Here is a 57,478-nt window from a genome sequence, read left to right as displayed (position 1 = left end):
AAAACATCACGTGTTTGAATTCATGAAAAAATATTAATAAGGGGGTGTTAAACAATACCTGTCACATTAGCCGACACCAAAAAACCAGGGTACGTACACGACATTTTCTGATTTATTTGCACATGCAAACAGGGCTACCCTCAAATCCACGTGTTTTCAATGTCTTTATAAACATCACAAAAGCACCCCAGGAAGTAGCCTCCTATGCCCTGGAGAAATAGTTCCTGTCAAAAAACTTTATTTATTTATAGAGTAGATAAAATTTCCTAGGCACAGGTACCAGAGTTGTCAAACTGGCCTGGAAGGAAATTAAAAAAACTCTCAAAAGAAAGGAAAATCGGCTTTATATGTATGGACCTACAATTGACTAAGTTCATTTTGATTGGTCAATTACCGGTGTGGTACCCCTAGTCGCCTTGAACCCAGTCCTGTCTTTCTGAAGAAAACCAACTCCGAGTCCGATGTAAAAATCTTAGTAGAGAAATGAGAATTTGAATTTTGCTGCCTTATTATGTTCCCCAAACGAAGTTTGGGAACATATTGTTTTTACTCTGTTTCTTATTATTATTATTATTATTCTTTTTTCTTCTTATTTCTTCTCCGGTACTTTTTTGTCCGCGAGTGTTCTCAGAAACTGTTCACCCAACTGAGCTAAAACCTTTTTAGGGTTAATAGGTGTGTAGTGTAGGTGTGCGGAACGAAGGTCATTTTGCGCGCATACGCCTGCACGTGCGGGCGCGTGAAATGAGTGAAATGACTAATATATTTAATATAGCCATAACTTTAACATTTTCCGATGAAATGCTTTGAAACTCATTATATCAGTATATATTAATAGTGTAGATAATGTGACACTGTCAAATTAGCAAGAACTCACGCGCATTTACGTGCGCTTCGCTCTGATTGGCTGAAACAAAAATCTCAATATCTTTTCCGTTTTTTGACGAAATGGTATGAAATTTAAAATATAAGCATACTTTAAGATGTCCTACAATATGATATATAACATTTGTCATGAAAGCACGCGCATGCACGTGCGCTGCAATCTGATTGGCTTAAACTTCAAATGGCTGTATCTCCCTTGTTTTTCAACCAACCACGATAAGATTTAGAACATAGACAGACACAATAAACTCCTATAAGAAGTTACGGTCATCATGCACATGCATGCACGCGCATGCACGTGCGCTTTGCTCTGATTAGCTGAAACAAAAATCTCAATATCTTACTTGTTTTTTGACAAAATACTTTGAATTTTAAAACATAATCATACCTTAATACGTCCTAAACTATGATATATAAAAGTTTTCAAGAAACCACGCCCATGCACGTGTGCTGCGATCTGATTGGCTTAAACTTTAAATGCCTATAACTTTTTTGATTCTCAACAAAACAGGATGAAATTTAGAATATGAATAGATATGACGGATTCCTACATTATGCTACTATCAAACTTGAATGCAAGGACTTGCATGCACGTGTGCGCGCGCAATGCGTTAAATGACCGATTTGCTTGATATTGTCGTAATTTTTTTTATGAAACGCTTCAAAATTCTAAGAATAGAAACACATTAAAAGTGTAGTCACGATGATATAGCTTTCATGCATTGCACCTGCGCGCGCGTGCAATGATCAAATGACTTGTATACTTGATATGGCCGTTACTTTTATATTTCTTTATGAAATGCTTTGATGACCTTGACCTTTGACCTTGACCCTTGACCCAAAGGTCACAATCCAGCTCAAGTTCGTAGATGTATTTACAGACTCACTTTAACAAATGCTTAGATTAAAAAAGTCACCCCCCCCCCTTTCTCCTTAAAAAAAAATCAATATCAACGTAGAAAATTTCTCTGAAACTCGATCAACACCTGGGATCGACATAAAATTTCACTTAAGGTGCTGAAAAGACTTCATAGAAAGTTTCCTGAAAGTTTTACGGTAAGTCTCTAAAGTATATAGAAATTATGGATTTTTACGGCAAAAATTACAAATTCTGTCGTGTTTGAAATTTAAGTGCAGACGAACAAAGATATGATATAAACCTTTTAAAGCCTATTTCTCCAGATGTCGTTAATAGCATTCAATTCTACTGATATGAATTAATATTTTAATACCAAGCTTTCTTCTTTTATTTCACCATTGAAATTTATCTGAATTTTTTTTAGAATTACACAATCCCCAGAAATAGCGAGTTTCGGTATATTAAAAAGCAATACACGTTTCTTTCCAGTAAAACATCACGTGTTTGAATTCATGAAAAAATATTAATAAGGGGGTGTTAAACAATACCTGTCACATTAGCCGACACCAAAAAACCAGGGTACGTACACGACATTTTCTGATTTATTTGCACATGCAAACAGGGCTACCCTCAAATCCACGTGTTTTCAATGTCTTTATAAACATCACAAAAGCACCCCAGGAAGTAGCCTCCTATGCCCTGGAGAAATAGTTCCTGTCAAAAAACTTTATTTATTTATAGAGTAGATAAAATTTCCTAGGCACAGGTACCAGAGTTGTCAAACTGGCCTGGAAGGAAATTAAAAAAACTCTCAAAAGAAAGGAAAATCGGCTTTATATGTATGGACCTACAATTGACTAAGTTCATTTTGATTGGTCAATTACCGGTGTGGTACCCCTAGTCGCCTTGAACCCAGTCCTGTCTTTCTGAAGAAAACCAACTCCGAGTCCGATGTAAAAATCTTAGTAGAGAAATGAGAATTTGAATTTTGCTGCCTTATTATGTTCCCCAAACGAAGTTTGGGAACATATTGTTTTTACTCTGTTTCTTATTATGTTCCCCAAACGAAGTTGGGGAACATATTGTTTTTACTCTGTTTCTTATTATTATTATTTTTCTTCTTGGGAAAATTTTGTCCGCGAATGATCTTGTAAAGTATACATCCGATTAAGGGGAAACCTTTTTAGGATAAGTAGGCATGTTATGTAGATATGCGGAACGAAGGTCATTTTTCGCGCACGTGCTTGCAAGAGCGTGCACGTGCAACACGTGAAATGACCAATATACTTGAAATTGCCGGAACTTTTACATTTTTTGATGTAATGCTTTGATATTTAAAATATATAGACATATTATAAATGCAGATAACATGACATTGTCAACATGCCATTTTGAGCGCACGTGCTTGCAAGAGCGCGCACGTGCAAAACGTGAAATGACCAATATAATGGATATAGCCGTAACTTTTCATTTTTTTGATGAAATCTTTTGAAATTTATAATGTAAGGATATATTAATAGCGTAGACAAGATCACATGGTCAAAAAAGCAAGATCTCACGCGCATGCACGTGCGCTTCGCTCTGATTGGCTGAAACTAAAGTCTCTATATCTTTCTTGTTTTTTGATGAAATTTTGAACATAGCCATGCATTAGGATACCCTACAACATGATACATAGCAATTATCATGAAAACACGTGCATGCACGTGTGCTGCAATCTGATTGGCTGAAACTTTAAATAGCTATAACTCCCTTGGTTTTCAACCAAACAGGATGGAATTTGGAACATTGATAGATATAATGAACTTCTACAAGACAGTATGGTCACCATGCACATGCATACACGTGCGTGTACGTGCGCTGTAATCTGATTGGCTGAAACTTTAAACAGCAATTTATCCCTTGATTTTCAACCAAACGGGGTGGGATTTAGAACATAGATAGATGTAAAGGACTTCTACAAGAAGATATGGTCACCATGCTCATGTATGCACATTGGAGCACATGTAATGAGATAAATCAAAAATACACTTGAATGAGCGTATTTTTTAATACTTTTGAATTAAATACTTTAATATTTAGTATATAAAAAATATATAGATTGTGAAGACAAGATGATATGGTCATTACGCACATGCATTCACATGCGCACGCATGCAATAAAATTTGCATGAACTTGGCGTTGTTAGTCTCAAATGCATAGATTTTGTCCTATTTAATAAAGCTTACAGGGAATATGGCACCAAGAGGTAGTTGGGGAGCGTTTGGGGAACATCTGTAACGGTCCCCGTTACAATTAGCACTAGTTATTATTATTATTATTATTATTATTATTATTCTTTTTTCTTCTTATTTCTTCTCCGGTACTTTTTTATCCGGAAGTGTTCTCAGAAACTGTTCACCAAACTAAGTTAAAACCTTTTTAGGGTTAGTAGGCATGTTGTGTAGATGTGCCGAACGAAGGTCATTTTGCGCGCATTCGCATGCACGTGCGGGCGCGTGCAATGAGTAAAATGACTGATATATTTAATATAGTTGTAACTTTTATATTTTTTGATAAAATGTTTTGAAACTCATTATATAAAGATATATAAGATGTGTAGATAAGATGACATGGTCAAATTTGCATGAACTCACGCGCATGCACGTGCGCTTTGCTCTGATTGGCTGAAACAGAAATCTCAATATCTTTTTTGTTTTATGATGAAATGCTTTGAAATTTCTAACATAGACATGCATTAGGATGTACTACAATATGATATATAAAAATTTTCATGAAATCACGCGCATGCGCGTGCGCTGCAATCTGATTGGCTGAAACTTTAAATGAGTATAACTCCCTTGGTTTTCAACCAAACAGCATGGGATTTATAACATAGATAAACGTAAAGGACTCCTACAAGACGGTATAGTCACCATTCACATGCATGCACGTGCGTGCACGTGCGCTTTGCTCTGATTGGCTGAAACAAAAATCTCAATATCTTTTCTGTTTTTTTACAAAATGCTTAGAAATTTAAAACATAAGCATACTTTAAGATGTCCTACAATATGATATATAATAATTGTCATGAAAATACGCGCATGCACGTGCGCTGCAATCTGATTGGCTTAAACTTTAAATGGCTATAACTCCCTTGTTTTTCAACCAAACAGGATGGGATTAAGAACATAGACATACATAATGGACTCCTACAAGAAGGTATGGTCATCATGCACGTGCGTGCACGTGCAAATGAGTAAAATAGTGTAGACAAGATGATATCGTCATAACGTCATGCAATGATATCGTCATAACGCTCATGCAATCACATGCGCACGCCTGCATTGCTTAAATTTGAAATACTTGGTATACTTTTGGGAAAACGTTGTTTACGTCTTAAATGCATAGATTTTGCCTTCTTTAATGAAACTTACAGGGAATATGGCACGAGAAGGGAGTTGGGGAGCGTTTGGGGAACATCTGTAACGGTTCCCGTTACAATTAGCACTAGTTATGTTCCCCAAACGAAGTTGGGGAACATATTGTTTTTACTCTGTTTCTTATTATTATTATTTTTCTTCTTCCTGGGCACTTTTTTGTCCACGAATGATCTCGTAAACTACACATCCAACTAAGGTGAAATGTTTTTAGGGTCAGTAGACATGTTATGTAGATTTGCGGAACGAAGGTCATTTAGCGCGCACGTGCTTGCAAGAGCGCGCACGTGCAACACGAGAATGACCACTATAATGTATATTGCCGTAACTTTTCTATTTTTTGATGAAATGTTTTGAAACTCATAATGTAAGGATGTATTAGTAGTATAAACAAGATGGCGTGGTCAATATGGCAAGATCTCACGCGCATGCACATGCGCTACGCTCTGATTGGCTGAAACTAAAGTCTCAATATCTTTCTTGTTTTTTGACGAAATCCTTTGAAATTTTGAACATAGCCATGCATTAGGATATCCTACAAAATGATATATAGCAATTATCATGAAATCACGTGCATGCACGTGCGCTGCAATCTGATTGGCTGAAATTTTAAATAGCTATAACTCCCTTGGTTTTCAACCAAACAGGATGGGATTTGGAACATAGATATATGTAATGGACTTCTACAAGAAGGTATGGTCATCATGCACATGCATACACGTGCGTGTACGAATGCTGCAATCTGATTGGCTGAAACTTTAAACAGCTATAACTCCCTTGGTTTTCAACCAAACAGGTTGGGATTTGGAACTAAGATATATGTAAGGGACTTCTATAAGAAGGTATGGTCACCCTGCACATACATACACGTGCGTGTACGTGCGCTGCAATCTCATTGGCTGAAACTTTAAACAGCTAGAACTCCCTTGGTTTTCAACCAAACGGGATGGGATTTAGAACATAGATAGATGTAATGGACTTCTACATAAAGGTATGGTCACCATGCTCATGTATGCACGTGCGTGCACGTGAAATGGGTAAAATCAAAAATACACTTGAATGAGCATTTTTTATACGTTTGGATTAAATACTTTAATATTTAGCATATTAAAATATATAGATTTTGTAGAGAATATGATATGGTCATTACGCAAATGCATTAACATGCGCAAGTGTGCAATGATAAAATTTGAATGAACATGATACACTTCTAGGTAAACGTTGTTAAAGTCTCAGATGCATAAAGTTTGTCTTATTTAATTACGCTTACAGGGAATATGACTATAAAAGGGAGTTGGGGAGCGTTTGGGGAACATCTGTAACGGTCCCCGTTACAATTAGCACTAGTTATTATTATTTTTCTTCTTCCTGGGAAAATTTTGTCCACGAGTGATCTTGTAAACTACACATCCGACTAAGGTAAAATGTTTTTAGGGTCAGTAGACATGTTATGTAGATTTGCCGAACGAAGGTCATTTTGCGCGCACGTGCTTGCAAGAGCGCGCACGTGCAACACATGAAATGACCGATATAATTGATATAGGCATAAATTTTTACCTTTTTGATGAAATGCTTTGAAACTCATAATATAAGGATATATTAGTAGCATAAACAATAAGACATGGTCAAAATGGCAAGATCTCACGCGCATGCACGTGCGCTTCGCTCTGATTGGCTGAAACTAAAGTCTCAATATCTTTCTTGTTTTTTGATGAAATCCTTTGAAATTTTGAACATAGCCATGCATTAGGATGTCCTGCAACATGATATATAGCAATTATCAAGAAAACACGTGCATGCACGTGCGCTGCAATCTGATTGGCTGATACTTTAAATAGCTATAACTCCCTTGGTTTTCAAACAAACAGGATGGGATTTGGAACATAGATAGATATAATGGACTACTACAAGAAGGTATGATCACCATGCATATCCATACACGTGCGTGAACGTACGCTGCAATCTGATTGGCTGAAACTTTAATCAGCTATAACTCCCTTGGTTTTCAACCAAACGGAGTGATATTTAGAACATAGATAGATGTAATGGACTTCTACAAGAAGGTATTTCACCATGCTCATGTATGCACGTGCGTGCACGTGAAATGAGTAAAACCAAAAATACACTTGAATGAGCGTATTTTTTGATACTTTTGGATTAAATACTTTAAAGTTTAGTATATTAAAGTATATAGATTGTGTAGACAAGATGATATGGTCATTACGCACATGCGTACGCGTGCAATGCTAAAATTTGAATGAACTTGATACCCTTCTGGGTAAACGTTAAAGTCTCAAATGCATAAAGTTTGTCTTATTTAATGAAGCTAACAGGGAATATGGGACCAAAAGGGAGATGGGGAGTGTTTGGGGAACATCTGTAACGGTCCCCGTTACAATTAGCACTAGTTATGTTCCCCAAACGAAGTTGGGGAACATATTGTTTTTACTCTGTTTCTTATTATTATTATTATTATTAAGGTCTTCCGTTTCAGACGGAAGACCTTATAGTGATTCTACTGTTTCTTTTTATTATTATTATTATTATTATTTTATTTTCCCTTTTCTTTTTTGACGATTTCTCAGAGATGACTGGACGGATTCTCGTGAAATTTTCAGGGATGATAGAGAGTATAAATATCTTTCAAAAGCAGTTTTCAGTTTTTCAGAATTCACTTCCGTTCGTCAAATATGTCCGATTTCCGTTTTTACAAAAGAGATCATGTCCGGACGATTTCTCAGGAACGGTAACAGATTAAGACACAAAACTTTCAGGAATAATAGATCATTACAAGTAAATTTGTGCAATATGTTTAAGTCCGTCCTCCATTACTTCCGGTCGTCACAGGAAGTGGTCAAAAAAATCGAAAATATCAACTTTTTCTTTTTTGAAACTTTTTGGCATCATATTATAGCATCTTATTTGTAGTTTCGAAATATGTCAGTCCCATCGGAAATGAAAACGACAACTTCCGGTTTTAAGAGAAAAACTACTAATTTTGAGTATTTTTCTTTCCAATAAATATTTTTTATAGTTAAAGTATGTGTTACGAGTTTTGGATATGTTATGCAGACTGCAAATGTCTAAAGTAACGTCAAATATCTTAGTAGAATTCACTTCCGGTCGCGTGACTTCCTGTCCTCAAAATAAGAAATTATCATAGCTAGATCTCGTAAACGGTAAGAGATTAAGACACCAAACTTATATGAGTAATATCTCTTGATTAGTAGGCAAATCCATCTGGGTTAAGATCGTCCGCCGTCACTTCCGGTCGTCACAGGAAGTGATCAAAGAAATCGAAAATTTCAACTTTTCTCTTTTGAAACTTCTTTGCATCACATTATACCATCTTATTTGTAGTTACGAACTATATCAGTCCAACCGGAAACAAAAACGACAACTTCCGGTAATAAGAGAGAAAAACTGCATATTTTCAGTATTTTTCTTTCCCATAATATTTCTTATAGATAAAGTATTTGTAATGTTTTTCGGATATGTTATTCAGACTGCAACTGTTTAAAGTAACGTCAAGAATCTTTACAAAACTCACTTCCGGTCGCGTGATTTTCTGTCCTCAAAATGAGAAGTTATCATAGCTAGATCTCGTAGACGGTAAGAGATTAAGACACCAAACATAATGAAGTTGTAAATCTTGACAAGTAGGCAAAAACAGTTAGGATAAGATCGTCCGCCGTCACTTCCGGTCGTTACAGGAAGTGATCAAAGAAATCGAAAAATTCAACTTTTCTTTCATGAATCCTTTTTTGCATCACATCATAGCATCTTCTTTGTAGTTTCAAAATGTATCAGTCCACCGGAAACAAAAACGTCAACCTCCGGTTATAAGAGAAAAACTGTATATTTTGAGCATTTTTCTTTCCTATAAATATTTTTTTATACACAAAGCATTTGTAATGATTTTTGGATATGTAATATAGACTGCAAATGTCTACAGTAACGTGAAATATCTTTATGAAATTCACTTCCGGGTACGTGACTTCCTGTCCTCAAAATGAGAAGTTATCACAGCTAGATCTCAAAAACGGTAAGAGATTACGATACCAAACTTATAGGACTAATAGATCTTGATATGTAGACAAATTCACTAGTAAAAAGATCGTCCTCTGTCACTTCCGGTTGTCATAGGAAGTGATCGAAGAAATCGAAATTTTAGTCTTTTCTTTTATGAAATTTTTTTTGCCTCACCTTATAGCAACTTATTTGTAGTTTCGAAATATATTAGTTCCACCGGAACAAAAGACGACAACCTCCGGTTATAAGAGAAAAACTACATAATTTGAGTATTTTTCTCTCCCATTTGCACTTTTTATAGATAAAGTATGTATTATGATTTTTGGATATGTTAGTTAGACTGCATATGTCTACAGAAATTTCAAATATCTTTGTAAAATTCACTTCCGGTCGAGTAATTTCTTGTCCTCAAAATGAGAAGTTATCATAGCTAGATGTTGTAAACTGTAAGAGATTAAGACACCAAACTTACAGGAGTGGTAGATCTTGATGAGAAGGCAAATACACGTGGGATAAGATCATCCGCCGTCACTTCCGGTTGTCAAAGGAAGTGCTGAATTCAACCAAAATTTCAACTTTTCTTTATTAAATCTTTTTTAGTATTACTTTATAGCATCTTATTTGTAGTTTTTAAATATGTCAGTCCCACTGGAAAGAAAAAGGGCAACTTCCGGTTATGAGAGAAAACTGCATAAGTTCAGTATCATAGTATCCCATAAATATCTTTTATAAAAAGAGTATTTAAAATGATTTTGGGTCTTGTTATTCAGACTGCAAATGTCTAGAGTAACCTCAAACGTCGTTTTTCTTTAAATTTACTTCCGGTCACGTGATTTCTTGTCCTCAAAATGAGAAGTTACATGTAACATTACGAGATCTCTTAAACTGTAACAGATCAAGACACTTAACCTCTATGAATAATAAACCATGAAGATTTGGCAATATATTTAGGGTCAAATGCGTCCGCCGTCACTTCCGGTCGTCACAGGAAGTGATAAAAAATTAAAAAAGATTTTTATGTTATTAAGACTATAATTGTCTAATGTAACGTCGAGAATCTTGGTAAGTTACTCCTCCGGCTGTTAGTTTTCCTGAACCTTTGTAAATATTATATGCCTGTTTTTAACATAGAAAAAATAATTCATACAGATTAATAGAGTAGAACGGAAGACCTTCTTTGTTGCTGTAGCAACAAGAGTTTCAGGGAATATGTTCCCCAAACGAAGTTGGGGAACATATTGTTTTTACTCTGTTTCTTATTATTATTATTATTATTATTATTATTTTATTATTATTCTTTTTTCTTCTTATTTCTTCTCCGGTACTTTTTTGTCGGAGTGTTCTCAGAAACTGTTCACCAAACTAAGTTAAAACATTTTTAGGGTTAGTAGGCATGTTGTGTAGATGTGCCGAACGAAGGTCATTTTGCGCGCATTCGCATGCACGTGCGGGCGCGTGCAATGAGTAAACTGACTGATATATTTAATATGGTTGTAACTTTTATATTTTTTGATAAAATGTTTTGAAACTCATTATATAAAGATATATAAGTTGTGTACATAAGATGACATGGTCAAATTTGCATGAACTCACGCGCATGCACGTGCGCTTTGCTCTGATTGGCTGAAACAGAAATCTTAATATCTTTTTTGTTTTATGATGAAATGCTTTGAAATTTATAACATAGACATGTATTAGGATGTACTACAATATGATATATAAAATTTTTCATGAAATCACGCGCATGCACGTGCGCTGCAATCTGATTGGCTGAAACTTTAAATGACTATAACTCCCTTGGTTTTCAACCAAACAGCATGGGATTTAGAACATAGATAGACATAAAGGACTCCTACAAGATGGTATGGTCACCATTCACATGCATGCACGTGCGTGCACGTGCGCTTTGCTCTGATTGGCTGAAACAAAAATCTCAATATCTTTTCTGTTTTTTTAACAAAATGCTTTGAAATTTAAAACATAGGCATACTTTAAGATGTCCTACAATATGATATATAATAATTGTCATGGAAACATGCGCATGCACGTGCGCTGCAATCCGATTGGCTTAAACTTTAAATGGCTATAACTCCCTTGTTTTTCAACCAGCCAGGATGGGATTAAGAACATAGACAGACATAATGGACTCCTACAAGAAGGTATGGTCATCATGCACGTGCGTGCACGTGCATATGAGTAAAATAGTGTAGACAAGATGATATCGTCATTACGCTCATGCAGTCACATGCGTTCGCCTGCATTGCTTAAATTTGAAATACTTGGTATACTTTTGGGAAAACGTTGTTTACGTCTTAAATGCATAGATTTTGCCTTCTTTAATGAAACTTACAGGGAATATGGCACCAAAAGGGAGTTGGGGAGCGTTTGGGGAACATCTGTAACGGTCCCCGTTACAATTAGCACTAGTTATGTTCCCCAAACGAAGTTTGGGAACATATTGTTTTTACTTTTTCTGAATTTTTTCTTTGTTCTCCGGTACTTTTTTGTCCGCGAGTGTTCTCGTAAACTACTCATCCGATCTAGGTGAAACCTTTTTAGGGTCACTAGGTATGTTATGTAGATGTGCGGAACGAAGGTCATTTTGCGCGCACGTGCGTGCATGTGCGCGCACGTGTAACACGTGAAATGACCAATATAATAGATTTAGCCGTAACTTTTTAAATATTGGATGAAATGCTTTGAAACTCATAATATAAGGATATAATAGTAGTATAGACATGATGACATGGTCAAAATAGCAAGATCTCACGCGCATGCAGGTGCCCTTCGCTGCGATTGGCTGAAACTAAAAGTCTAAATATCTATTTTGTTTTCTGACAAAATCCTTTGAAATTTTGAACATAGTCTTACATTATGAAGATCTACAGCATGATATATAAGAATAATCATGAACGCACGCACATGCACGTGTGCTGCAATCTGATTGGCTAAAACTTTAAATGCCTACAACTTTCTTGGTTCTCAATAATACAGGGTGAAATTTCAAATATGAATAGATATAATGATTGCCTACATTATACTACTATCAAAAGTAAATGCATGGACGTGCATGCACATGCGACCGCACACAATGTATTAAAAGACAGTATACTTGAGTGTTTGATGTTCATGCAGAATTAAGAACTTCTAAATGTCAAGACATGTAACATACTGAAGCATGCAGATCTTTTTACCCTTGACCTTGAAACTTAGGTCAAGGTCACTGGTAACCTGAATAAAATGTTGATATTAGCTATTTACCAAAATCACCTTGACCTATGAACTTGAAATCGACCTTAACCTTTGTCCTTGACCCAAGGGTAAAAAGAAACATGAAGTACATGTACATGTATCTAGAAACACCTTTCAGAGTTTATTTCGGTTGACAGGTTAGAAGTTAAAGAGGTGGTGGTTTTTAATGACCTTGACCTTTCATCCAAATGTCACAATCAATCTTAAGTTCTTGGAATAAGATACAAGATTCAACTCCAACGTTAAATAGGTTAAGAATAAAAATACCCCCCCCCCCACACCGCCCCACACACACAAACAAATCAAATTAATGGCAACGTAGAGAATCACTGTTAAACTCAAATAACACCTCGGACCCACATAAAATTTCAGGAAAACTGCAGAAAAGAGCTCGAGGAAAGTGTATTAAAATATTTCATTTGAGTTTCCAAAGTATATAGAAATTATTAATTTATACAGAAAAAATTACAAATCCTGTCGTGTTTAAAATTAAAGTGCAGATGACCAAAGTTGGCATATAAGCCTTTTATAGCCTATTTATTCAGATGTCGTTAATAGCATTCAATTCTACTGATTTGAAATAATATTTTAATACCAAGCATCCTTTGTTTAATTTACCTTTGAAATTTATTTGAATTTTTTTTAGAATTACGCAATCCCCAGAAATAGCGATTTTCGGTATATTAAAAATCAATATACATGTACGCTCCTTCGTAAAATAATCAGATATTTGCATTCATGAAAAAAATATTAATAAGAAGGTGTTAAACAATATAGGTCACATTAGCTGACACGAATGTCTTTTTAAACATCTCTTGTAAAACCCAGAGAGTAGCCCCCTATGCATTGGAAAAAATGAATAGTTCCGGTCAAAAAACCTTTATATATTTATTTACAAAGTATATAAAATTTACCAGGCACAGGTATCAGAGTTGTCAAAATGGCCTGAGAGGAAATATTAAAAAAATTCTGAACAGAAAGGAAAATCCCTTTTCCATGTATGGAACTACTATTGAATATAACCAACCCCGAGCCCGATCTTAAAAACACGGTAGTAGAAAATTAGAATTTTGCTGTTTTATTAATTTTTTTGCTTTTAACTTCTTTTCTTGAAGCCAAATGATATGAAAACACTCAAGAAGGTGAAAAGGCTTCATATTGTTATCTGAATTAAAATCAAAATTGTAATCTGAACAATTAGTCTCCTTATTATGTTCCCCAAACGAAGTTTGGGAACATATTGTTTTTACTTTTTCTGAATTTTTTCTTTGTTCTCCGGTACTTTTTTGTCCGCGAGTGTTCTCGTAAACTACTCATCCGATCTAGGTGAAACCTTTTTAGGGTCACTAGGTATGTTATGTAGATGTGCGGAACGAAGGTCATTTTGCGCGCACGTGCGTGCATGTGCGCGCACGTGTAACACGTGAAATGACCAATATAATAGATTTAGCCGTAACTTTTTAAATATTGGATGAAATGCTTTGAAACTCATAATATAAGGATATAATAGTAGTATAGACATGATGACATGGTCAAAATAGCAAGATCTCACGCGCATGCAGGTGCCCTTCGCTGCGATTGGTTGAAACTTAAAGTCTAAATATCTATTTTGTTTTCTGACAAAATCCTTTGAAATTTTGAACATAGTCTTACATTATGAAGATCTACAGCATGATATATAAGAATAATCATGAACGCACGCACATGCACGTGTGCTGCAATCTGATTGGCTAAAACTTTAAATGCCTACAACTTTCTTGGTTCTCAATAATACAGGGTGAAATTTCAAATATGAATAGATATAATGATTGCCTACATTATACTACTATCAAAAGTAAATGCATGGACGTGCATGCACATGCGACCGCACACAATGTATTAAAAGACAGTATACTTGAGTGTTTGATGTTCATGCAGAATTAAGAACTTCTAAATGTCAAGACATGTAACATACTGAAGCATGCAGATCTTTTTACCCTTGACCTTGAAACTTAGGTCAAGGTCACTGGTAACCTGAATAAAATGTTGATATTAGCTATTTACCAAAATCACCTTGACCTATGAACTTGAAATCGACCTTAACCTTTGTCCTTGACCCAAGGGTAAAAAGAAACATGAAGTACATGTACATGTATCTAGAAACACCTTTCAGAGTTTATTTCGGTTGACAGGTTAGAAGTTAAAGAGGTGGTGGTTTTTAATGACCTTGACCTTTCATCCAAATGTCACAATCAATCTTAAGTTCTTGGAATAAGATACAAGATTCAACTCCAACGTTAAATAGGTTAAGAATAAAAATAACCCCCCCCCCCCCCCCCCCACACACACACACACAAACAAATTAAATTAATGGCAACGTAGAGAATCACTGTTAAACTCAAATAACAACTCGGACCCACATAAAATTTCAGGAAAACTGCAGAAAAGAGCTCGAGGAAAGTGTATTAAAATATTTCATTTGAGTTTCCAAAGTATATAGAAATTATTAATTTATACAGAAAAAATTACAAATCCTGTCGTGTTTAAAATTAAAGTGCAGATGACCAAAGTTGGCATATAAGCCTTTTATAGCCTATTTATTCAGATGTCGTTAATAGCATTCAATTCTACTGATTTGAAATAATATTTTAATACCAAGCATCCTTTGTTTAATTTACCTTTGAAATTTATTTGAATTTTTTTTAGAATTACGCAATCCCCAGAAATAGCGATTTTCGGTATATTAAAAATCAATATACATGTACGCTCCTTCGTAAAATAATCAGATATTTGCATTCATGAAAAAAATATTAATAAGAAGGTGTTAAACAATATAGGTCACATTAGCTGACACGAATGTCTTTTTAAACATCTCTTGTAAAACCCAGAGAGTAGCCCCCTATGCATTGGAAAAAATGAATAGTTCCGGTCAAAAAACCTTTATATATTTATTTACAAAGTATATAAAATTTACCAGGCACAGGTATCAGAGTTGTCAAAATGGCCTGAGAGGAAATATTAAAAAAATTCTGAACAGAAAGGAAAATCCCTTTTCCATGTATGGAACTACTATTGAATATAACCAACCCCGAGCCCGATCTTAAAAACACGGTAGTAGAAAATTAGAATTTTGCTGTTTTATTAATTTTTTTGCTTTTAACTTCTTTTCTTGAAGCCAAATGATATGAAAACACTCAAGAAGGTGAAAAGGCTTCATATTGTTATCTGAATTAAAATCAAAATTGTAATCTGAACAATTAGTCTCCTTATTATGTTCCCCAAACGAAGTTTGGGAACATATTGTTTTTACTTTTTCTGAATTTTTTCTTTGTTCTCCGGTACTTTTTTGTCCGCGAGTGTTCTCGTAAACTACTCATCCGATCTAGGTGAAACCTTTTTAGGGTCACTAGGTATGTTATGTAGATGTGCGGAACGAAGGTCATTTTGCGCGCACGTGCGTGCATGTGCGCGCACGTGTAACACGTGAAATGACCAATATAATAGATTTAGCCGTAACTTTTTAAATATTGGATGAAATGCTTTGAAACTCATAATATAAGGATATAATAGTAGTATAGACATGATGACATGGTCAAAATAGCAAGATCTCACGCGCATGCAGGTGCCCTTCGCTGCGATTGGCTGAAACTAAAAGTCTAAATATCTATTTTGTTTTCTGACAAAATCCTTTGAAATTTTGAACATAGTCTTACATTATGAAGATCTACAGCATGATATATAAGAATAATCATGAACGCACGCACATGCACGTGTGCTGCAATCTGATTGGCTAAAACTTTAAATGCCTACAACTTTCTTGGTTCTCAATAATACAGGGTGAAATTTCAAATATGAATAGATATAATGATTGCCTACATTATACTACTATCAAAAGTAAATGCATGGACGTGCATGCACATGCGACCGCACACAATGTATTAAAAGACAGTATACTTGAGTGTTTGATGTTCATGCAGAATTAAGAACTTCTAAATGTCAAGACATGTAACATACTGAAGCATGCAGATCTTTTTACCCTTGACCTTGAAACTTAGGTCAAGGTCACTGGTAACCTGAATAAAATGTTGATATTAGCTATTTACCAAAATCACCTTGACCTATGAACTTGAAATCGACCTTAACCTTTGTCCTTGACCCAAGGGTAAAAAGAAACATGAAGTACATGTACATGTATCTAGAAACACCTTTCAGAGTTTATTTCGGTTGACAGGTTAGAAGTTAAAGAGGTGGTGGTTTTTAATGACCTTGACCTTTCATCCAAATGTCACAATCAATCTTAAGTTCTTGGAATAAGATACAAGATTCAACTCCAACGTTAAATAGGTTAAGAATAAAAATACCCCCCCCCCCCCCCACACACACACACACACACACACACACACACACACACACAATCAAATTAATGGCAACGTAGAGAATCACTGTTAAACTCAAATAACACCTCGGACCCACATAAAATTTCAGGAAAACTGCAGAAAAGAGCTCGAGGAAAGTGTATTAAAATATTTCAATTGAGTTTCCAAAGTATATAGAAATTATTCATCTATACAGAAAAAATTACAAATCCTGTCATGTTTAAAATTAAAGTGCAGATGACCAAAGTTGGCATATAAGCCTTTTATAGCCTATTTATTCAGATGTCCTTAATAGCATTCAATTCTACTGATTTGAAATAATATTTTAATACCAAGCATCCTTTGTTTAATTTACCTTTGAAATTTATTTGAATTTTTTTTAGAATTACGCAATCCCCAGAAATAGCGATTTTCGGTATATTAAAAATCAATATACATGTACGCTCCTTCGTAAAATAATCAGATATTTGCATTCATGAAAAAAATATTAATAAGAAGGTGTTAAACAATATAGGTCACATTAGCTGACACGAATGTCTTTTTAAACATCTCTTGTAAAACCCAGAGAGTAGCCCCCTATGCATTGGAAAAAATGAATAGTTCCGGTCAAAAAACCTTTATATATTTATTTACAAAGTATATAAAATTTACCAGGCACAGGTATCAGAGTTGTCAAAATGGCCTGAGAGGAAATATTAAAAAAATTCTGAACAGAAAGGAAAATCCCTTTTCCATGTATGGAACTACTATTGAAATAACCAACCCCGAGCCCGATCTTAAAAACACGGTAGTAGAAAATTAGAATTTTGCTGTTTTATTAATTTTTTTGCTTTTAACTTCTTTTCTTGAAGCCAAATGATATGAAAACACTCAAGAAGGTGAAAAGGCTTCATATTGTTATCTGAATTAAAATCAAAATTGTAATCTGAACAATTAGTCTCCTTATTATGTTCCCCAAACGAAGTTTGGGAACATATTGTTTTTACTTTTTCTGAATTTTTTCTTTGTTCTCCGGTACTTTTTTGTCCGCGAGTGTTCTCGTAAACTACTCATCCGATCTAGGTGAAACCTTTTTAGGGTCACTAGGTATGTTATGTAGATGTGCGGAACGAAGGTCATTTTGCGCGCACGTGCGTGCAGGTGCGCGCACGTGTAACACGTGAAATGACCAATATAATAGATTTAGCCGTAACTTTTTAAATATTGGATGAAATGCTTTGAAACTCATAATATAAGGATATAATAGTAGTATAGACATGATGACATGGTCAAAATAGCAAGATCTCACGCGCATGCAGGTGCCCTTCGCTGCGATTGGCTGAAACTTAAAGTCTAAATATCTATTTTGTTTTCTGACAAAATCCTTTGAAATTTTGAACATAGTCTTACATTATGAAGATCTACAGCATGATATATAAGAATAATCATGAACGCACGCACATGCACGTGTGCTGCAATCTGATTGGCTAAAACTTTAAATGCCTACAACTTTCTTGGTTCTCAATAATACAGGGTGAAATTTCAAATATGAATAGATATAATGATTGCCTACATTATACTACTATCAAAAGTAAATACATGGACGTGCATGCACATGCGACCGCACACAATGTATTAAAAGACAGTATACTTGAGTGTTTGATGTTCATGCAGAATTAAGAACTTCTAAATGTCAAGACATGTAACATACTGAAGCATGCAGATCTTTTTACCCTTGACCTTGAAACTTAGGTCAAGGTCACTGGTAACCTGAATAAAATGTTGATATTAACTATTTACCAAAATCACCTTGACCTATGAACTTGAAATCGACCTTAACCTTTGTCCTTGACCCAAGGGTAAAAAGAAACATGAAGTACATGTACATGTATCTAGAAACACCTTTCAGAGTTTATTTCGGTTGACAGGTTAGAAGTTAAAGAGGTGGTGGTTTTTAATGACCTTGACCTTTCATCCAAATGTCACAATCAATCTTAAGTTCTTGGAATAAGATACAAGATTCAACTCCAACGTTAAATAGGTTAAGAATAAAAATAACCCCCCCCCCCCCCACACACACACACACACACAAACAAATCAAATTAATGGCAACGTAGAGAATCACTGTTAAACTCAAATAACACCTCGGACCCACATAAAATTTCAGGAAAACTGCAGAAAAGAGCTCGAGGAAAGTGTATTAAAATATTTCATTTGAGTTTCCAAAGTATATAGAAATTATTAATTTATACAGAAAAAATTACAAATCCTGTCGTGTTTAAAATTAAAGTGCAGATGACCAAAGTTGGCATATAAGCCTTTTATAGCCTATTTATTCAGATGTCGTTCCATTCTAGCATTCCATTCTACTGATTTGAAATAATATTTTAATACCAAGCATCCTTTGTTTAATTTACCTTTGAAATTTATTTGAATTTTTTTTTAGAATTACGCAATCCCCAGAAATAGCGATTTTCGGTATATTAAAAATCAATATACATGTACGCTCCTTCGTAAAATAATCAGATATTTGCATTCATGAAAAAAATATTAATAAGAAGGTGTTAAACAATATAGGTCACATTAGCTGACACGAATGTCTTTTTAAACATCTCTTGTAAAACCCAGAGAGTAGCCCCCTATGCATTGGAAAAAATGAATAGTTCCGGTCAAAAAACCTTTATATATTTATTTACAAAGTATATAAAATTTACCAGGCACAGGTATCAGAGTTGTCAAAATGGCCTGAGAGGAAATATTAAAAAAATTCTGAACAGAAAGGAAAATCCCTTTTCCATGTATGGAACTACTATTGAATAAGTTCATTTTGATTGGTTAGGTATTGGCGTGATACCCTTAGTCGACTTTAACCCTGCCTTGTCGTCGGAATAAAACCAACTTTGAGCCCGAGGTTAAAATAAGTAGAGAAATAAAATGTGAATCGATATATTAAAAATATGACATATGCTTGAAAAATGGTAAATTTATATATGTATTTTTTTCTTTGATTCGCGGGATAGAAAGATATGTTAATCGCTTAATCAACATGCCATAATCATCTTGCATATGCATGTACATGTACGTGTGCGCGCATGCAAAACGTTAAACAATATATCGTTGATAGTTGATATCATTGTAACTTTTATATTCTTAAATGAAATCTTGGGATACTTAGCATATTTATAAAAGGTCTTAGAGGAATAAGGCACGATAAGGGACATGGGGAGCGTTTGGGGAACATCTGTAACGGTCCCCGTTACAATTAGCACTAGTTATTCCCCAAACGGAAGTTTGGGAACATATTGTTTTTACTCTGTTTCTTATTATTATTATTATGTTCCCCAAACGAAGTTGGGGAACATATTGTTTTTACTTGTTTCTTATTATTATTATTATTTTTGTTCTTCCTGGTACTTTTTTGTCCGCGAGTGATCTTGTAAACTGTTCACCCAACTAAGGTAAAACCTTTTTAGGGTTAGTAGGTGTTATGTAGATGTGCCAAACGAAGGTCATTTTGCGCGCATACGCCTGCTTGCAAGAGCGCGCACGTGCAATGAGTGAAATGACCGATATAATTGATATAGCTATAACTTTTTTTTTTTTGATGAAATGCTTTGAAACTCATAATGTAAGGATATATTAATTATATAGACAAGATGACATGGTCAAAATAGCAAGATCTCACGCGCATGCACGTGCGCTTTGCTCTGATTGGCTGAAACTAAAGTCTCAATATCTTTTTGTTTTTTGACGAAATCCTTTAATTTTGAACATAGCCATGCATTAGGATATCCTACAATATGATATATAGAAATAATCATGAAAACACGCGCATGCACGTGCGCTGCAATCTGATTGGCTGAAACTTTAAATGGCTATAACTCTCTTTGTTTTTTGACGAAAAGCTTTGAAATTTAAAACATAGTCATGCATTAGAATATCCTACAATATGATATAGAAAAAATTTTCATGAAATCACGCGCATGCACGTGCGCTGCAATCTGATTGGCTGAAACTTTAAATGGCTATATCTCCTTTGTTTTTTGAAGAAATGGTTTGAAATTTAAAATTTCATAGTCATGCATTAGGATATCCTACAATATGGCAGAATAAAAATTCATGAAATCACGCGATTGCACGTGTGCTGCAATCTGATTGGCTGAAACTTTAAATGGCTATAACTCCCTTGGTTTTCATCCAAACAGGATGGGATTTAAAACATAGAATATATTACTTTGACTCCTACAAGAAGGTATGATCATCTTGCAAATGCACACAGTTTGTCTTTTTTAATGAAGCTTACAGGGAATATGGCACCAAAAGGGAGTTGGGGAGCGTTTGGGGAACATCTGTAACGGTCTCCCGTTACAATTAGCACTAGTTATTATTATTTTTTTTTTTATTTGTTCTCCGGTACTTTTTTGTCCGCGAGTGTTCTCAGAAACTGTTCACCCAACTGAGCTAAAACCTTTTTAGGGTTAATAGGTGTGTAATGTAGGTGTGCGGAACGAAGGTCATTTTGCGCGCATACGCCTGCACGTGCGTGCGCGTGAAATGAGTGAATTGACTGATATACTTAATATAGCTATAACTTTTACATTTTTTGATGAAATGCTTTGAAACTCATTACATAAGAATATATTAAAAGTGTTAATAATATGACACTGTCAAATTAGCATGAACTCACGCGCATGCACGTGCGCCTTCCTCTGATTGGCTGAAACAAAAATCTCAATATCTCTTTTGTTTTCCGACGAAATGCTTTGAAATTTTTAACATTGTCATGAATTAGGATATCCTACAATATATTATGGAAAAAAATTCATGAAATCACGCGCATGCACGTGCGCTGCAATCTGATTGGCTGAAACTTTAAATGGCTATATCTCCTTTGTTTTTTGACGAAATGCTTTGAAATTTAAAACATAGTCATGCATTAGGATATCCTGCAATATGATATACAAAAAAATTTCAAGAAATCACGCGCATGCACGTGTGCTGCAATCTGATTGGCTGAAACTTTAAATGACCATATCTCCTTTGATTTTTGACGAAATGCTTTGAAATTTAAAACATAGTTACGCATTAAGATATTCTACAATATGATTTTAAAAGAATTCTTGAAATCACGTGGATGCACGTGTGCTGCAATCTGATTGGCTGAAACTTGAAATGGCTATAATTCCCTTGGTTTTCAACCAAACAGGATGGGATTTAGAACATAGATAGATATAAGGGCCTCCTACAAGAAGGTATGGTCATCATGCACGTGCACGCACGTGCGTGCATTTGGAACGAGTGAAATTAAAAATACACTTGAATGAGTGATTTTTAATACTTTTTGGACTAAATGCTTTAATATAAAGTATATTTAAATATATAGAAAGTGTAGACAAGATTATATGATCATTATGCACGTGCATTCACATGGGCACGCGTGCAATGTTAAAATTTGAATATAATTGGTATCCTTTTGGGAAAACGTTGTTAAAGTCAAAAATGCACAGATGTTGTCTTATTTAATAAGGCTTACAGGGAATATGGCACCAAAAGGGAGTTGGGGAGCGTTTGGGGAACATCTGTAACGGTTCCCGTTACAATTAGCACTAGTTATTTCCCCAAACGGAGTTATTATTGTTTTTACTCGGTTTCTTATTATTATTATTATTATTCTTTTTTTTCTTCTTTGTTCTCCGGTACTTTTTTGTCCGCGAGTGTTCTCAGAAACTGTTCACCCAACTAAGCTAAAACCTTTTTAGGGTTAATAGGTGTGTAGTGTAGGTGTGCGGAACGAAGGTCATTTTGCGCGCATACGCATGCACGTGCGGGCGCGTGAAATGAGTGAAATGACCGATATTCTTAATATAGCTATAACTTTTACATTTTTTAATGAAATGATTTGAAACTCATTATATAAAGATATATTTATAGTGTAAATAATGTGACACTGTCAAATTAGCACGAACTCACGCGCATGCACGTGCGCTTCGCTCTGATTGGCTGAAACAAAAATCTCAATATCTTTTCTGTTTTTTGACAAAATGCTTTGAAATTTAAAACATAGGCATACTTTAGGATGTACCACAATATGATATATAACAATTATCATGAAACACGCGCATGCACGTGCGCTGCAATCTGATTGGCTAAACTTTAAATGGCTATAACTCCCTTGTTTTTCAACCAAACAGAATGGGATTTAGAACATAGATAGATATAATAGACTTCTACAAGAAGGTATGGTCAACATGCACATTCATCGCGTGCGTGTACGTGCGCTGCAATCTGATTGGCTGAAACTTTAAATAGCTATAACTCCCTTTTTTTTTTTGAACCAAACAGGCTTTGAAATTTAAAATATATATGATATAATTTTAGATTCTACAATATGATATATAACAATGCACATCCATACGCGTGCGTGAATGCACGTGTGCGCTGCAATCTGATTGGCTGAAACTTTAATCATGGCTATAACTCCCTTGTTTTTCAACCAAACAGGTGGGATTTAGAACATAGATAGATGTAATGGACTTCCACAAGTAGGTTTGTCACCATGCTCATGTATGCACGTGCGTGCACGTGGAATGAGTAAAATCAAAAATATACTTGAATGAGCGTATTTTTTAATACTTTTGGATTAAATATTTTAATATTTAGTATATCAAAGTATATAGATTGTGTAGATAAGATGATATGGTCATTACTCACACATTCACATGCGCACGCGTGCAATGCTAAAATTTGAATGAACTTGGTACCTTCTGGGTAAACGTTTTTAAAGTCTTAAATGCATAAAGTTTGTCTTATTTAATGAAGCTTACAGGGAATATGGCACCAAAAGGGAGTTGGGGAGCGTTTGGGGAACATCTTAACGGTTCCCCGTTACAATTAGCACTAGTTATTATTCTTTTTTTTTTCTTATTTCTTCTCCGGTACTTTTTTGTCCGGAAGTGTTCTCAGAAACTGTTCACCAAACTAAGTTAAAACCTTTTTAGGGTTAGTAGGCATGTTGTGTAGATGTGCCGAACGAAGGTCATTTTGCGCGCATTCGCATGCACGTGCGGGCGCGTGCAATGAGTAAAATGACTGATATATTTAATATGGTTGTAACTTTTATATTTTTTGATAAAATGTTTTGAAACTCATTATATAAAGATATATAAGTTGTGTAGATAAGATGACATGGTCAAATTTGCATGAACTCACGCGCATGCACGTGCGCTTTGCTCTGATTGGCTGAAACAGAAATCTTAATATCTTTTTTGTTTTATGATGAAATGCTTTGAAATTTATAACATAGACATGCATTAGGATGTACTACAATATGATATATAAAATTTTTCATGAAATCACGCGCATGCACGTGCGCTGCAATCTGATTGGCTGAAACTTTAAATGACTATAACTCCCTTGGTTTTCAACCAAACAGCATGGGATTTAGAACATAGATAGACATAAAGGACTTCTTCAAGATGGTATGGTCAACATTCACATACATGCACGTGTGTGCACGTGCGCTTTGCTCTGATTGGCTGAAACAAATTTCTCAATATCTTTTCTGTTTTTTTACAAAATGTTTGAAATTTAAAACATAGGCATACTTTAAGATGTCCTACAATATGATATATAATAATTGTCATGAAAACGCGCGCATGCACGTGCGCTGCAATCTGATTGGCTTAAACTTTAAATGGCTATAACTCCCTTGTTTTTCAACCAAACAGGATGGGATTAAGAACATAGACAGACATAATGGACTCCTACAAGAAGGTATGGTCATCATGCACGTGCGTGCACGTGAATGAGTAAAATAGTGTAGACAAGATGATATCGTCATTACGCTCATGCAATCACATGCGCACGCCTGCATTGCCTAAATTTGAAATACTTGGTATACTTTTGGGAAAACGTTGTTTACGTCTTAAATGCATAGATTTTGCCTTCTTTAATGAAACTTACAGGGAATATGGCACGAAAAGGGAGTTGGGGAGCGTTTGGGGAACATCTGTAACGGTTCCCGTTACAATTAGCACTAGTTATGTTCCCCAAACGAAGTTGGGGAACATATTGTTTTTACTCTGTTTCTTATTATTATTATTATTATTATTATTATTCTTTTTTCTTCTTATTTCTTCTCCGGTACTTTTTTGTCCGGAAGTGTTCTCAGAAACTGTTCACCAAACTAAGTTAAAACCTTTTTAGGGTTAGTAGGCATGTTGTGTAGATGTGCCGAACAAGGTCATTTTGCGCGCATTCGCATGCACGTGCGGGCGCGTGCAATGAGTAAACTGACTGATATATTTAATATGGTTGTAACTTTTATATTTTTTGATAAAATGTTTTGAAACTCATTATATAAAGATATATAAGTTGTGTACATAAGATGACATGGTCAAATTTGCATGAACTCACGCGCATGCACGTGCGCTTTGCTCTGATTGGCTGAAACAGAAATCTTAATATCTTTTTTGTTTTATGATGAAATGCTTTGAAATTTATAACATAGACATGTATTAGGATGTACTACAATATGATATATAAAATTTTTCATGAAATCACGCGCATGCACGTGCGCTGCAATCTGATTGGCTGAAACTTTAAATGACTATAACTCCCTTGGTTTTCAACCAAACAGCATGGGATTTAAAACATAGATAGACATAAAGGACTCCTACAAGATGGTATGGTCACCATTCACATGCATGCACGTGCGTGCACGTGCGCTTTGCTCTGATTGGCTGAAACAAAAATCTCAATATCTTTTCTGTTTTTTTTACAAAATGCTTTGAAATTTAAAACAAAGGCATACTCTAAGATGTCCTACAATATGATATATAATAATTGTCATGGAAACATGCGCACGCACGTGCACTGCAATCTGATTGGCTTAAACTTTAAATGGCTATAACTCCCTTGTTTTTCAACCAAACAGGATTGGATTAAGAACATAGACAGACATAGTGGACTCCTACAAGAAGGTATGGTCATCATGCACGTGCGTGCATGTGCATATGAGTAAAATAGTGTAGACAAGATGATATCGTCATTACGCTCATGCAATCACATGCGCACGCCTGCATTGCTTAAATTTGAAATACTTGGTATACTTTTGGGAAAACATTGTTGACGTCTTAAATGCATAGATTTTGCCTTCTTTAATGAAACTTACAGGGAATAAGGCACGAGAAGGGAGTTGGGGAGCGTTTGGGGAACATCTGTAACGGTTCCCATTAGCACTAGTTAGCACTAGTTATTATTATTATTATTTTTCTTCTTCCTGGGAAAATTTTGTCCACGAGTGATCTTGTAAACTACACATCCGACTTAGGTGAAACCTTTTTAGGGTTAGTAGGCATGTTATGTAGAGTTGCCAAACAAAGGTCATTTTGCGCGCACGTGCTTGCAAGAGCGCGCACGTGCATTAGGTGAAATTACCAATATAATGGATATTGCCGTAACTTTTCTATTTTTTGATGAAATTTTTTGAAACTCATAATGTAAGGATACATTAGTAGTATAGACAAGATAGCATGGTCAAAATAGCAAGATTTCACGCGCATGCACGTGCGCTTTGCTCTGATTGGCTGAAACTAAAGTATCAATAACTTTCTTGTTTCTTGTCATAATCCTTTGAAATTTTGAACATAGTCCTACATTATAATGATCTACCGCATGATATATAAGAATTTTCATGAAAGCATGCGCATGTGCGTGTGCTGCAAGCTGATTGGCTGAAACTTTAAATGGCTATATCTCCTTTGTTTTTTGACGAAATTCCTTGAAATTTAAACTTTAGTCATGCATTGGGATATCCTACAAAATGATATAGAAAAAAAAAATCATGAAATCACGCGCATGCACGTGTGCTGCAATCTGATTGGCTGAAACTTTAAATGGCTATATCTCCTTTGTTTTTTGACGAAATTCCTTGAAATTTAAACTTTAGTCATGCATTGGGATATCCTACAAAATGATATAGAAAAAAAATCATGAAATCACGCGCATGCACGTGTGCTGCAATCTGATTGGCTGAAACTTTAAATGGCTATATCTCCTTTGTTTTTTGACGAAATTCTTTGAAATTTAAAAAATAGTCATGCATTAGGATATCCTACAATATGATATAGTAAAAATTCTTGAAATCACGCGCATGCACGTGTGCTGCAATCTGATTGGCTGAAACTTGAAATGGCTATAACTCCCTTGTTTTTCAACCAAACAGGATGGGATTTAGAACATAGATAGATGTAAGGGACTCCTACAAGAAGGCATGGTCATCCTGCACGTGCACGCACGTGTGTGCATTTGGAACGAGTATAATTAAAAATACACTTGAATGAGGGATTTTTATTACTTTTGGACTGAATACTGTAATATATAGTATATTAAAATATATAGATAGTGTAGACAAGATGATATGGTCATAACGCACATGCATTCACATGCCCTTGGGTGCAATGCTAAAATTTGAATATAATTGGTATCCTTCTGGGAAAACGTTGAGTCACAAATGCACAGAGTTTGTCTTATTTAATGAAGCTTACAGGAAATATGGCACCAAAAGGGAGTTGGGGAGCGTTTGGGGAACATCTGTAACGGTTCCCGTTACAATTAGCACTAGTTATTATTATTATTTTTCTTCTTCTTCTTCCTGGAACTTTTTTGTCCGGGAATGATCTTGTAAACTGTTCGTCCGATGTAGGTAAAACCTTTTTAGGGTTAGTAGACATGTTATGTAGATTTGCGGAATCAAGGTCATTTTGCGCGCACGTGCTTGCAAGAGCGTGCACGTGCAACAAGTGAAATGACCAATATAATAGATATAGCCACAACTGTTCTATTTTTAGATGAAATGCTTTGAAACTCATAATCTGAGGATGTATTAGTAGTATAGACATGACGAAATGGTGAAAATAGCAAGATCTCACGCGCATGCACGTGCACTTCGCTCTGATTGGCTGAAACTAAAGTCTCAATATCTTTCTTGTTTTTTGACGAAATTCTTTGAAATTTTGAACATAGTCATGCATTAGGATATCCTACAACATGAAATAAAGCAATTATCATGAAAACACGTGCATGCACGTGCGCTGCAATCTGATTGGCTGAAACTTTAAATAGCTATAACTCCCTTGGTTTTCAACCAAACAGGATGGGATTTGGAACATAGATATAATGGACATCTACAAGTAGGTATGGTCACCATGCACATGCATGCACGTGCGTGTACATGTGCTGCAATCTGATTGGCTGAAACTTTAAACAGCTATAACTCCCTTAGTTTTCACCCAAACGGGGTGGAATTTAGAACATAGATAGATGTAATGGACTTCTACAAGAAGGTATGGTCATCATGCTCATGTATGCACGTGCGTGCACGTGAAATGAGTAATATCAAACATACACTTGAATGGGCGTATTTTTTAAATAATTTTGGATTAAATACTTTAATATTCAGTGTATTAAAAATATAGATTGTGTAGACAAGATGATATGGTCATGACGCAAGTGCATTCACATGTGCACGCGTGCAATGCTAAAGTTTAAATGATTTTTGTACACTTCTTTGTAAATGTTGTTAAAATCTCAGATGCACAGAGTTCGTCTTATTTAATGAAGCTTACAGGGAATATGGCACCAAAAGGGAGTTGGGGAACGTTTGGGGAACATCTGTAACGGTCCCCGTTACAATTAGCACTAGTTAATATTAGAATAAAAAATGACAAGGCAACAATGTCAGTAAAACGTAAGGGCTTTCCGGTAATTAATATTATAATATATATGCATTTTGTATGCTAAGATTGGTAGTGTCTTTTATAAGGATTATTGGTAGATGAAAATGACACTGAAATACATTTTTTTTCTGAACCTTAAGGACTGTCTTCGCATAAACGGAAAATACAAGTACTTTGCAACCTGTCTACGATAATTTGTCTTTGAGACTTTGACCATAACGTTATGGTCAAAGACAAATATATAAGACCATAACGCTACAGATCTACAGCTATTGTTTGATATGCGCGTTATACATGTACAGACTTTGAAGTTTCGTAAGATAGAGACGGGAATGATCAGTCTACATAATATATACCTAAAGAAAAATCCTTACAAGTACTGTTAAAAAATGAATGATTTTTCCTTTCCGCGAATTCAAAAGACCGCGATTTGCTGAAATATAAAAAATCGCGATATTTTTCGATCGCGATTTTAACCAGCTATACAGTAATAATTGTGTATTTTTGATTGAACCATATTTATATCTACCATCAGTGGCGTAGCTAGACTCAAAGTGAAGTGCATGCTAAAATTGGCAAGGGGTCTGGGGGCCGCCCTGAGGTCCAGCCCCCGGAAGCTCCTGGATTCTGACGATTTAAACTCTCGTAAAATCATAAAATAAAGTTAAGAAAATGCATGTCTTGACACCGTTTTATCATTAGAAATAAAACCAAGGAGCCTTTATGATAGTTTATCTTGGCAAGATTCGTAGAGACTTAAAATTTTGGTCAGACACCAGACCAAAATTTTAGTCTCTACTGATCTCATTGAGATCATTATAGTAGTAGAGAGACGTTTTTTTTTTATCTTAAATTTTAACGTTGAAGAAATACGGGCTATCATAGTTTATTAGCATCTTCCAACTAAATTGGCGAAGTTTAGGCAATGTTTTATTTCAAAATTATTAGAAAAGTCGAGAAAAAAAAAACCAAGAAAATTAGGGTTATTGTTTCAGATAGTGGACAAATATAAGCCGATAGCTTTAGGCCACCAAAAGTAAAATATTTTTTTTTAAGTTATCCAGAAGAATTTAATGACATTTACAAGATAAATTAAATCATTTGGTCTATTAATTCAAACCTAAAATTTAATTTGAATTGAGAAAATTAAATGATTATATGTTTTATCCACATTCATAATTTTATGAGTTCAATGTAGGAAAAACTGCATTTATTTTCATTTAAAAAAACGTTTAGATTAATTAGTAAAAGTTTAATAAATATAATGCTAAATCTGGCTGCATGGTTAAAATACATAATTTTATCATTTTTCATTACACCCTTAAAAATGCAATCTTTCAAAAGAAATATTTCTACTAGATAAATTTTTTTTAACCTATGCCATCACGAGGGCGGAAATACCTTAAAAACAATAAACTTTTTGAGATTACCCATCTTAACAATTTTCGAACTCATATAGATCTAAATAAAACATGTAAAGAAAATTTCATGTATAGGGGTATCAATTACATACAGTGGTTGGTTTCTTATTTCATAGTTAACATAAATGTACTTATACGTTTATCAATTTCTTCATGCCTCATTTTTTATTTATTTATTTTATTTTATAAATATATTTTTTTTTTTTTGCAAAATGATGTGCATGCTCGAGCATACAAGCATACATGGTAGCTACGCCACTGACCATAAGCTTTGACTCGAAATAGTAATCCAGCTCTAGTTGGTGCAATATATCTTTCAAATCACTGCACCAGTTATTCTTACACTTATTGTAATCAACTCAAAAACAATTCTTGTAATTCGATCATTGCCAAAGGATAAAATTCTATTCCAATATCTGATTATATTTATCCAACGTCTATATTGACTTGGAATCCATCCAGTGTCTCCATAAACCCCCAATGTAGGAGCAAAAAGGCGAACACCGATATAATTCCGAATAGCTATGTTCTGAATATTATCTATAGACTAAAATTTTTGTACCCCAAACACTACATGCATAAACCAAAACAGGTATAACACAAGAATTAATAAAATAGTTTTTCATAAGCATTAAACCTGAAATCGTTATTGTATATTGGTATTCTAACTAACAATTGGTATTTTAGAATTATTATCCTTGAATAAAAGCACCTTTGATATTTTAAAATCTTTGTAACAAACATACAGCGTCGAGCTTCAGTTAACTATCTTTGTTTTGTCGTTGCTATGCTAAAAACACGTGATTCTTCAAATCAAATTTTGAGTTAAATTACATGTAACAATGTTAATTTTCACCGCGGGGGTCTGATGTAATCCTCCAGATGGCAACATCACAGGCACAGGCAGCTATCATAGGGAAAAGGGAAGTATGTTTTTTTTTATCAGTCTAAGTCTTATTTTGAAAATATAATAAGTGGTTTCCCCCAATTTATGCATTTATGCCCCGTTCACACTGAGATTTTTATTCGAATTAAACGTAAAGTTACTGCGAATTAGCTTCGCTATATAAAGCATTCACACGGAGAGTTTAATGCGAAATATTGAAATCGTAGATTGAATGTTTTTGTTCAAATTCCATTGATTACAAATTAACTGGCTCGGTCAAGTGTTTACCTTCCAAAAGTTATGGTCAAGGTTAAAGTTTTTTTTTTTTTTTACATATTTAGAAATCTCCAAGGTCAAAAGGTCAAGGTTGTTGGTATCCAATAAAAGATCTTTCAACAAAGAACCCATTTGTGAAGTATAAATGTCCTGGTTTCTACTGTTCAAAACATATGGCCAAAGTAAATGTTTGGAATTTATGTGTAAAAATGGGTCAAACTCCAAGGTCAAGGTCAAAAGGTCAAATTTGGTGGTACCCAAGGAAAGGTCTTGTCACAAGGAATACACATGTGAAATATGAAAGTCATGGCTCCATGAAATCAAAAGTTATGGGCAAGGTTGAAGTTTTTGCGGACAAACAGACGGACGGACATGACAAAAACTATATACCCCCGAAACTTCGTTTACGGGGGCATAAAAATTAAGTCACGATCAAATAAAAAATTAAGGTCAAAAGTGTTGACGAAATAACTTTCATCACATAAAATTTGACTAAAAACTTTCTTTACAGTTAAGCTAAACACGAAGTCAATGTCAGAGGAAAAGTCAAGGTTAAAATGTTGATGCAGGTAAATAACTTTTAACAATAATCTCATTGATTTGTAGATTTTGGAAATGGAGATACAAGGAATAGGTTATTCTGGTGGTCATTCCTCATCATCGGGATCACCCAGTCCTCATTCTAGTGATTCAGAGGAAGATGCGAAGAAAGCCAATGATATCCAAAAAATGGAAGACATCATATTTGCGCTACGTAGTAAAATTCGATTAGATGCTCAACATTTTCAAGAGGAAAATGACAAAATTCGTGATGAGGCAAGTCGAAAAATTAAAGAGTTGAAAGAATCTTTAGATGATCGAGAGGATGAAATAGCAGAAATGCAGATACAACATAAAAGAGAAATTCGCGAAAAAATAAAGCAAATTGACGAGCTCGAAAGAAATATTCTAAAAGCCGAAAAGGGTATATCTGTTCTTCAAGAAACCAACAAAGAACTTTTAAAGCAAAAAACTGAACACTCTGGAGAGAGAGAAAAGATAATGTCAGAGGTGGCGGAGTTAAAGAGGGAATTGAATGATGTCTACCAAAGTCTGGAACAAATGAAGAAAGAAATGAAAGATATGGAGAGCTCCACTGAACAATATAAAAATGACCTAAAGGAATCTAAACGAAAGAAAAGCATTAGTGATAGTAAAATCGAAATGTTGGGAGCTGATTTATTGAAAGCAAATTCTGAAATTAACAGACTGATTCAGGTACAGAGTGTACATTCTAAAGAAGTACAAAAAGTTAATAGACAAAATAAGAAAATTATGTCACAAAATGATGGTCTTAAAAGCGATATAAGCCAGCTTCTGACAGAAATGAAAGAAATGCGCAAAGAAGTGAAAGAAGTCAAGGAATACCAAATGCCAGGGGAAATAAAAAATGACAAATGAAACAATAGACACAAATGTATGTAAAACCATTCACTGAATATATACAGGACCTACAATGTAAATTCAAAAGAGCTTTAAAATCATCTTCTCCAAGAAAAGAATTTAATATATCATTTCAAATGTGTCATTGAAAACCATTCATTCCATTTTGAATATCTTACTAACATATGAAGAACGGATGTATAAGGTACAGTCAAATGTATAAGTTGTTCCAGAGAAGATTATGTAATATCGGAATTATTGCTAGGACCCCATATGGAATGCAGAATCTCGATAGAAATCGCATGGTTTGTCCGTGTAGCTGTTTTCTTGTCAGCACCATCGTTGTTCTAGCATAACTGAAACAGCTCTCCACGAAACGTTTCAATTTTTTTTTCTGTAAAAGCAAGACAACTACAGATGTATGGATCATATCTCTTAATTCTCTTTGTCTGCCTGTAAATATGTGTTTGCATGTATATATACCCGAGACAATATTTGTGACGTAATATTCAGTGACTCAATCTGTTATCAACACATGTATTCAAAATTTTTAAAATAAAAAAAAAAATACATTTATTAAAGTTGATGTAATATCACTGTTATTGTTTGACGTATGTAATACGAAAAAAAAAGAATGTACTTTTATATATCATGTTACCTCAAATACAGTTCCTGCAGGTTTTCGACTTAGTACTTTGAAATTTTATAAGAAATAATATACTAGATGAGAGGAAGACACCTGTGCATTCCTGGGTCATATAGTTTTCTCTGTAAATACCGAATGGAATATATGGAGATAACGAACAGTATTCAAGCTGAAAAGTCCACAAAAAATACAAAATTGGAGCTGGGCAAACACGGACCTCCAAAAAAAGAGTTGGGATCAGGTGCCATGGAGGTGTGAGAATCCCCTGCTTATCAGTCACACCAAAAGTGTACTCCTTGTCATGATCGGGTTTTAACGGACAAATCCGTCGACGATCCAGTGTGTATATAATGGCCTAACGATCATTTTGAAAAGCCTCAGTCAGCATTTGACTAAAATATTCTTGTTTCAGCAACCTGTATTAAATCAACTGATACATATAAACCCCGTATGTAGGTGATGAATGTTTTTTTTTTTTTGGTTGCATAAGTAAGGAAAGTTGATGATTGAAAAGTTAAAGTCATCACACTTATAACGCTTGGTTGCTAGATTTCTATTTAGGTCCTTTCAAGTAATATATCCAAATATGAAACAGATATGTCATACTCTGTGGTATCTTATTTTGCAAGCTCACGGAGATTTTATATTGACATTGAATGGAAATAAACATTGCGTCGTTGATATATATAAATGTCGAGTTGAAGGCAACAACAAGTGTTTTCTTCTTTTCAATTCTGGTTCACATGAATACAAATAAAAGTCTGCTAATAACGGGGCGAAATTGGTACCTATGGGAATTCCAATAGATTGCTGGAACACCTAAATGTATATTCTAATATATGGATATAACGAACAGTTTTCGAACTCAAAAGTCCATTAAAATACAAATCAAGAGTAGAGCAAACATGGATCTCTGATGGGATCAGGTAACTTGGAGGAGTGAGCATTCCCCTGCAGACCGGTCACAATAACGGTGTGCTCCTTATCATGACCGGGAAACTTTACATTAAACAATATCAAACAAAATTTTCATGATTAGATATGATGTAACAGGTCTGACTATTGTTTATTTTTGTATTTTGATTAATATTTGAATAAAGAAATAATCATATCTTATGTGTCTTCATTAATATACATAAAATATGTCTCGGGTACATAATGTAAAACGTGAAGAAGACGAACAGTCATCGATTTCAAATAACTAAAATAAACACAAATTTGTTAAAAGGCCATAAAACGCGGATCCTCGGAAGTTCCAGAGGTGGGATCAATTGCCTAGTCATCCCATGTTGACCGTTCACATCCGCCGTGAAGACCTAGGTATTGAACAGGTAAACTGAACATTCTGTAGTCACATTCTCAATAAAAACAGACTTTAGCAATTGGATTTTGGTCATATTTCTTACAAGGTCGTTATAACAACCAAAGAATTTAAGAAATGTTGGCTTCAAACGAGTTTAAAGTCCCTGTAACATCAACTTTTTTATCAGTAGCCTGTTTTGATTTTAAAATTGGCCGTATTCAAAGCACGCTCTTGATTATCGAATAAGTTGTAAGATGTAAACACCATACGTAGGCGATCGCAGGATATTACTCAAAAATAAGAAAAGTCGACGATGGAAAACTGACAACATCTTGTTTGTTATACAATTTACATGTATACTTGTGTTGGTTCTCATTTTTTCGTTTGTAATATTTCAAATACGAAGCAAATGTGGCATCATCGTCTCAAGCCACTGTCCGGAGTCCGCTTATATAGCTCTCTCCAGAATGGGAGAGGAGCGTACATTTTGGCCGTGGTTTGCGACGATGAGGTGGCATACACTGCGATGTCTTCTATTTCAAGTACACTGGGATATATCAATTCGACATATAAATGGAAGTGCCCATCAGAATTCATAGTTTGTCGGAAGACGATATAAATGTTGTTAAGTACAGATGATACAAACAAAAAATGGATGCCTGGATCGATATATATTTTTTGACCTACTTACATTACAAATGATGGAAATGGTAAATTTCTACAATATAAAAAATTGTAAACCTTCTGTGAAGTTCAAAAGTCTGCCCGTCTGAAACCATCCTTATTAATCTATACAAACATTTTTCACTTCAAATCACATTTTTGTGAAATTTTGAATAAAAAAATTAAGTTTTTAATTTTGAGAGGAATTGTTCTCTAAAGTGTAAATCATGCATTTTGATGTTAAAAATGGCGATGCAAGTTCTTTGGTCTGTTTTCTAGAAGTTCTCCTTTCCAGCGGTTAATTATATAACACTTAAAATACATGAACTCGGACACAGACAAACAAGAACAGCAAGAAGTCCATACCTGGGAGACAAAAACATGCACGAGTTTACTTTTGATCTCAGTCTCACTTTCACTAATAATTCGGAAAATTCCTATGGAAAAAGTGAGACTGAGATTAAAAGTGAGCTCGTCTAAGTTTTATGGCACCCAGACAAGGTGCCAGATTTGCTCACCCTAGCACTGTGACTAGGTAAAAAGCAAAAAGTTTAAAAGCAACAAGTTTATTATGAAAAAGCTTAAAGTGGTCCCAACCTACCCCTAAAGGGAGAGGGAGTATGATCTGAACAAAATTGAATCTACACCACCTAAGGATGCTAACATAGTTTTATATTTATCTGCGGCTTTTTCCCTTCAATTTTGAATTTTCGTTGTGGCTCCTCTATACATTGGGTTATGATTTGAACAAACTTGAATCTACATTTTTAAGACCAACATACATCTATGATAACTCTTTTTCAAAGCATATGTTACACTAAGGGCTTACACAGATTTGATTATCTCCATCATCAATAATGACAAACAGGTAATAGGCCAATTGAAATAGTTCAGAATTATCGACACTGAAAGCATTCCATGGTTTCAGAAGAAATCCTGATATTTTACGTGCTTCGGTTCACCTTAATTTGGAAATTGCTTATCAAGCCGGACAGTCCTGGGCCAATTGGTTCATTTTGTGAATTCTTTTTGGAGGCCTGATCATGAATCTGATAAGTTTTTGCAAAACCTTTTGATGTTCTAGATGGAATAGCAATGCATTAAAACAAGGCTGTTTGACCAAGTATCACAAGATATCATGTATGCTCCTATATGTCCGATGCTCCTCCTTGTCTTTTGCATGGTCATCCAGCTTCTTTATTTTATTCCCCTGTATACTGCATTGAAACCGAATGACTTCCTGCATTGTTCGATCAAATTTTCTCGCATTCTTCACTTGACATAGTGTCTTACTATATAGCAGTTGTTGATTTTTTATAATTAAATAGAGAAGGAACATTCAGGAAATTTGAAATCGTAACATATTAAGATCAAAACGTACAACTTTTAAACTATTTATACCACTTATCCCCAAGGTAAATTCAAGTCTAGGCTTATTGACATAACATACGGCTGTTTTCTTTTTTAATACAAATGGTACACGTAAAACATCTTACATTGTCATAATCAAAATAATGTGGTTAAAATTTTTTGTTTGTACACACAATAACACTGCAGTTGATATAAAAGATGTTCTGATTGACAATTTTTGTTGTTGTTGGAATTCAGATTCTCTAACAGTCTGCCGGAATAACCACAGGTACAAATTGAGCCCCATTATTATAAGCAGAGCTATTTCTGTATCCATAGTAAACAGATATTATTGAAAAAACTTATACATGAGAAGTTGAAAACACTTGCTATGGCGTTCATTCAGATATTTAGGTATATCGACGAAGTGTTATAAAATACAGATATTTACTTCTATCTATATGTCAACTCCATATATTCCTTTAAATAAAAGATCGCAAAGAGCCTGAAACATAGTTCCATTTTTAGATATATTCATAGAGAAAGATATATTGGTTATCGAATACAAACGTTTTTCTTTTTTTTTTTTTTTTTTTTTTTTTTTTTTTTTGTTCACGGTAGCTCAGTCGGTAGAGCGCTCGCTTCGTGATCGGGAGGTCGTGAGTTCGTATCTCGGCGGCGACTGACCCAGTCGATAAAATGCGTAGCAACTGTTCCTTCGCCATGCGCTAGACACTTTGAAGTGAAAGTTGCGGGTCCTCCGGATGAGACCTTAAAAACCGAGACCCGTGTCAGCGGCAGGTGTTGGCACCATAAAGATCCCTCACTGATCAATGGAATGGGCCTGAGTGCCGAGTAAAGGTCAAAATTTGAAGCCGTTCACCGGCATACGGTGACGTCTCCATATGAGTGAAATATTCTCGAAAGGGACGTTAAACAATATACAATCAATCATTTTTTTTGTAAAGATGGTGAATTGACCTTTTATTGTCAACATCCCCAATTTCTAAAGCAAAATATCTTTTTCATCTGCATATGGGGTTTATGTCTCCCAGTTTATTCGATACGCAGGAGCTTGCTGTATATACGAACAATTTCTCTACAGAAAAAAGTTGATAAAACAGGAATATCAACAATCTCATCCAGTCATAATTTTGCGAATTAAACGGTCCTATCACCAGACCAGATCAAATGCAGAAATATCCATGGAAATGAGCAGGCCTCAACGGTTCTTTGAGCGTTATAATTGATCATTATCTACATGTTTCATGTAAACGTGCGACAAACTGGATTCAATAAGTTCGATTTAACAATTTATAATGAGAATGAGTACGTCAGTAAATTAATGCCTCTTCATATGTGAAAATGTTGATTTGGATGGAAAGACGATAATGATAGATTAACGTCCCTTTGAAAATTTGTCACTCATTAGTAGATGCCACCACTTGCCGGTGGAAAGCCACAAATGTTGTCCTATACTTGGCACTCGGAGCCATTGAGCAGTGAGGCAAGAACTTACTGCGACACGGAACCTCGGTTTATACGGGCGACACATAGACGACAGACGACAATGATAAGCCATCAAGAAACCCCCTCACCTCAACAAATAATGAAAAGACTGGGAAATCAAAAAGTTACAACAAGATGAGGGACAAAGCAACTGATTAGCAATCCCGGACCAAAAGAAAAACCAAATCAATTTACGTTAAACTTAAAGTAAGACTGAAAAGGAAAATTGTAACCATTTATGGTTAATACTGTTTTATGAAAGAAGCAACCATCATTTTTGAAGTCCTTTAAAATTGATTGTAAATATTTCTTCCTTCCTTCCAATATTCTTATACAAATTACATTTGTCTCAATTCTGCATGAGACATGTCTTTGTCCTTTTTATCATAGGTACTTTTTATTTGCACTTTGTTCGTTTTCTTGTGGTGACGATTAGACCTATAATTTTCTGTAACTTATTTTCCTACTCTTCTTTATAAGATAGAATTTTTTTAACATTCATTATTCCCAGAAACACACCGAGTTGAGCTTCAATTTACTTCCTGTTTCAATAAACTTTGTTTCGTTGTTGCTATGCTAGAAACACGTGATTCTTCAAATTTCATTTTGATTTTAAAAAAAATTAACAAGGTTATTTTCCTCGCAGTAGTCTGATGTTAGCGCTACCAACAAGATGTCAACGTCACGGTCTCAGACAGCAACTAGAGGGAAAAAAGAAGTATGTTATGCTTTTAAATTCTTTTGTTTAATAATAATTTTACATACGTCAATTTTAATTCATATTAACAAACTTGAATAACAAAATTATTTGAAAAAAAACTCATATAATCAGCTTTTTTGAAAAATAAAACATGCTTCATAGTTTTGGGAGTTTTGCACATATTTCTAATTGCTATTAACGTTGATTGACTGAGAATGACTTTCATAGATATGCAGTTATTGAAAGGGGGTGTGTGAATGAATTTGTGTGATTTTTTTTTTTTAAATATTCATGTTGGTATAATAAAAACACAACATTTTTATTTTGCTACAATGCAGTATTCACTGTCAACAGTTTTTGTTCGATTTGTCAAAATATACATTAATAAAACAATCATTGGTAGAAAATGCATATGCCTTCAACAGTATGGGATCAAATTGGACCCCCTTATAAGAAATAAGGTCTTTTGAAGTATTGCACGTTTTTTATCTGAGTTATGTGCAAATGTCTATAGTTTACACAAAAAAGAATTGTATGTTTTTGTGAAATTTGCAGGGTTTAGATATGGAGCTCAAAGGAAAGGGTTATCCTAAGGGTTACTCTTTATCTTCGGGGTCGGCTACGCCTTTTTCTAGTGATTCAGAAGATGACGTGGGGGAAACCACTGATAACCAAAAAATGGAGGACATCGTATTTGCTCTACGTACTAAAATACGATTAGATGCTCAAAAATTTCTGGAAGAAAATGAACAAATTCGTCATGACGCAAACCAAAAAATAAAAGAATTGAAAGAATCATTTCAAAATAAGGAGGATGAAATAGCAGAAATTCAGAAAAATCATAAAAGAGATATTCGCGAAAAAATCAAGCACATTGACGAGCTTGAAAAAAATATTCAAAAAGCCGAAGAAGGTATAACTGTTCTTCAAGAAACCAACAAAGAACTTCTGAAGAATAAAACTGAACAATCAGAGGAGAGAAAAAGAGGAATGGCGGAGGTGGTGAAGCTTAAGAAGGAATTGCATGATGTCTACCAAAACCTTGAACAAATGAAGAAAAATATGACTGATATGGAGAGCTCCTCTGAAAAAGCAAAGAGCGACCTGAAGGAATCCTTAACAAAGGAAAGCACAAGTGATAGCAGAATGGAAAAGTTGGAAGCGGATTTATTGAAAGCAAATTCTGAAATTAACAGACTGAATCAAATGCATGCTAAAGAAATACAAAAAGTTCGTGAACAGTATAAGAAAATAAAGTCCCAAAATGACGGTCTCAAAAGCGACATGGGACAGTTACTGGCAGAAATGAAAGAAATGCGCAAAGAAGTGAAAGAAGTCAAAGAATTCAAACTGCCACAGGGAAGTAGAAAATGACAATGAACATAACATTGGTCTACATGTAAACTTATGCAGTTCTAATTTCTCATTTAACAGAAAAAGAATTCTAAAGAGATTTCAAAATTATCGTCATACGAAGAAAAAGATTAAAATATAGCATTCGAAAGATATCAATTTAACCCATTCATCGCAATTTGAATCAATTTATGGACATACAAAAACGCACAATTGCATGAATTAATAAACCGTTTAAGGGACGATTATGTAATAACAGTCTAGCAAGAAATCCAAAACTATTATAAAATCATATTGTCTAGCTGCCTATCAGTCAACATTTTAAGAGCTTTCAAATTTATAAATTTCTTTGAGAGCAAGGTACCTACATACCTACAGGAGGGAGATACCCTTTTAATTTGAAGGTCTGTCAAGACTTTTAATGTGGTTATTAACAGAGATGGTCTTCAACTTATATTATGTGCTCATCAGTACTTTATGAGTAAAGATGACACCAATATTTCTGAGGGGGTATACCACAGCCTATCTGACTGTTTTAGTAATTGTTGTATATACATTTATGTTCGTTATGTTAAAAAGTTTAAGCATACGATTTTTTTTTCTTCACCGAATTAGTTGGTTATTTGAAAAAGACCCATATAAATATTGTCATCATATAGTATCATCTCTATGTTGTATTAACGTCTATTTGTGCCTTTACATACTTATAATTCTCACTTTAACACACATTTGAGTGATGATATATGTCACCTTCCTTATGAGCTTAATTGTGTTCTAAAATTACTGCTTCCTTTCTGATAGTGTCAATTTTCTTGTTATAATTATTCGAATATATTGTAAATAGACTGTCTATATATTTATGATACTGTTTTGATTTCCTTTTCATAAAACATGCACGATGTTCTTTACATAAAAAACATTATGAATTGTTCATTATGCATTGGATGACTCTTCCTGAACGTTCGGACGAAGTTTGATCAAATCTCCAAGCTTGGCCATTTTGTTGATGAACACGAAAAAATATTTAAAAAGTCAAAAATGATATTATTAACAAAGAATTTTTAAGCAATAAAGTGGAATAGTCTGTTGGAAAAGATTAACAGAGGAAATTGGAAGTTAAAAAGAGCTAAGCAATGTTTAACGAAGTCTTGAACAAATGCACCAGGAAGTGGGTGTCATGCATATGCCCATTGAACGACCAAAATGAATTAAATGACTATAGATCTATACAAGAGAAAAATGCCATAGAAATGTTTGTCTCAAAACGAATTGAGTCAGTTACTGGCATAAATGAAAGAAATGCGCAAAGAAGTGAAAGAAGGCAAAGAATTTACAATGTCAGAGGTGAACAAAAAAGTAGAAATGAATTGAAGTGCAATAAAGTATTGGTCTAGTTGTAAAAATATGCAATTTAAAACACAGAATCTGAATTTTTAAAAGTATTTCATCTTCGTCTCAAGGAATAGAACGTTACATGGTATTCTATTCCACGGCACCGGAATGTTTTGGAGGTCTGTGTTTGCTCTGCCACCAATTTTGTATTGCTTAGTAAAGTTTTGAGCTTGAATATTGTTATTTTACATTTCTTTTTCTTGCAAAATAAATCTCACTTAGCAGGAAATTAGCAAGGCTTCGACTTCAGTATTTTGTGTTTTCCCAGAAATAGCTCCCCCCTATGTTACAATTACTGACTGAAGAGAAAATGTCTTAATTGTTAATTTTTACAAAGTCTAGTCAAGTTTTAATTATTGCTTCTAAAAGATAAACGTTTGTTTTTTTCCTGTTTTAACTGTAAGAATTTGTGTGGTAGAGGGTGGATTGTTTTAGTTGATTGTGACATTATGCATGTCTTTTTATCTGCATATAGATTTTCATGGTAGATTTGAACGTGTTGAATTTAAAATATATTCTTTTTGAGTTGTTTTACCTATTTGAATATCTTACAAGGTACATGCTTGTATCCTATCTCAAAATTAAATAGGCATTTAAACCTTATCAAAATGTCAATTATTTCTAGCGTTGACCTTTTTTTGAAAGATATTTTAAAAGCGCATACATGACAACCTTTTAAGAATGCGACATATACATTATTGTTGAATAAGTAATATGGATTTTTCGTTTATGCAAAAACATTGAATCGAAATAGGGTTCAAAAAACTTTTTTTGCTGCGAATACCTCTTCATTACACTTCCGGTAAAATGAAATCCGAGGAACTTGATCTAGATGAAATTTACTATTCACAGGAAACCATCAAAACTCACTTTAGACATGGAAAAACTATCTACGAAATTCTGGACAAATATCAGGAGAGTCCAAGTGAAATTTCGAGCTTGGGATCTATCGATGTATGCCTTATAGGAGAAAAGTGGTACTCCCTGAATAATAAAACTCTCTGGGTCTATAAAAATCTGAAGAAAAAAGGACTTGTGAATAAAATACCCATCAAAGTTGTTAGTTTTCTACCAGACCCAAAATTTACAACCCAAAACGGCGGAGAAAGCATTAGGATAGTGACTCCGCCATAGACGCAGAGGATGTGGAAGGGAAAGACATTTTTCACAAGGACGGGCGATAGATTCTACTGTAGTTTTGTTAGTTTTCAACATGGATGTAAGATTTTTAAGGTACTTTTTAGTGTCCATTTGAATGGCTTTGAGGTCATCCTGCCAGATGTTCACCAGCTTTATTGACAATTTCAATTCTGTATTTATTGAATAGACGCATGAATTTTTGTTAAATTCCATTACTTTATGTGCTAGATAAACATATTGAATTGGTTTAGGTATTTTCAGTAGATCTGAGAAAATTAATTTAAGGTGTGTTTGAAGTTTCAGAAATATAACCATCTGTTGTTTGCAATTCAAAATCCATGGGATTATTATTAGTTTTATTTTGTTTTAATTATAAAAAAGAAAGAAATTATAAGCTTTAATTTCAATATTCCAAATTAAGATTTTCAAATTATATAAAAAAAATTGTGAAATAAGTGCTTTGATTTCTATATTCCAAATTACATGTATTTAAAACAATTATGTCGCAAAATTTGATGAAGTACATATAAGATTTGGAAAGTTTCCTTAAAATTTAATTATTACAGAGAAAAAATTGCAATATAAAACATTATAACGTGTCTAAAAATTGCAATAGAAGTATATTGAGTTAATCAAGGAAATTCTTTAAATTTAGAACTTGTAAACCTTCTTTGCAAACCAGTAAGCTTTCTATTATTTGAGTGTGCTCTAGTTTCCTTTGAAATTCTCTTTTATTTCTTTTTCATCATTTTTATCAGCAAGAATGAAAACAAGTCATGGTGCCAAGTTCTACAGAAAAATCAGTAAGGTTTATCTCAAATTTGTCAACTGTCGGAGAATTTGAATTGAAAATGACGTCAGCGATTTTTTTTTCTTTTTTAACTGGGCATTGTTTATGTGTCGCGTTTTGATTAAAATGGCGATTGTGTCTAAGATATGTTGATATTGTGCTCTCGCGCCATTTCTGTCCAAAGATTTTAATATGTATAAGACGATATTTGAGGTTTCAATGTGACATCAATATAAATATCAATTAATTTTGCAATGCTTATTGCATTATAAGGAAATTATATTGGAAATATGTACGAGTTATTTGAAATTTCTTATAGGAAACAAATCAAGAAATTGTCAAATCATAATTTCTAGCCTATTTTACAATATCCAAAAGGTTTAAAGCAAACACGGACCTCTTAAATCATCAGGTGCCATGGATATGGAATAAGATGCCGTGCAATGGAGGTGGAATTAGATGCCATGGAGGTCTAACCATCCCCTGTCGACCAGTAACACTTCGATAATTGTAAATCTAACGAGGTGTATTTTAATTTTATGATGCATGTCTGATTAGTCTGTTTTAAAGTGACATTTAAAACTTCACATCAAATCAATATGAAACCTTTAGTCATTCCAAGAACACTAGTACTGAAGGATAGATAAGCTGTGGGTCCATTTGTACATTTCCTTGCAAACTAAAAAAAATGTAATATCTCAACTCATTTTTAAACTGAAACTCTGTTAGAACAGACAATAAATTTGTAAGAGCTAAATGGAAGTAAAATTTACGACTCATAAGCCACTAACAACCAAAGTTTTAAGATGGAATTACTATCGTTGAAGTGTGGGAAGGATGAACGGTAAATCAAAAGTATGCCTAATTGGAGGTATAAAGTATATCCTTAACGCTGGAATGCTGAGGTCTACAAAAATTTCCTATCCCAGGGTATTTGTAGATTCTAATACGGTCGAATATATTCGAAAAATTGTAGAGAATGGATCAAGCACCGGGGCCCGGGCCAAAAGAGTAAGATGAGTTCACTATTGATCTCAGTCTCACTTTTACAAATAAAATATAAAGTCGAAAAAGTGAGACTGAAATTTAAAGTGAGTACTTCTAAGTTTCATGGTCCAAGAGGCCAGTGCCTAGTGGGACTAAGCATCTCCTGTCGACTGGTCCCATCAAATACAAAGTATATTCAATTTAATCCTAAACTACATGTACATCTTACGATTGGAATGAAATACGTCAGTCAAAAATCGACTCAAAAATAGCTTATATTCGCAAACGAAGCCATTATACCGCCCTTAGCATAAACGAGGTACTAGTGATTGAAATCTCTATTACCAACTAATGGTCAGAAGCCTGCCTTTCTTTAAAAAGTGATTGTAGTCGGAATATGCCCTAATCGAATAAGTTAGGAAATGTCATACCATCTTAAGTTATTGTATGTGATCACATCATATGCAGGTTATTGGGGAACATACTTCATAAATAAAGCAAGGAATCATAAACTTAAAACCATTCTGTTGTCATGCAGTTTACTTATAAATTGGACTTTATCATCTTTAGTCAGTAAATTATCCAAAATCTACACGTTTTATTCAATAGATGCATTTTTCCTTACATGTCTCAAAAACGCTAATTTTGTTTTACTTTAAGGAGTTATCGTCCATGTCACGATCGGTTCACAGGCCTTTTGATCGCTTAAAAAAAAATTGTGTGGTTTTTTTAACACGTCAATTTTTTTTCTAAGCGATCTAAAGGCCTGTGGATAGGTAAATAGAGAAATCTGTAGAAATTCCATGTGAATATAATCAACTGACAATATGCATGATAAACGTCAGTCAGCATATTCGACTGAATGATTTTCAAACAAAGTCATTATATCGAAAAAAGAATTCTGAAAAAAGGTTGTCTTTAAACGACTGTTATTACATGTATGTTGTAATATCAACTTATTTGTCAATAGCTTGATCCAAATACATGTGACTTTTGTATATAGTTATGTAAATAAGGTAATTTCTGGAAGAGGGTTGTATTTCGATATAACTAATTGTATCAGACGATAAAGATCGGGATTTTTAGAAACACAAATTTTTATCGCGTTTTCTAATTAGTTCTCCATGACTGGGACTAGGTCCTTATATGAGCAAAGAGATAAAAACAAGCAAATTCAAAGAATTGTGCTCCCCCGCTTTTGATGTCTTTGTGGGTGAGTTGTCATTTTTTATGGCATATTGTGTTAAATATGAATGCCTTTTCATATGTCATTCAGAAGTTATAAAAATGACATAACGAAAGGAAACCCCGACAGAAAACCACTGGTCCTCCAAGCTTGGGTTAGACAGGAGGCGGACTACCTCCTCCCGGGGAAAAATGGGAATTACAGAAACAAGGGACATCAAAGAGCAATTAACGAAGTCCGGGTAAAACGGGGACCGCCCAATGGTGGCAGTAAGACGACAAGGGGTGGAAGCCTTAGGGAAGCCCAGCGTCCGACTAGATCCCTTGTGACACCCAAACAGACATTCACCATCGGACGCTGGAATGTGCGAACAATATATCGAGGAGGAGCTTCAGCACAGATTGCGAAAGAAATGGAAGGATACCAACTGGACATTCTGGGAATCAGTGAGTGCAGATGGACGGAAGCTGGGAAGACGAGACTGGCCTCAGACCAGACCGTCATATACAGAGGGGATAAAGAATTATATGAGGGAGGAGTTGCCATAATGATCAGCCAGCACGCAATGAAAGCACTCATAGAATGGACACCCATCAGCAAGAGAATCATGACAGCACGATTCTATTCAAGCAACAGGATAGTGTCGTTGATCCAAGCATATGCGCCATATAATCAAAAGATAGAAGGGGAGAAAGACCAATTCTATCAGGAGTTACAAGGTCTTTGGATGGATGTAATAAGAACGACATTATTATTATTATCATTGGGGACCTCAACGCCAAGGTAGGGAGTGACAATAATGGCTGTGAAGAACTATGGGTATCCATGGCCTGGGAACATAGAACGAGAAAGGAGAAAGACTGAGTGAATTTAGTCAGATCAACGGACTTGTAATCACAGAAACATTGTTCCCCTTAAAGACAAACACAAAGCAACATGGGTGTCTGTTACTGGAACAGTGAAAACCCAGAATGACTATCTTCTCATTAGTGGACAGTGGAGATCTTCTGTTCTTGAGCTGATGCCAACAGCGACCACTACCTGGTGAAGACCCGATTCAATCTACGGCTCGGCACACACAAGAATAAGATCAAGATGAAATCAAAATTAGATTATAATGTCTTAAAAACAACGAAGTAAAAGCAAAGTTCAATGACTGTGAGAAAGAAATTAGAAGAGCACAGGGAAAAGACTGAAGATGTCGGGAAATTGTGGGAACAGCAGAAGATGACATATGTGAATTCAGCAAAGGAAGGACTTGGCAACAGGAAAGGCAAAAGTAAACCTTGGATCAGAGAAAACACCTGGAAGTTGATAGATGGAAGGTAAGACATCAAGACAAAGATAGAGAGCACAAGATCAGAAAGAGTCAAGACTAGGTTGAAGGAAAATTAGTAGACAAAGCAGTCAAGAAAAGTGCGAGAGAGGACAAGAGGAGATGGATGGCATAGAAAGCTGAGCGAGCACTAAAAGCAGCCGAGAACAGGAGGCAGAAAGAACTGCACAGCATAAGTAAAGAGCTGACAAGAAAGAGTAATAAACAAACAGCAGCAATGTAGAGCAAAGATGGAGAGCTGCTGTAAAATAAAGAGGCGAGGCTTTCCAGATGGAGGGAACATTTTGAGGAAGTGCTCAACAAGGATACTCCAGAGTCACTATCACAAGATGAACCTGAGGAGGGCTAGACATCTCGGTTGAGTCACCCACTACACAAGAATTAAGGACTGCACTGAAGACGCTTCGGAATGGGAAAGCCCCTGGGGCAGATCAAATAACTGCAGAGATGTTAAAGGCAAACCTTGATAAAAGCAGCCAGGAATTGAAGCACACCTTTGACCAGATATGGAAGGAGGAAAAGGTGCCCAAAGAATGGACCAGACGACTGATCTGTAAAATCCCCAAGAGAGGCAACTAACAGGACTGCAGCAACTGGAGGGGAGTCACATTGCTGTCCTTAGCTAGCAAAGCACTCAGCAGGATAATCATCAACAGAACCAACAGAATACAGGCTGGAGTTGACCGCACCCTAAGGAAAGAGCAGGCAAGGTTCCGGACAACCAGATCATCATCAGGAACATCCTGGAGCAAGTCAACGAGTGGAATGCTACACTGTCCATCCAATTTGTGGACTTTGAGAAAGCTTTCGACTCGGTGTACATAGACAGCCTTTGGGTCATCATGAAGAAAAATGGAATACCCATAAAACTGATTACGATGGCCAAAGCCTTGAATTACAATTTTCAGTGTTCAGTGATTGATGACAACGAGACCACAGACCCTTTTCCTGTGATGACTGGTGCCAAACAAGGATGCTGGATGTCAGGCTTCTTGTTACTACGAGCAACAGACCGTCAGAGAAAATAGATCAGGATTTAGACGGGACTTAACAACTATGATTGAAGTCCTTGACTTGCGGACGACATTGCCCTACTGTCATCAGCAATGAACCATCTTCAGTCAAAGACAACAAAACTGGAAGAAAAAGTTGATTAAAGTTGAATGCCAAGAAGTGCCAAGTGATGAAGATAAATAGCAAGAGTGAAATCAGCTTGGCAGTCAGAAACAGCGAAGCCGACGAGGTAGACAGCTTTACATACCTCGGCGCCAATGTCACCAAGCTTAAGGATAGAGGAGGAACTTCAGACACGAGGGAGAGGATAGCACTGTGTGGTGTATCCTTCAAGAGGCTAGCCAACATCTGGAACACTACAGACATCAGCAGAAAGATAAAAGTCTCCCTCTCGAAGAGCCTGGTCCTCTCTGTATTGTTATACGGATGTGAGATTTGAAGCTTACCAAGATAGAGGAAAAAAGATTGACATCTTCCAGACCAAGTGCCTCAGAAGAATTCGTAAGGTCAGATGGCAGCAGCATACTGCAGTATCCCAAACAAGACAGTTTTGGAGATGGAAGAAGCAGAAAGCATCAGTGAGGTGAGGAGAAGAAGATGGAATTGGATCGGCCATGTGCTCAGGAAGTATTCCATGGATGACTGTGTTGTGGACATCGGTTGGACGCCTGAGGGGGAAGGGAAGCGAGGCCGTCCCAAGACAACATGACGGCGGATGGTGTAGATAATGCAGGCTGGAACTCCGGGAACACGGCACGCTGTGCAGTGTGTGCCTCCTGGCATGGTGAGAATTAAGGTTAAGGTAACCTGGACTTTTACGATTGACCTAATTTTTTTTAAAGTCAACTTCGGTGATAACTTCTGATTGACATACAAAAGAACGTTCATATTTGACACAATATGTCATAAAAAATGACATCTCATCTACAAAGACACCGAAAGCTACCTACCTACCTTTTCCTTGTTGCACCTGGAGGCCCATAGGGCAAGGACTAAGGATTTCCATTCTCTCTGTTCTTAGCTATCTTCTCCACCTCTCCCCAGGTTTAGATTTATTTCCTTTAGTTCCTTTTCCACTGTTCGCCTCCCCGTTGATTTTGGTCGGCCTTTCCTCCTTTTCCCTTCTGGGGTCCATCTTAGTGCCACTCTTGTGATGTCTTATGTCCTTTAGCTCCTTTCCCACCGTTTGCCTCAATGTTGTAGTTGGTCGGCCTTTCCTCCTTTTTCCCTTCTGGGGTCCATCTTAATGCCACACTTGTGGTGTAATTTATTGGCTTTCTCAAGACATGGTCTATCCACCCCTATCTGTATTTTATTATTAAGGTCCTCATGTCTGTTGTTTATTTTTTGCTGTTTCGTACAAATTTTTGTTGGTAATTTTTGTTGGCAAAATATCCTCAAGATCTTTCTGAGGCATCTGTTATGAAAACTTGATAGCTTTTTGTGTCACTTTCTCTCATTCTCCAGCATTCAGCACCATAGATTTAGACAGGTAGTACCCAACTTTTATACAGTTTGATGTCTGCTGATGCTGCTTGACTTCCATATATTCTTAAGCTTGATAAAGGATCCCCTGGCTTTACCTAATCTTGATATTATGTCCTTGTCATCTCCGCCACCTGATGTTACTACACTTCCTAGGTATGTAAAATATGGTGTATTTTTAGTATCTTTTCCATTCAGTTGTATTTTGGGGGGGGGGGGGGGCTTTTTGTATTTAGGGACATTTCTTCTGTTTTCTTTCTGTTGGTATTCAAACCGATTTTGCTGGCATTTATCTGTAAAATAGAAGCTTTTCTTTGCATTTGCGTTTCCAGATGAGATAATATAGCCAGGTCATCTGCATAATCTAATTCTCCTAGCTTGCTGAAAAAAGTCCACCTGATGCCAGTGTTTTCGTCACTAAGGAATGATCTCATTACCCAGTACACTGCTATGATGAACAATAGAGCTGTCTCACTCCTGATTTTACAAGAAAGCTTGTGTTTGAAGAATTTAAATTCTGCAAAAGATGCTTTTATTAGGTCAACTAGTTTAGATGGTATACCGAAGTGCCTCAGGATTGTCCACAAGCTGTCTCTGTGAATGCTATCAAATGCTTTTTCAAATTCTATGAAGTTTATGATGAGTTGTCTTTCCCATTCTGTGCATTGTTCTATTGTGTTTCCCAATATAAAAACTTGGTGACAGCAGCTCTTTCCTTTTCTGAAACCTGTCTGTTCTTTCCTTAACTTGCTGTCCACTGCTGTCTTAATTATGCATACAATTATTTTACTAAAGGCCTTGCTTGGAATAGAGAGCAAAGTAATACCTCTCCAGTTGTTACAGTTTGTGAGGTCTCCTTTTTTTGGTAGTTTGATGATGCTACCTTCAGGTCATGTTGCTGGTATCATGTCGTACTTCCATATCTTGCAGAAAAGAGGATGAAGGATACGGTATCTGCTGCAAGGATAGGTTCTGCTTTGAATAATAGTTGTCATTCCCAGGTAATTTATTATTCTTTAAACTTTTGATTGCTGTGACTATTTCCAACTTTGATTGTTCGTCTGTGTTGATTTCTAAGTCGATGCTTGCTTCGTGAATTTCTGCTCTGTTTCTTGGATCTGGGCTGTCCAGTGTCTCTTCAAAATGTTCCTTCCATCTTTGTTCTTGCTCTTTCTCAGATGCAATCATTAAGTCCTGCTTGTCTCTGACTGGCATACATGCATTTTTTGTCCAGTTAGCTTCTTGGTGATCTGATAAACATCACCCATTCTCTGTTCTGATGTTTTTTTTCACCTTTTTTAGCCATATTTTCAATGAAGTTCCTGCGGTCCCTCTTTGTGGCCTTCTTTATTTCTTTGTTACTGTCTGAGTATTGTTCCCTTAATTTCTCTTTGATTCTTTCTGAATGTGTGTTACATAACTTGTTCTTTAGTTCTCGTCTGTCTGTCTGTCTAGCTGTCTCTCTCTCTTTCTCTCTCTCTACACGAAAGTATTTTAAGATTCGAGATAAGAGGAATAACTCCTCCATTCCACGACAATATGTCGAATAATTGCATTGAATAGTACTTAATTTAATTCTACTTTTTTTTAATTTTAGGTCGATATATGAACTGTTTATAAACATATATTTATATAATTAGCACATGTACCGGTTGTTATAAAATATGAGATTTTTAATTTTTAGAAATTGAATCCTGATCATTTTTCTTCGAAATGCAAATCAAAAGTCAAATCTAAAAATAATTTATATATTTATTTTGTTTCTTTGTTTGTTTTTGGCCTTATTCAGGCAATTAGGATGAAGTTAATTTAAATGAGATCTGATAAACTCCTCAATACCTTCTACCAAGACTGTAAAAGGGGGAGGGGTGTTTGATGATCCAACATATGAGCCTCAACATATGCTTTTTTCTCTCCAATGCGGATGTTCTATACATTTTGATTTTGATTAATCTATCAGACTATTGGGCAAAAGTACAATGTATACATGTAGGTTATCAGTAACAATCTTCATTAGTCATGTGAAGTAATTACATCGGTGCAGGAAATTCTGCTTCGGTTCTGTGGTGCGCCGTTAGGCCGGAAACAGACTATAGTGGTATTTTTACGGTCAGAGTGTGGGCTCCCATGCGTGACGGGCCGGGAAATTCAGAGAGCGTCTGCTTTCTCCATAGGTGTAGAGAAGTCAGAAATCGGATAAAATGATTTTTCTACAAATGGGTACATTTTTATGAATAATATTGAAAAATGAAAGAGGTGACCTGGTTTGTGCTTGTCTTTTGGATGTTAATTTTACCTGTAATCAAATGCCAAGGTAAGTCTACCTGTCGGAAAGTGTGTGTGATACAATCTTATCTAAGGTTGCGGTTTGAACTAAATTCGATTTTTATTTTTACCTTGATTAAAACAAGATTTCATCTTATCAATGGAACATATATTTATAGGTACCGTAAATGTTGAAATGTCAGCAGTATTTTAGTTACTTAAATTACTACTTCTTCCACCTGCAATCAACAGACTGGGACACTTTCGAAGCTTAATTCCAATAATCTACAAAGAATTAACAGATTAACTTTATAAGGGAATCATTTCCCCAGAGCGTAACTTATATTAAGAATTTTGCAGTGTCAGAAAAGTTTACCTAAGTTAATAATAGATTCCTTCTGTGCACATAAATTTTGTTCTTGCGACAGTTGACATTTTAGTGAAAAAAAATTTAAACATATCATTAATTAATATGCAGTGCTTGGTTACTGGAACCTAACATCGCTTCCTCATCTGAGAGCAAAGTATCTTAACAAGATGATTATCTGATTATAGGAGTCTGTAATATCGGGAGCTAATGAGTTAATCGTCGCCTCCAACTGTTGCCGTAGATTTTGATGGAATCAAACAAAAACTTCGTCAGGGGGTAAAATCATTAAACGGTTTCCTTCCCGTACATGTTCAGAACTTAATGTACCATCTTTAATTACAGTTTTTGCTTGCACTTTACCCCAAATGCTAATTTTTTTTTTCGTTAACCCGTTTCCAAATTTTACTGAGCTGTCTCGGTGTTTTAGTGTGGGCGCAACGTAAATATCTATGACATAAAAGGCAATTTTAAGAGATGTTCGTACAAGGTAGAAAAATTGTTCGCATTTGTACAGAAAGATTTTGGGTATAACGCTATTTGTACTTTGAACTTTTTATTTGATGTCAAAGCTATTCAGAATATGTTACGATAAGACAGCGTATTTTACTTATTCAGATAACAGCACCAGTCAACACCTTGAATTGGATCCGTGGACATTATAGGTCGAGGAATTGTCGTTTTATTAGTTTAAGGCATAAACGCTGTTACGATAGAATCTGCAGATAAAAGAAGTTTGCGTGAAGTCCCCCTTCCATGTAGAAGTTCTTGTTTGATTTCTGTAATTAAACTATTTGTTCCCTTTTAATGTGAGGACATTCACGAGAGCCCAGATGAGCTCCAGTGGATGTCGATTAAGGTGAAGATTTTGACGCAGAGTTTCCCCCCTTCATTGTTGATGAGAAACATATACAGGCCTCGGATTAAAGTGGCTTAAACACCAATAGCGTTAATGAGATCTTATCTAGTTTCACAACTATCTTGTTGCATATGTTTTTCTTAATATATGAATCGTTTTTATCACATTAGCCTTAGATTTTGGGATAACTTCATATCTTGCTAAGTCATGTAGAATTTTTTTTAGCAATGTGCAACTATATTATTTTAAATTTGCGTTCAGGAAATGATTACTGAAATCTATATAAAGACTTCTAAATCTTAATAAAATTTGTAGAAAGACAATATTATTTAATTAATTACAAAGATGTCTTAAAAAAAAAAAGAAGGTCCGTACATATTTTAACAGGAAAAATACTTGTTTCAGTCGAACCCAAACAGTCGCCTCCTCCGTCAAATCCTCTCCAACGTTTCAGAAAAATATCTATAGAGTTTGAGTGAAACATCGATTCCATTTATCTTCTTTTTACAAACTAATTTGAATTGATTTGTGAACTTGTCAATACTGTTATTTAGATCTAAAGCTAAAAATTAAATTCCCCATTCATTTCGGAGAATCGAGCCCCCCCCCCTTTCGAAAAACGTAGACTCTGTGTATTTCTTTAATAAGCTTCAGGGATATTTTTAAAATTAATAAATATAAACATATTGATGAGAAAAAAGTCAAACAGAGTTAGTAAATTCTTAATGTCCTAACGGCTGCCTGGGCTTAAATAGCTAATAATTAAAAATAGCGCACTACTGTCTTTGAAACCCGAAATAAATGAAGAACGATTTAACCATTGACTTTTCGGAGGGAAAATCAAACTTCGTATTCAGACGTCTATTTTTCAGATTCAAAGAATCACTACCTTTAGCCTTAAATCGATGGTTCAGAATAACTATTAATACAGTCATCTTTTTTAAGAGTGGTGGTAGGTATAATCTCGACTGAGATTTGTAGTGCACTGGTCAGAAGAATTTAAGATGGACCGATGATTTGTCCATCATGATCATGTATTTTATAAGGAGATCAGGTAATACGCCTACATGCTAGGCCTAAATGAAAAGGAAAGTGTGGGTATACTTGTAATATGCCATTGAAATATAAAGGAAAAAGATTTGAATGAACGAATGCATTACATTTTTAGGACTATCTATAGATTTCTGGAAATGGGGGTGCGTGGTCGGGTTACCGTTCTGAGACAGAGCCAAATTTTTTTTTCTTTTCTTTTTTTTTCCAAAAATGTGAACATGGTGAACGTCTTGAAATTTTAAATTAATTTTTCTCAGAGAATTTTCTTTAACATGAATATGTAACGTATTAGATCTATCTATATTAAGGAATGAAATGCAACCCAACTCCCAATTTAATCTGGGTTGCCAACTTGCCATTGGGCCAGTTTACACTTTATGAATCTCAAAGCGGTCTATGAATATAAAGCGTAAACTGCTCCAACCCAGGTTATAGCAGTATAACTTGGGTTGCCATTTAATTCATTCCTTATAATTCAATTTTCAATCATTATTTATAGAAAACGACCTTAAAAACGTCTTCGGATTGTTCATATTTTAAACGTAATGTCAAGCGGATTGATACGTTTTTGACGTAAGTCATTGTGACGTAGGCAACCCAGGTTATACAACTTAGATTTATTTTTATATCCCATCAAATGATGTGTTACAAACTTACAACCAAAATTAAATTATTTTCAGATGTAGGGTTATTTCCAAACATCCTGAACTTAGCAACAAGGTCTACCATAACTGTAAATGCTACCTGTGGAGAAGAAAAGAGTGAGGTTTTCTGTAAGCTTGTGGACCATGTCAAAATTTTCCCAGACCAGAACTCTCACTGTGACATCTGTGACGCGAGGAGTCGAGACGAGAGGCGCCGTCATCCCATCACTAACGCTATCAACGGCAGGAACTCATGGTGGCAGAGCCCGACACTAACCAATGGAGCCCTGTATAATTATGTAACAATTACTCTGGACCTCAAACAGGTATTAAAACTAGTTTGCTAATATTAGAAGTCTTGAAAGATGTTTGTGCAATACAGGAACATATGACTATAATATTTTTCAGTTTTCTATCCAGAATTTTTTTTACATGTCACAATAAAGCAATTCGATTTTTCGAAAACCTACCCACCCATTAGAGGATTCAAAAAAAAAAATATCAATAAGGCCATAATAAATAAATTGCTAGATTCTCATCTGAATTTTTGTAAAAATCGAGGCAAACGGGCGGCTTTTATTTTATAGTTTTTATTTTTTCAATTTTGCAGATTTTTTTTATTGACCTGGTCAATCGGTGTAATTTTATCTACAATACCCGAATAAAAGTCATAGTAAAGGTTCAATTACCTCTTACTTCACATCATCACCAATCTTTTTCAACCAATGACCCTTGTTTAAAATATATGTAGGACTCCAAGGTGAGATGGGACTCCGAAGTCCGATGGTCACGCCAAAGTCCGATGGTCTGCACCAAACCACGATAGTTTAACACGCCAAAGTCCGATGGTGCGGAAAACAATTAACGTTTTTGACGTCATAGTACTAGTGTGCCAAACTACAATGCCGCACCATGCCAAGGTTTTAAATAAGTATTAATAATTATCATTATGCGAAAACTAACTCTCATCTCTCGGATAGGTGTGAAACTAACCCTAATTGCTAGAAAAGTGTGAAGGCCCAACAACTATATAGATATCTAGATATCTTGGGTGGCTGCGATACTAACCCTAATAACTCGACTAGTGTGCAAGGACCAACCCAAATCAAAGCAATTATTAGAACTAACCCTAATCAGTTGAGTGGTGTGCGAGGACTTTCCTAATATCTCTGAAATATGTAAGCAATACTCAAAAAAATAAATAAATAAATAAAAGCGTATGCAAGGATAAATTCAGAAATTACAGCATTTTGATGCAGGAAAACAGCGTCAAGGATTAACGTTGAATCATTGTGACATCATAATCGTCGATTGTTTCTCCACACCTTCGGACTTTGGCATGTCAGAACATCGTGCTTTAGCGCAGCGTGTCTCATAGGAAACCAGCCATCGGACTTTGGCGTGACCATCGTACTTTGGCGTCTGCACCAACAAAAAACCATCGGGTTTTGGCGCAGACCATCGGACTTTGGCGTCACCATCGGACCTTGGAGTCTTACATATATACGCATGTTTTACAGCAATTACCATCTTTTCAGCTGTCAAAATCGACTTTCCCGGGATTTAAAACGAAAGTAGAATGGTAGATGAATACCGATCCCGATCAGAATTAAGACGAAGAAAAACAGAAATAAAAAAATCGAGGCAGGGGTATAAAATCGGGGCGGGCGGGGATGAGAATCTAGGAATATTTTTATTATGGTCGAATCATCATAGATGATTTAATGCAGGGGATTTTAAAGATACTTTAAATAAACAAAATATTTTTTTTATTTCATGAGACTGACTAGTACTAGTAGAAAGTCAGAGTTAAATTCTAAACTGTGATTGAAAAACTTTTTTGTGTAACTAAATTTGAATTCTATAAAGTTATACATGTATTTTAAATCTCTCATATGCATGTATATTTGATACTCAGTTCACTCAAAAATACAAATGCAAAACTATTCCCTTTGAATAAATGAACATCATTAACGAAATGAAAAAAAATATCTAAGCTGACCATAATGCATACTTTGAGTATACATGTATATGGATCAGGTTAATATCTATGTATAGCGACCCGTGTTCACACTGACACTAGAGGTTTGATGTGCAAACATAAAACGCACACATGTCTTATATAAGTGACTCTGATCTTGTTTGAATAACTTTTGACTGACCTCATGAACTCTTTTCCCCTGAAAAATTCATCATTATGGTGTTATCACACACATATGATATATAGATCTGCAAAAGCTTTAAAGGGGTAAGGAGTTTAAAAGATTTGACAAAAATGTCCCCTCACTGAGATTTTTTACATTGTGGCATCAAAATGGATTTGTATGAAAAGATGAAGTATAGACAAGAAAACATCATATATATAAGAAAAGTAAAATGTATTAAGAATTATTAATTTCTTGTATATTTGTGTGGAAGAGTTCTCACATTGATTGTTCCTTATGGCAGTGGATTTGCCCATGCTTTAATGTTTTACCGTTGAAGTATAATCCCACCAAAATAACGTCAAAAAATACAACCGACTTACAGGCTAACTTATAGGAGAGTATATATGGTATCCTTTCAACTTTGGTACTGTAAAAATTGAATGATAGTCCACTAAGTCCAGGCTCCAGGGCTATAAATCTTGGACAAGCTTTTATAGGTACTTTTGATAGCATTCTGACTCTCACTTTTAACATAGAAATTAGTTAGAGAGAAGTGAGCATGTCTCTTTGACATGTTCATGTGGTTCTGTAATGCTTTCGTTGTGACGTTATTTGCATAGGAAATATGATCACCACTTCTGCCTCACAAATTTTTTTTTCAGTTTTAAAATTCGCTGAGTATGAACTGTAATGTTTGCAGGACCTTTAAAAAAGATTGAAATCTTGTTCTCACATGCTTCTGATGCCCTCTTAAAACTCCTTTG

General features: G+C 35.1%; 5 protein-coding genes across 5 annotated transcripts; all 5 read left to right on the top strand.

The window, feature by feature from the left end:
- The first annotated feature begins 30,811 nt into the window (after positions 1-30,811).
- On the top strand, positions 30,812-33,111 carry LOC134237782 (uncharacterized protein PF3D7_1120000-like). Its single transcript, XM_062719924.1, has 2 exons — positions 30,812-30,868; positions 31,710-33,111. Exons 1-2 carry the CDS (start codon positions 30,824-30,826, stop codon positions 32,541-32,543), a joined length of 879 nt encoding a protein of 292 aa, XP_062575908.1. The 5' UTR covers positions 30,812-30,823; the 3' UTR covers positions 32,544-33,111.
- A 5,517-nt stretch (positions 33,112-38,628) lies between these two features.
- On the top strand, positions 38,629-40,980 carry LOC134237781 (uncharacterized protein PF3D7_1120000-like). The gene is made up of 2 exons (XM_062719923.1): positions 38,629-38,714; positions 39,252-40,980. Exons 1-2 carry the CDS (start codon positions 38,670-38,672, stop codon positions 40,068-40,070), a joined length of 864 nt encoding a protein of 287 aa, XP_062575907.1. The 5' UTR covers positions 38,629-38,669; the 3' UTR covers positions 40,071-40,980.
- Positions 40,981-45,623: 4,643 nt separating this feature from the next.
- LOC134237780 (craniofacial development protein 2-like) lies at positions 45,624-46,592 on the top strand. Its single transcript, XM_062719922.1, has 2 exons — positions 45,624-46,327; positions 46,445-46,592. Exons 1-2 carry the CDS (start codon positions 45,624-45,626, stop codon positions 46,590-46,592), a joined length of 852 nt encoding a protein of 283 aa, XP_062575906.1.
- A 735-nt stretch (positions 46,593-47,327) lies between these two features.
- On the top strand, positions 47,328-47,908 carry LOC134237779 (uncharacterized). The gene is made up of 2 exons (XM_062719921.1): positions 47,328-47,402; positions 47,576-47,908. The coding sequence occupies exons 1-2, from the start codon at positions 47,328-47,330 to the stop codon at positions 47,906-47,908; spliced, it is 408 nt and encodes a 135-aa protein (XP_062575905.1).
- Positions 47,909-51,504: 3,596 nt separating this feature from the next.
- On the top strand, positions 51,505-54,893 carry LOC134237784 (laminin subunit alpha-1-like; the record flags this gene model as incomplete). The annotated part of the gene is made up of 2 exons (XM_062719925.1): positions 51,505-51,693; positions 54,604-54,893. Coding segments are annotated over exons 1-2 (357 nt in total), but the record flags the coding sequence as incomplete, so codon positions are not given.
- Between the last annotated feature and the right edge of the window lie 2,585 nt (positions 54,894-57,478).

The sequence above is a fragment of the Saccostrea cucullata genome, unplaced genomic scaffold (genome assembly GCF_032062105.1).
Source record: "Saccostrea cucullata isolate Sc308-1 unplaced genomic scaffold, CSIRO_AGI_Scuc_v1 ctg3173, whole genome shotgun sequence".
Lineage (NCBI taxonomy): Eukaryota > Metazoa > Mollusca > Bivalvia > Ostreida > Ostreidae > Saccostrea > Saccostrea cuccullata.
Note: the sequence above shows the minus strand (reverse complement) of the source record. Positions and strands in the feature narration are given on the sequence as shown.

What these genes read in the sequence shown, in the direction of transcription:
- LOC134237781 (XM_062719923.1), top strand. Translation starts at nt 38,670, where the DNA reads ATGTCAACGTCACGGTCTCAGACAGCAACTAGAGGGAAAAAAGAA. An exon ending in CAACTAGAGGGAAAAAAGAA is followed by an intron (nt 38,715 to 39,251) that starts GTATGTTATGCT and finishes TGAAATTTGCAG; the next exon opens with GGTTTAGATATGGAGCTCAA.
- LOC134237780 (XM_062719922.1), top strand. Translation starts at nt 45,624, where the DNA reads ATGTCATTCAGAAGTTATAAAAATGACATAACGAAAGGAAACCCCGAC. An exon ending in TTGGGGACCTCAACGCCAAG is followed by an intron (nt 46,328 to 46,444) that starts GTAGGGAGTGAC and finishes TTGTAATCACAG; the next exon opens with AAACATTGTTCCCCTTAAAG.
- LOC134237782 (XM_062719924.1), top strand. Translation starts at nt 30,824, where the DNA reads ATGGCAACATCACAGGCACAGGCAGCTATCATAGGGAAAAGGGAA. An exon ending in CTATCATAGGGAAAAGGGAA is followed by an intron (nt 30,869 to 31,709) that starts GTATGTTTTTTT and finishes ATTGATTTGTAG; the next exon opens with ATTTTGGAAATGGAGATACA.
- LOC134237779 (XM_062719921.1), top strand. Translation starts at nt 47,328, where the DNA reads ATGTTAAAGGCAAACCTTGATAAAAGCAGCCAGGAATTGAAGCACACC. An exon ending in AGATATGGAAGGAGGAAAAG is followed by an intron (nt 47,403 to 47,575) that starts GTGCCCAAAGAA and finishes CCGCACCCTAAG; the next exon opens with GAAAGAGCAGGCAAGGTTCC.